General features: G+C 59.3%; 1 protein-coding gene and 2 long non-coding RNA genes across 3 annotated transcripts; 1 reads left to right on the forward strand and 2 right to left on the reverse strand.

The window, feature by feature from the left end:
• Window positions 1–14,661: 14,661 nt before the first annotated feature.
• LOC123480171 (uncharacterized) lies at window positions 14,662–22,741 on the reverse strand. The gene is made up of 2 exons (XR_006656073.3): window positions 22,536–22,741; window positions 14,662–15,704 (listed from the first exon to the last, which is right to left on the reverse strand). It is a non-coding gene; the product is annotated as an uncharacterized lncRNA (long non-coding RNA).
• Window positions 22,742–22,895: 154 nt separating this feature from the next.
• Window positions 22,896–58,891, forward strand: TWIST2 (twist family bHLH transcription factor 2). The gene is made up of 2 exons (XM_024563706.4): window positions 22,896–23,589; window positions 58,013–58,891. The coding sequence occupies exon 1, from the start codon at window positions 23,072–23,074 to the stop codon at window positions 23,552–23,554; it is 483 nt and encodes a 160-aa protein (XP_024419474.1). The 5' UTR covers window positions 22,896–23,071; the 3' UTR covers window positions 23,555–23,589; window positions 58,013–58,891.
• Window positions 34,964–36,848, reverse strand: LOC139440662 (uncharacterized). Its single transcript, XR_011650843.1, has 3 exons — window positions 36,563–36,848; window positions 35,926–36,037; window positions 34,964–35,780 (listed from the first exon to the last, which is right to left on the reverse strand). It is a non-coding gene; the product is annotated as an uncharacterized lncRNA (long non-coding RNA).
• Window positions 58,892–69,408: the final 10,517 nt, after the last annotated feature.

Consider the following 69,408-nt stretch of genomic DNA (forward strand, 5'->3'; position numbering starts at 1 on the left):
CAATAGCTGCTGCCTCTTCAAACCTGACATTAAAAGACCGGAGAGAAATAGATGACCCCACAGACTTTGAGATTTAAAGTTAACCTTGTTATTTTAAGAATTTAGAGTTTTTCCTGCTCCAACGACCATGTGTCAGCTTCCTGGAGACGTTTTGAAGTCCCCTCATACCAACGGCATCGCCTTCGCCAGTTAAAGCTTGTTTAGAGGAAATGGGACGATCGGTTAGTTCAGACGCACGAGTCATCAGCGCTGCGGCGAAGACGCTTCGAAGACGCTTCGTGTCGGTGGGGATGTGCCCCGTGGGACACACGGACTCTGCCGCTTCTCTCAGGGCGTGGGGGCAGGTCCAGTGACTGGAGAAAATAAATACGGCAATTCTCCTGCGAAACCTAGAAGCTGGTTCGTGTTAGCGCTCTCGCGTTAAAAAAATAAAATAAAAGGGACTTCAAACACATCGTGGCCTGGCTGTTTAACACAGGCCAGGCAAATCTACGGTCCGAAAGCACGGACACGGAGGGCAAGCCCATAAGCATTTAGTGTCGGCGTGCAGGCAGACCAGCCCACAGTTCCGGTGATCGGAGGGGAACCTGTTATTGCCTTGGGCGCTTCCGCGCACGGGGCCGAGGAAACGCCGTGTAGGAGACGACCTCTACTTTTCCCGTTGCCCAGCCTGCCTTCCAGAACGTGCGTGGATGGCCAGCCCCCTTTCTGTGTCTCTCAACAGTTGCTAACGATGTCTTGGTGATTATTGCTACAAGCAGAATCTTATCAAAAAATAATGAAGGAATTAGAAGAATCAGCTACTTGAAAATTTGCTGCGGATGTTTTTGTAAAGAGGAATCGTCTCTGCTGAAAGCATCTCCCTAGGTTCTCTGTCCGTCTAGGGGTGGAGGAGCCACCTTCCAGCTTCTACCTGATGGGGGAGGTGCGTGGGGGAGTGGCCTATGGAAGCCCCGCCCACCAAGCAGCCCAGTTTCTGCAGACCGGCAGAACCGGGGCTGGACGGGTCTTTCCTGGAGTGCCCTGGCAGGGTTGGTGGAGCAGCGTGGTGGCATCAGTGGCGTCTGACATGTAACCTGGGGCGGCGGCCATGCTGGGGCCCACAGCTCTCTCCTGAGCCCCGGACTGAAAGGCCCCCTGGGAGACGCCAACTCCAGCGGATTCATACAGGACCTTTGTCTGGAGTTAACATTTTGGTGGCATATAAGACACTTCCCTCCGGCTCCCACATTCCAGTAAAAGTTTTCCAAAATCTAAGCCTACCCCACGTACACCAACAAAAGAGCATTGCTCAGGGGCGACCGGGGCGCCACCGCCTCTGGGGTGGCCGTACCATGTCAGCCTCAGGGCCAAGGCACAGAGATAACCCCCAGTGGGAAGTGAGCTGTCGGGGCTGCAGCGAGCGGCCCTTGTTTTAGCTCCCCGACCCCCAACCAGGCTTAAGATTTAAATACACGCTTTGGAGTTCACTGACACCAGGAGGTTTTAGGGGTGCGGCCCAGCTGCCGCTAGAGATGCTGCTTGGGGGGCATGCCCTGGTTCCTCCCTCCCCCCATCTCCACACTCCAGCTGCTGGTGGGGGGAGCTGGTGGGGGAGGCCCTGCAGGGGGGCTGCTCCCCGTGATCCCCGGGGCAGGGCAGACACAGCACAGGGACAGGGCTTAGAGCACAGAAAAGGACTGGCACCCTGCCACCCCAGCTCCCCTCTACTTCTTCCCTGGAGTGACTCAGCCAGCTGCTTCTCCACAGTCCCCTCGCCACTGTGCCCTGGGCATCCTGCCTGGCACGAAAGGGCCAGCGCTGGGCACTCTGCTGAGCTGAAGGCGGCTGCCCTGCAGAGCTGGGAAACCCTGGTTTTGGAGGTGGAAGTGTGTTCTCAGTGGATTTATGTATTTATTTACTTTTTCTCACTGGGAGACTTTTTTTTTCCATTGCTTTGAGAGAGGGAGAGGAAGAGAGAAAGGAAGGGAGAGAGGGAATCATCAACAGGAGAGAGAAGCATCAGTTGGTTGGTTGCCTCCTGTACACGCCCAGACTGGGGCTCGGTGCCTGGGCCAGGGACTGAACCTGCAACCTATGTATGTGCCCCGGCTGGGAATTGAACTCGCAACCTTTCAGTTACAGGCCAACACTCTAACCAATGGAGCCGCCCCAGCCAGGGCTCCGTGCTGGTCTTAAATAGAGAGGATGGTTTATCCACCAGTCCCCACGCGCCCCTCCCCCTCCCCTCACAGAGCTCACCTCGGTCCAGGCTGCTAATGACGTAGGTGACTGCTGCTACAGCGTTGTTCTCGCCTTTATAGAAAAGAAACCACGCGGCACGTGAGCTGTGGGGCCCCGCTCCAGCGGGGTGGCATTCAGACTCCACACACACACACACACACACACACACAATAAAATATATGTGTTCGGACTATACATGTGTTATACAATATCTATACATTCTGATTCTCTGCGAAAGAACTCACACATAATATATTTACATTCTGACTCTCGGTGAAGGAGCTGATAAATGTTTCTGTGAAGTTACATCACCGAGGACGTTGGGATTTCTAAAGCTTTGCTGAGCAGGTAAGTCTGGGGTCCTTTCTGAGGGGACGAAGTGACAGACACTGGGGCCCCGTCTTTATCTTCAGTGGGCTGGGCGTGTGTGTGCGTGTGCGTGTGCGTGTTTAAAGCTCACTGCCCCAGCTCCTCCCAGGGACCTCTCTTCTCTGCCGCTCAGACTGGGTAGCGTCCGCGGCTCTGCCCGCGGCTGCCCGCCGGTTCTCCCCTCCGCCTCCTCCATCGTGCGCTCACTTCTTCCGCTGCGTCTTCTGTGAGCGTTTCAGGGGCTGTGTTCCTCAAGCATCCGTGGACTTGGACCCCGTGTTTATTTTAAGTAGATCTCACGGGATGTTGACCCCGACGTGTTTCTCTGTGTACCCTCCTGTCCCCCTGGAAACGCCGCACCTCAGGCCGAAACCCCCTGCAGGGACCGCCGTGTACTTCGACAGCCGCACAGACAGACCCCAGGCACGTCGTAACCTGGAACGGGTCGGTCCACCCGGTGGAGATGAGGCCCGCACTCTCGAATGTGGCTCCGCACAGTGGCCTTTGGGGCGTCTGCGAAGAGACCCGTGCCTTTCTGCTGCGGGGCTCGGGGGCTGCGTGGCAATCAGACCAGGCGTGCGGCCTCCCGCTCCTGCGGGGGGCAGTCCTGCTCTGAAGTTCCTGAGGGCACAGCCTGGGAGCCTGGGGGCCTCCCACAGACACGCAGCTCCGTGTTGTGGGACAGACTTCATTGGTGGCCAGGCCCCTGCTTCGGCCACAGCCTGTGGACGTTCACGGAGAAACGTCTGGGCAGCCTGACTGGAGGCAGGAGCTTGAATTCTCCCATGTTTGAAGTGCCGGAGTCCCGCTGACCTTTGGCTGTGTGTTTTTAAAGGGTCTGTAAGGCTATTTGTGCCTGGGAACCATCTAGAAGGCTCATCTGCTCTGGACAGGAATCCAGACCCAGCTTCTGGGGCCCTAACCCTGACAAGCCGCCGTATGCTCTCGGGTGGCTGAGACCCCGGGCCCACCTGCTCTGGGTGGGAATTCAGCCTCCGCTGAGCCCCCCTGGTGGACATGTGTGCTGGTCCTTCCCCCAGGGCCTGCAGAGCAGTGACCAGAGTGGTCCCCTGCCCCTCTCTGCTGTCACAGGGCACTGTGTGAGCTGGTTCTCACAAGGACGCGCCTCCCCAGAGTCAGGGCCCGTCTGGGGTGATCTCGCCTTGAGGCCCTTCACGCGACGGCATCTGCACAGCCCTCTTTTTCAAATAAGGCCACAGTGGCAGGTTGCAGGGGTTGGGATGTGGACATAACTTTCTGGGGTCTCCCTGCCCCTGCTACGAGGCCCAGTCATTGAGAGGGGCAGACCGTGTTCCATGTCCCCTCTGGAACCAGAGCACCAGTCTCCGTCAGCTCCTTCTTGGGGCTGGTCTGTCGTCTCGGGGACTTAGGTCCCGGTTTGGTTTGCTCCAGCCCGTCCCAGGGCGGTGCCCACACCACGCCACAGGCTGACAGGGTAGGATGACTCTGATGGGAAACGTGTTTTTTTTTGTTTTTTTTTTAAGTCCTCTGGAAATCAGAGCAAGAACGTTCCCCTGTCAACTTTGCCACATCTGGGCACGAACGACTCACGGAGACGCAGCGTGGTTCTGCTTGTCACCGCAGGTGATGTTTACACGGAGTGCCAGCGGCGGCCCCAGAGTCCTCTGGGCTACGTGGCCACTCGCTCCGCGCAGAGCCCGCATTCCCGTTCCCAAGCAGAGCAACTTTTTCCATGGCGGTGTCTTAGGGCGCGCTGGAGGGCCGGGCAAAACGCCTGCGTTCAAATCAGTTTCAGACCCACTGGTCTGTGAGAATAAGATGTGACTTTATTTGCTAATTAAAACCATTTCTCTAAAGGTTTGCTTTCCTCCCTAATTTGAATAACAAAGAGAAACAGAGATCGCACCACATCTGTTGGATCTTCTCAAATATTTCTGGACGCGGGCGAAGGGAAAACACGAGACACCAGGAGCGCCGTGCGCAGTCGCCGAGGAAACCAAGGAGGTGCCGACGGGCAGATGGCTGAGTCAGATTAACAAATGTGTTTCTATTTCTGCTCTAATGGTCTCAGCTCCACGGCAAGTGGCCTGTGTCCACTTCTCCTCCCCTCCCACGGGGCGGAATCGGTGCTGCCCTGGCCCACGCTCGTTTGTCACACGTGCCTCCCTTCTCCGCACCCTCCGCTTTCATTCTGAACTCCAAAAACGCTGACGTCACTAGGACGTCCGAGGGCCAAACAGAGAAGGAAACAGGTGGACACCCGGCAGATTCAGATGAAGTTAAAACGACCTGAATGCCGAACAGCAGGTTTCCCAGTTGCCCGGTGAGCCCGCGAGAGCCCGCTTCTTTGACGTTCCATTTCAGCCACGTGGCCTCTGGACACCAGCACCCTTTCTTCCAGCTCTTTTCTCGTGTCTGGGTCGTCACCCAGACTCGACAGGGACCGCGGCCCCTCTGTGCAAGGAACCACCTTCCCGGCGCCCAGCGACTCCGAGCAGCAGCCCTGGGCAGACGGCTCCTGCCTCTGACTTGTGGGTTTGTGTTGGAGAGCCCAAGGGAGGCACGGCCCAGAGGACACCGCTCTCCAGAGAGGCGGCTGTTGGCACTGGCTGGGGTAGACCATCCTCCCAGCACTCAGCTGGTGGAGGAGCTGGAGGAAATGGGGGCGCTAGGGACGGAGGTGGATGGGATGGGGCCTGCGGGCGCCGAGCCTCTTCCTCCCTCAGGGGGCAACAGCAAGGCTCAGGTCTCCTGTGCCCATGTGAGTGATGGGGGGCGATGGGCCCCGCCTTTGGGTGCCACCTTGGTTCCAGTAAACATGGCTCCTACCACGCATCCACCCTTGACTCGCTCAGCATCACAGCCAGTTGGGGACAGGTCCCACTGAGGCCTCCCGGACACTGAGGGCAGCAGCTCTCACGCCGTGTCATTTATTGTCAAGTGCCAGCGCCTGTGTCGGGCTCCTTACCTACAGCTTCTCACGAAGCCCTTGGAACCTTCTGCACGGTAGGATGACAGTGAGGAGGATGAAGATGAGGACGAGGGGGCTGAGAGCCCCCCCATCTTTAAGATTAGAAACCTGGGGCTCGTGAGAGCTGGGTGACTTGTGTTAGAAAGCAGGTAGGGCCCTAGCTGGCGTGGCTCAGTGGATTGAACGCCGGCCTATGAACCAAAGGGTTGCTGGTTCGATTCCCAGTCAGGGCACATGCCTGGGTTGCGGGCCAGGTCCCCAGTAGGGGGCACGCAAGAGACAACCACACATTGATGTTTCTCTCCCTCTCTTTCTCCCTCCCTTCCTGTCAGAATAATAAATAAATAAAATCTTTAAATTAAAAAAAAAAAAAAAGGGACCAGGGCTCAGACCAGGCCTTTGCACCCCTTTCCTCTTCAGCTCACCATCCTGCATCTTCCCTCTGCCTCCTGGTCTCCCGTCACTCCCCATCCTCCCCCCACTCCCCACCATCACCCTCCCTGCCTGGCCACTGCCTCTGTGCCCAGCTCTTCCCGTCCGAATCCTCCTTCTGTCGACACTAAAAGTAATCTGTGCTTGAAACTTTTAAACAATCAAGCTCAAAACCCTTGGCCCAGCACTCCCTCCCTCCCCCACGGCCCTTCCCACACCCTGGCCGCTCCCTTCAGCTCCCACCAACCCTCCTTCTCAGGGACAGTATTTGCTCATTACCCCAGGACAGCTCTGCCACCCCTTCGGTCACGTACATGGGCTCCTGGGAGAGACCCCGGCCTGCCCCTGGTTCTGGAGGACTTTCCCCTGTCCCCTCCTCGACTCACAGGCCGTCCATCCCTGGGGACCAGTGCATGCCCCCCCTCTGCAGAAAGAGGTCTTCCCGGGGCATCTTGGCAGTCACCCCACCTCCCCCGGGACACGTCACGGGTCCTTCTCTCCGTGTGGTCCACGCGCTTGCCGAGGTCAGGGAGCGCATCCTCCTTCTCTGTCTCTCCACGGAGACTCCCGTGGCCCTTTCTTTGACTAGTTAGCCCTTGTCCCCATTCTGCTACCAGGGTCCTCCGTGCACAGCCCAGTGTTGCACCCCCTCACAGGTGTAGCCGCTGGTGCAGAGGGCACGCTGGCTGGTTTCTAGGGCTCTTACCTCTCTTTCTACCTATCCTAGGGACTCTAGACTGTGCTTCCAGAACTTCTGCAATCTCTGGAGTCACCCCGAGCGGAGGAGATGCGGCCCATGCTGAGGGGGTCTGAGCTCCCTCCCTCCGCACCCTCCCTCCGCACCCTCCCTCCAACCAGAGCAGGTCTTGCCCACTCTGTTAACTTGTCCACTCTGAGCGCCTGCTGCCTCTCTGGTTCCAGTCCTGGCTCTGGCTCTGCCTCTCCGCGGGGCCCTTGGTGACACCCCAGCCATGTGGCTCCCTCAGTTTCCTCACCTGTACACCAGACAGGATCTCTCAGCCCTCCCTGGAAAGGTGCCAGAGAAGGAGGGGGGTCAGTGCACAGTGAACTGAAGCTTCCTGGGATGGACGGGCCCAGTGGATGGTGGCCCCGCTTCCTGCGTTGCTTTTCCTCTGGGAGCACACAGTCCCCAGGAGTTCTGAGCGAGTGTCGGGCCCAGTCAGCCTCTGGGACCTTCCTTCTCTCTGGGGCTCTGCGGTTGTACCCTCCCCTGGGGAAGGAGACTTGGCTCCTGCTGCCGGGGCACAGGCTGTGCTGACACCTCATGAAGTGGAGGGAGAGATGGCTGGGCACTGACTGGGTGCCCGGGCTGCATGACTCGGGGCCCAGGCAGCCCGAGACCACACCTCCGCCGGCCCCAACATGGCACAGGCGCCCCAGCACCTCACCCCTGGCCCATCTCTCAGCTCCATCTCAGCCACCATCTGGGCCATCATGGTCCCCAACTAGATGCAGGTTTCTCTTCCAAAGAGGAGAGCCCAAGAGGCCCCTCAGATCCTTGGTATGGGGTTAGCTGGACTCGGAGGACGGGAGGCTGAGGTGGCATTGGAGTAGGTGTGGGGCGGGGTGCTCAAGAACAGGCATCCAACGCGAGTCTTCCCTGGGGCTCCAGGAGCAAGACTCAGATGTCACACACAGCTCACCGGCAGAGCAAGCCAACCACCACCGCGGAGGGGGAGGATGGGACCGTGTTTGGGGCTCACCTGACCCCCTTTGGTGTTGAGTGGCTCCCCACCAGAGCTGGGGGAGGGGGAGGCCTGCCGCCCGGCCGCGGCTGGTGGCGGGGCTGAGCCAGGCCAACCCGGCAGGCCCCCCGGCTCTGGGGGCTCGTCGCTGTGCCAGTCCGCTCTGGTTTCTGCAGGACGCTCTGACTTTCATCTGCCAAACGGCCCGCTGACACGTCGATTTCAGGAACCCTGTGTTGTCACTGTTCTTTTTCTCTTATTTCACTTTTATTCTCTGCTCCTCGTTCAAATCATCTTGCTCTGGTTGGGAAGCCGAGGACATCTCACTTGGAAGACACACATTATTTGGGAGCATTTCCCCCAAATCGCTTCCATTTCTCCTGGCTGCTGTTCTCCTGGCGTTCACACCTGAGCTGGGGTTTTTACGCCGTTTCTCCGTGTCTGCCTCATGTCTCCACCTTCCACATAAAAAGCTTCTATCTGAAACCTGGGTCTGGCTTAGTTTTGTGATCCAGATGTAATGGCAGTTAGCAAAACCAATTTACTGGTCTGTACCACAATTGACTTATTTTACCCCAATATGTAGTTAATCTAGGCTGACACGGTCAGCTGAATTGGGTTACAACGACTGGGTATTAATATGACTAATTTGTGGTTAATTACATGGCATACAATTCGCGCTGTGATGTGGTTGTGTTCGTATTAAGTGGGGCTTCATGCAAGAGTCACCACCACCGTGGACCCGCGCCCCTGATTGGCAGCTCCGGCAGGGTCGGGCTGGGGGGAGGAGCGGGAAGGAGAAAGGACTCGCAGACACGGACGACGGTGCGGTGATTATAGGGGGTGGTGAAGAGGGTGACCAAAATAAGGGGGATAAATGGTAACCAAAAAAATAATAATAAAAAACCAAATTTAAACAAAACAGAAGCTGAGCCTACCAAACGTTGAGCGACTTGGCCCAGATGACCCCTGCATCGTCTGCCGCAGCGGCGGCCCGCGTGGGAACTGAGGCCGCGTGCCCACCTCCCTCTTTTATGGCAAGTTTACTATTTCCGATCCAAGAAGGCGGAGGCCTACCACGCGCAGTAGACAAGAAGGTGAAGTAAAAGGTCTCCACGCCTACCCTGGCAACCCGACCCAGCACACCGACTCCTTGGCGTCCGCCCAGGGGAGCTGAACGCCTAGGCCACACGAGCACCTGTGTCCCGGCGGCTGTTCACAGCAGCTTCCTTCATAGTGGCCCAGACCGGGAGCCACCGAGCCGTCCCTCGGTAGGTGACGGACCAATGCCCCGTGGTCCACCCAGCCAGTGGAACATTACTCAGCCTAAAAGGTATCAGCCCTCAAGCCACGAGAAGACCCCGAGGAACCTTAAACGCGCAGGGCTCAGTGGGAGAAGCCAACCTGAGAAGGCTGCACACCACGCGGTTCCCACACAGGATGCTCTGGGAAGAGGCACAGCTGTGGAGACGGGAGAAAACCAGTGGCCCCCGGGCTGTGGGGGGACGAGCAGGCAGCACATAGAACACTGGGGCAGCAGCACTGTCTGAGAGACACTGTAGTGATGGGCCCGTGTCCCCAGGCGTTTGTCCACACCCACGGAAGGCGCAGCACCAACAGCCAACCCTTGCGTGTGAGCTGCGGTCCCTGGGGGTGACGACGGGGCCACGCGGGTCCTGATCTGCATGTAATGCGTGCCAGTGGAGGACATGGATCCTGGGAGAGGCTTTGCGCTGGCACAGGCGGGGGAGGGGGTCAAGGGGGGTCCCGGGATCTCCCTCTCGATTTTGCTGCAGACCTAACCTGCTGTAAAAAATAGCACAGCCTTAAAAATCAAAGCACCGTGGAAACGCCCCTTCCCTGGAAAAGAGCGTTTCCGGGGCTGCAGGAAGGAGCCACGGGGCTAAGACCCTCTGACACCACAGAGGAGCCCGTGCTGGGACGCGGAGATCTCAGCCCCGATTCGCAGTGCCAACAATTTCCTGCTGGTTCCTCCGCGCCTAAATCAACTTGACAACGCGCATTCCCGGCTTCATGTGTTCCTCAGATCCCGTCTCTCCACACGGCCGCGCTTCATGATGTAAGCCCCAGACAATGCGAGTTTGTGAGTATGATTAATGCGCCATGTGGCGGCGGGAAGATCAAAGGTGGCGTGTGTGCGTGCGCGGCAGTCCCCCCAGCGTCCCGGCTCCCTGCCCCGCAGGGAACAGGAGGGGGGCACAGCTCCACTGGGTGCAAGGAGAAGAAGTCGAGGGAAAACACGCACGGAGAGAAATGTTTCCATGGCAAAGGTAAGACATGTAGGGACGTAGAGAAGGTGGAAGCCGAAGGGCCAGCGTGAGTGCCGGCCACTCCTCTCCCTCCAGCTGGGAAGAAGTGGCCACATCAGCGTCCCCTGGGTCTGTACAGAGGCCCGGCTCAGAGGTGCCCTTCAGCTTCTATGCACTTGACCCCAAGGATTACGGACTCAGGACAGATGCGCAGAGGTGTGGGCCAGCTGCACCCTCGGCACCAACTCTGGCTGGGAGCGTCCTGCCTTCTGGGCCCTGGTTCCTCTGTGGCTGCGGTGACCCACCCAAGCTGGGGTCCGGGGGGAGCCCTGGCATGAGCCGGTGCTGGGGAGGGCGAGGAGGCTGCCTTGGCCTGTGGGAAACTCCCCATGCGGCCTTCAGCAGCAGCCTGGGAACCTGAGCCCTCATTGCCCAGGGCAAGGTGGGGCCAAGCCAGAGGTCAGGGGTCAGGAAATGTGGGAGCCATTCAGGGCCGAGGTGCTCAGGGCGCCAAGAAGCTTGGCTGTGCTGGTCCCTAGGATGAGGGGCCTGTTTAACTCTGGTCCAAAAGTGACCCTTCTGAGAGTGAAGGGGTGCTGTCACCTTCACAAAGGGCTGTGTGAGTCCTTCTGCCGGCGGGGGGGACAGCCCGCGTGGACGCTGTGAGAAGGGGGGCGTCTCTGGGTGAGGCAGGGCACATGCGACTCTCCATACAGCCCTGAGGGGGGGAGGTGCTCCGATAGGACGCCCTTGACTGTGTCGGACTTCACTAGGAAACACCGGGTCACCCCACCTGTGCACAAATCAGTTCCCCTAAGACCGGAAAGACCAGCGAATGGTCTGACACACGGCTCCTCGGACGCCGGTCACTCTAAGCTTTGGTTGTGAGTAGTGACCGGAAGACCATGCAAATGCCCCTGCTGACCCCAGTCAGGGACCGGTGACGCAGCCACGCCGCGTGTCCTCACGTGCCTGCACCGTGAATGGCAGAGGGACGGCCACAGTGAGATGTCCGTGGGGACGGGCTTTCGAAATTCGGTCCGTGGAGTTTCGTTTCTGCTTAGGCCCTGAGCGAACATCGCTCCCACCCTAACCAGGAGAAGAAGCCGGAAGAGCTACAGATCCTAATTTTTCTAGAGTCCCTTCGGAGCTGAGGTCACAGCAACAGATGAACTGAACTCCACAGGGTGCAGAGGCCCCTGAGGAAAGGAGGGACACGCGGGCCATTTCCCACTTGGTGGCGCACGGGAAGAGGTAGTTACTGTAAAATCAGGCAAGAAAGAACCAGCTGAAATCTAAGGATTTCTCAGGTGCTGGATGTGGGTGCACTGGGGTGAATGGTGGCCCCCCCCCCCACGCTATGTCCACATCCCAGTCCCTGGACCTGCTGCCTCACTTGCATGAAGGGTCTTTGCAGGGGTGACTCAGTGAAGAATCTCACGGTGAGACCTGCCTGGATTATTCAAGTGAGACACACGGAGGAGCCCAGCACAGAGGCTGGGGCGAGGCAGCCACGAGCCAAGGACACCAGCAACCCAGTGAGGGACTGCCAGAGGCAGGAGCCAAGTCTCCCTGGGGCTCTGCGGGGGGCAGGGGGTGTGGCCCTGCTGACACCCTGACCCTCACCCTGTAGGTTTGATGCAATTTCATCAAAGTACCAGTAAGCATAGTTCTGTGGACATTCAGATTCTGAAGTTCACGCGGAAATGCAAAGGGCTTGGAACAGCTGGGACAAGCTTGAGAAGGAAGAGCGAAGTTGGGGACTCCCGCGGCCTTTTCCCAGACCTGCTATGAAAGTACAGAAATCAGGACAGCGTGTGATTGATGTAAAGTCACACAGATGTGTTAGCGGAATAGAATCAATGGTCCAGAAACAGTCTCGTGCCGTTTTGGTCAGTTGGCTTTTGACAAATCTGCCATGAAAACCCAATTGGGGAAAAACGTTCAGTCGGGGCTGAAGCGACTGGACACTGTGCAACAGAAGTGAACTTCAACTTCAACTGTGACGTCACGCTGTGTGCGAAAAGTAGCTGTAGATGAGCCACATGCCTAACCACGGGGGCTGCAGCCGCACCGATTCTTGAAGAGTGTGCAGGAGGAGGTGTTCCGACGCTGGGCCAGGCCCAGGTTTCTTAGGCAAGCTATGGAAGGTACAAGCCATAGAAAAAGTGACAAATGTGACTTTCTCAAAATCGAAAACTTTGGTGCTTTGAAAGACACTGTTCAGAAAAGGAGGCGACAGACTAAACACTGCAAACTACAGATGAAAGAAAGGGCTTGCATCCAGAATGTATAAAAAATTCTTTGATCACCAATAAGGACACAGATGGCCCAGGAAGGAGCCAGGCAAAATACCCGCACAGCCACCTCACCGAAGACCCTCGAGTGGCAAGCGAGCACACTGAACGGCGCCCGCCAGTCTGGACGTTCTGGCGACGCGGAGGAGAGAGGAAGTGCCCGAAAGATGGAGGGGCCTGTGCACCGCAGGAGAGCGGGGAGTGAGTCCTGCCCTTCGCGACCCACGGCCCTGGAGGGTATCGTTCTGCGTGATGTACGCCAGACAGAGAAAGACAAAGACCCTGTGATGTCACCTGTAGGTGGAAACTGAAACACACGATGAATAAGCGAAACGGAAGCCCGCTGACGGATACAGAGGGCAACCGATGGCCGTGAGAGGGGCGGGGTGGGGTGGGGACAGCGTGACACAGATTGCTGGATACAGGGACAGTCCCCGGGACAGAGAACAGTCGATGACGCTGTAGTAACCGTGTGGGGTGCCGGGGGGGGGCACTAACTTCTCCGGGGATCCCTTCCTGAGGCACAGCAATGTGTGATCACGGGGTTGTGCACCTGAACCTAATACAATGTTGTCTGTCACCTGAATTGAATTTTTAAGTTAAAAAGAAGAAAAACTGGGGGAGGGGCACATCCCCAGAATGCTGGCGGGAGCCCATGGACGGGCCCAGTGCCCCCCAGGGGGGCCCACTGGACAGAGGGCACGCGGGAGCCTGGAATGATTTCTGCAACTTTCGTGTGATGCCACAGATATTCAAAGTAAAGGGGACGCTTGGTGGGAGACAAGGCCAGCGTCGTCAGTCACTGTGAAAATACAAACGAAGACTGCCGCGAGCCGCCTCGAGCCACCGCGAGCCGCCCGGCGCAGCAGAAAGGGAGGGGCCCCGGCAAGCGCTGAGCAGGATTTTCTGTTTTTGCTGTTGCCGTGGCGGTAAAAGACAGTGTGACGATGAGCTTTATGTGCCAACCTGACCGTGTCGAGGTTCCCGGGCAAACATTGTTCTGGGTGTTCCCAGGTGAGCTCAGCATTTGACTTGGGGGGTCAGAAAAGTAGGCGCCCTCCCCGCGTGGGTGGGCTTCATCTACTCGGCCAAGAACGGAAAAGGCAGGGAAAGGAGGAGGTCACTCCGTTTGCTTCTTGTCTGCCTGCCGCACTGGGACATCGGTCACCTGCCTTTGGACTGAAATGACACCAGCAGCTTTCCTGGGTCTCCGGCTGGCAGAAGGCAGGCCGGGGTGTTTCTGAACCCCCATAATCATGGTAGCCATTCCTCATGGTAAATCTCTTCACACTCTATCCCCATACCCCCCATCAGCTCTCTCCCTCTCATCTCTCTCCCTCCCTCCCTCTCTCTCTCTCTATTTCATGTCTCTCTCCTATCAGTTCCGCTTCTCTGGAGACCTCTGACTCACACACACACACACAGTACAATTTACCACGGGGACAATGAGCTCGCTCACGGTGTTGGTGTTGCACAGCCACCACCGCTACCTAATTCCAAAACGTCTTTAACCCCTCAAATGCCAACCCCATACACAGTGAACAGGCCCTTCCTCTTCCCGCTGTTTGAAAATGTACCTGGGATTTGTCTTAACCAGCTGTGGTAAGGCACACAGGAACAGAAATGGCTGTCCTTTGAAGACGTTTTTATGCTCACGCACACACGAAGAAACAGGAGGCGGGGGACACAGGGAAACCCGGGCTGGGGCGGAGGCAGAAGAAGAGGGGATGTGTGGGCAACAGCTTTCTGTTGGTTTTCGCAGGAAAGGCAAGGCGGGCAGGGAAGCGAGCTGAGCAGACTCGGTGTGGGGTGGCTCCATGCTTCCAGCTGGCTCTGGGCTGGAAGGTGGCCCCTGGCTGTGGTGACTGGCCCTGGGGTGATTTGGGGTGGGAGACTGTGTCCCCGCCTGCGGGGCCTGAGGGTGTGAGCTGGGTGAGCTGTGTGGACCAGGGATTGGTTAGTTTGTCCACCAAAGGCGTGTTCTCGGGCACGCTGTTGGCCATCTCCAGGAGTTAGGTAACCCTGGGAGGGGTGACCCCTCTGTCGGTCTACAGGACCCCAAGATGTCACAGCATCGTAAAATTCAGAAAACGAAATGCGTGATTAACAGACCCCTTCTCTCAGCCCCCCGTGTCCCGTGTGCTTTTGGTTTCCGTGGATTTGCCCCGGGGTGAATATTTCATGTAAACGCAGCCAGACAACATGTCCCTGCTTCCCACCTCGTTTTATTTGGCGTGTTTTCCAGATGCGCCTGCGCCGTAGTACAAACCGGCACGCCGTCCTTTCACGGCTGAAGAACCTTCCATGGTGTGGCTACCCACTCATCCCCGACGGACATGGGGTCGGCCCCACAGTCTGGCGATTGTGAGAGCTGCCGCTGCGAACGTTTCTGATTGAACACCCGTTTTCGGTTCCTTTGGAAGTGGCGTGGAATGGCCGGGTCACGGGGTCATTCCGCATTTACCTTACTGAGGAATCGCCAAACTCACTCAGAGTAGCTGTGCGGTTTACCTTCCCTCCACCGCACGTGAGCGTTCCGATTTCTCCATGCGCTTGCCCACACTTGTTACTTTCTGTTTTCTTGTTTGTTTGTTTTCATAGCCATCTGCAGCTGAATTTTCACACACACTTGTTGGGGATGCAAAAGGGTCCAGCCGTTTTGGAAACTATCTGGCACTTTCTTCTGAAGTGAAGTGTGCGCTTACACAGGCCTCAGTGACTTCACCCCAGGTGTTTACCTGAGAGAGAGGAATCTCAGATCTGAGATTAGGCCGGTCTGAGCGATGGCCTGAACGCGGCTTCCTTCGTAATCGCCCCAAACTGGAAACGACCCGGTGCCACCACCAATGGACGGAGGAACGCACCGTGGTGTCTCCACACCGGGGAACACTCAGCCGCAAAGGGGAGCAAACTACCGACTCCTGCAGGCACGTGGGTGGAGCTTAAAATCATTACTGCTCAGGACAGACCGCAGTGTCCTGCACAACCTGGTGTGTGTGACTTTCGGGAAGAAGTAACTGCGGCACAGAAATGGCATCAGTGGCTGCGGGTGGCTGGGGGAGGGGGAGGTGACGGACTGCAGAGGGAACAGGCAGCGTTTTGGAGTGAAGGACACGTTCTTGATTGGGGAGGTGGTTCATTTGTCAAAAAGAATCAGATTTTAATCTTCAAATGGGAGTGTGTCATACCTTCAGAAAGTGGTTGATTAAAAGAAGTGAGGAGACCCCCCTTCCTGGTGGGGTGGGGTGTGCTCGCCTGCTGGGCCTGATGCCCGAGACAGACACCGAGGGCGACAGAGGAAGACACCAGCGAGCGAGCGAGCGTGTGGGGCACGGGGCCACTTCCCCGCTGACCTCAGCAACGCGGACTCAGGCTGTTTTTTGTTCCTGTGTTTTACGTGATGGTACAGCTCTTTCACCTCCGCCTCCTTCCTCTTCATCGACCGACCATTTTCCTTAAATTTGAGCAGAAAGATAATAGTTATTTGGAGATTCCCACTACTTGCATTGTTCCTGATTACATACCAAAGTATCATTCGTGGCATTTTCCTAAAAGAAAATACGATTTTCCAGATTTCTTACACAAAAAATTTTAAGAATTAAAAATGAGTGCAACCAATTTCTCCCTTTAAAATTGCAAACCTCAGTGCGGCCCAGACAGGGGTGACTGAGGTACAAGCCACTCAGGCACAGACCGGCTGCCGTGGGTTCCAATGTGGACAGAGGGCTGGGGCTCGGCCACCACTCGACCAGCCCCAAGGACCTGACCCAGCTCTCACGAAGTGCCCCTGTGGGGACCGGGGAACAGGGGACAGTTTCGCCCTCCAACACGGGTGTTCACTAACCTCTCCTGGGAAAAATAAACTAGCGCTGCTTTCTCTTTACTTCCGAGTTCGGTGAGCACCTCCCCGGAGGGTGAAGGGCAGGACAGAGAGCCACGGCGGGGGGGGGGGGGGGGGGCGCCGTAGAGGGTGGACGGACTCAGAGGATGGAGCCGCAGAACCGTGATCAGGGTGGGGGACCCCTGGCTGTTTTGTATTCACCTTCCCTGGTAGGAGCTAAAGAAGTAAAGTAGGAAAATGAAATCAAATGAAATAATTAAAAACCCTTTAAAACCCGTGCAGCCCAGAGCAGTACAGCACCCCCCCCCCCCCCCCCCCACGGAGACACGTGCAGGCCCTCAGAGCCCTCGGTCCTGGTCCTCAGGGAGAGCTCGGGGAGAGCAAGGCGGCCCGTGAGGCGGTATTGCCACACCCCCCAAGCGCCCCCAGAAGGCTGCTTTGCTGCGTATTCACACTGAAGATATCATCGGAATTTTAATACACAAGTTTAATTCCAGGTTTATTCCCTAAAACCATTGGGTTAAACCTGTACGTTTATTTAAATGAGCACTCAGGATTTTTTAAGACCAGTTTTCAACAGGTGAGTTTGGAGTTTTCCGAAGAACCTTTAAAAACACGTAGTGTAGAGTTTTAAATTAAGATCTGCTAAAAACTGAACAGTGGCCTGCGGCAGAGAGACCGTAATTTCTAATTCTAAGGACTGCGGACGATAAATTCACACGACCTTTTCAGGGACGTTTGTGAGCAGGCCGCAACCGGGCGGGGGCCTGATGAGGGGTCGGGGCATGTGTGGTAGCCAAAGGCTCCCCCGCACAGTCCCGACACAGATGTAACACACTCACACTCACGTCTCAGCAGGACATGCACCCCCTTTTCCCAAAGGTGCCCGAGTGTGACGGGACGCGTAAGCTCCCCAGCAGAGGCCTCAGTTCTGGAAACAGGACCCACGCCTCGTCGCGTCAAGGGCATCACTGGGATGGTTTGCCCCGACCTGCTCTTCCACAGAGGGGAACCGAGTCCCACGTCCGCATCGGGACCCAGAGCTCAGGCTCCTTGCCCCCCGGTTCTGTTTCTGAGCTGCCACGCAGCCAGCTGCCTTGCTTGGGTCCTGCTGAGTTTTCTTACATGATAAAGTGGCATGTAAATCACGTGTCTCCTGGATCCCAACTAGTGCACCTACCAGCGGAAACACAATGGGCAGAGATGGGCGGCTGTGACCCCCAGTGAACCCCAAGCCTAACTCCAGGTTCACGGTCGCACTAGGAGAAGTCAGGCCCCACAGCTTCTCTCCCTCAAAGGCCCTCCATTCTCTCCTCACCAGCCTGTGCCCCTGCCAGCACTGCCAGCCCCTGACCCCTGGTTTCCTGTTTCCCAGGTTCCCTAGCTCCTTGGTCCCCTGGCTTTGGGACTGCCTCCCATTTAGCTGTCATCCTCCAACTTCTCTCAACAGAAACGTCAGCTGGGCATCGTGTCCCCCGTTAGCGCCCCCTTCCCCCCCCCCCCCATTGCCTTTAGAAGAAAACTGAACTCGGTATCTGGTCCTAGGAGACCCTGGACAGCCAGGTGTCAACTGTACTCCATGGGCCTTGGCCTGCTACGGGGACACGCTTTGTTCAGCGGCCCGACATTTTCCAGCGGGAACCTCCCCACCCGCAGGGCCCCAACCTGCCCTGTGGTCCCACCCATCCCGGGGCAACCACATGGCACAGCTGGCTGCCCAGGGCCCCGGCCCCACGTTGCCGAAGTGCAGCCTGTCAGGGTCTGTGCCCAACTTCTCTGCCGATCCAGGGGGGTGGGGGGGCTCCTGCTGTGAGAGAGGGTGAGGCCTCCACACAGGGAGAAGCAGAGATGAAGGACGGGGTGGGAGGAGGAGGACACATATCCTCAAAACCCCTGAAGCCACCTGAGCCTGAGCCAGTGCGGTCCTGCTCTGCCTGGCGGGTTCCGGTTGCACTCACCTCACCAGCAACCCAGAGGGTCCTGGCCACTGAGCCCGAGCTCTTGGCCATGGGAGCGACCCACTGCCCTTTTCGCCCCTGTGGGACTCAGCACAGGCTCACGTGTTCATTGAATGCCCCCTGCCTCCTCTGCCCGAGGACGGGCGTGCCCTCCGCTGAAGCCTTTCCCAGTGCCCGGACGCCGCCCGGCCTGCCCCGCAGCCCAGCTTCCGAAGCCCTCCCCAGCCCCAGCCTGCTGCGTGGCTCCTGCTGCCCTTCTCAGCACATATGAGACGTGTCATCAGTGATGATGAATGAAAAAGGACAGTGTAAACTGTCCTCTCGCTTTCACTCGCTTCTCCCCACCACGTACAACGAAGTGTGTGTTCTTCTCAGGACAGAGCCGCAGCGTCCGGCAGGGAGCTGGGTCAGCACAGCACCTGCTGGGCTCCGGGTGAAGGGTGGGACGTGGGAGGGGAGAGAGGGCATGAAACAGGAACGGCCAGTTTGAAGGCTGAAGCAAACTGGGCGGGGCAGCGAGGACTACTCCGGAGCACGCAGGCTCCAATGAGACGCTACAGCAGGAATGAGGAGTCCACCTGGGTCGTCAGCACTCGGGTGTGCAGAGGGGTGGGGGTGGCGGGGGAGAAAATGGCCTTCCTGGTTCATGAATCACAGTGGAGCTAAACCGGATCCAGCCACTCCCAGAAGAGCGCTGGACGAGCTGTGGTGAGGCCTTCCCAGCAGACGGGGACACGGGCCCAGCGCCATGCCCAGGACCAGGAAAGGAGAGAAGGGAGCTAGCGCTCCACAGCCTGCTGGAGAAGCCACGTGGCGGAAACCCAAGCTGCCCAGCCGACAGCCTCTGACCATCAGGCCGATGGCGAGGCCACCTGAGGCTGGGCGACTCCGGCAGATGTCGGGAAATCCGCCTTGTTGAACGCCATGCAGCCTGCCGGCCCACACGGTGGCGGGCAGGGGAGACGGGCCGTTTGTGATGACAGCAGGATCCCAGGCAGCCTCAGGAGGTGAGGAGGTCGGCCGCAAGGCTTCCCTGTGCGGGGAGGGGCTGCGGGGCCCAGTGGGACTGGAGTGGGCTGGGACAGGAGGCCAGAGCAGGAGGGGACGGACCACCACGAGGCTGGCAGGCCTCGCAGACCCCGGCCACGGCAGGCTTTCACACAGAGAGAAACGAGCCCTTTCCGGTTCTGAGCAGAGGAGGGGCCAGGTATGGGTGTGTACCTGTGCCCCAGGGTTCCTGGAAATGTCCGCCAGCGCCGAGGGCGAGGTGACTGGGCCTGGCCCCCAGCTTTGTGATGTGAGGTGCCTGGATGAGGCTTTCGAACCGCTCGGTCGGGAGGCCCGGCTGGCCTTCGCACCCTCCGTCTCTTACCTGGGGTACACCCGTGGAGCCACTTCCTCAGCAAGTCTGATGGTGCTTTGGGGCACACCTGGGTGAGGAAGGCTGGTCACATGCTTGGGTCTTTCCCTTTCTTTACCAACATTTGGAATCCTATGTCAGCTTGCTGTTCCCAGCCAAAGGTGACCGGTGAGTGTTTTGTCTGATGGACGTTATGAACTGGTGGGCTTTGACCACAGCCGCCGGCTCCCCTCGCCGTTCATACACGCCCGTGCCCCTCGCACCATCTTCGGCCTGTGCAGGCATCTCTAGGTCCATTTCTGAGTCTTTCCAACTCGACACCAAGAGGCACCGATGGCTTCCTGGCTTTGCATAATGAGCTGCTCCGGGCTTGTCTTGTTTGTGTCTGGCCCAGACCGTGAGCCAGCATTTCTTCCACGAGGGGCCACGACCCACCTGGACGCTATCACCGGGTCGCTCAATGTTTCCGGTCTCTTCAGTGGTCAGGGACAGGAGGTACGGTGTTTAGGAGACAATGCATCGGGAGTTCACGCCGATCTTTGCCACGGAGTCAGCAACCGGGGGCTCGCCTGGCTTCCCTCACTTGGGGTGCGCACCTCTTTCCTCTCCGCTGGAGACCTTGCTGGTCAAAGGCGGAACATAACTACTTGTCTGCTCCGCTTACAGTTCCAGAGTGACAACAGCGATGCTGTCACTAAAATGCGAGCAGTTCATACCGTTCGAACCTTTTTTCCTTTTTCTTTTTTGCCTGTGGAGCGTGGCCCACTCAGGGCACGCAGACATGCTATGGTGTTTAAACCTCTCTGAACGTATTCCTGTCTGCAAGGTGAAGCCACCAGAACGATACACAATTAGGTGCTTTTGTTGGTCGGGGTGGGTGCCTGGCTGCAGTGAGCAGGACCCCCCCCCCCCCCAACGGCCTGTGCAAGTGGGAAACAACTCGCTCGAGGCCGTGCTGGGGTGGTGCGGCGCTGAGTAAACAGGCTCCTGGCACAGCTCTCGGGACTGACGGCCCAGTGGAGCCTCAGGAGAACAGTGACTCCAAAAAGCCCCTGACCAGGGAGCCGCTGCCACCTCCCCAGCTGGGCTCCACTCAGAAAACACACATTCCCACCTCCAGATCCTGGGGCCGATGCCGTGTTGCCATGGAAACCACACATCACATCACGCAATGGCCTCTGCGAGGACCTGGCCGTGCGCTGGGCCCTCCTTCCTCATACCCACGAGAGTGCACCTCGTGGGGCCAGGGCGGCCGGGGCTCCCGGGCCTAAGAAAGGCCATTTGGAGCCTCCTGTTCCCGGCAATTCGGGCAGGAATAGCAGGGGAAGGATGGAAAGGACAGTGGGTACCCGCCCACCAGACATGTTGGGGGGGAATGTCACGCTGCCATTGTCCTATGGGCAATGGCACCTGAAAGCTTGTCGTACGCCTCCCTGAGCCATTTTTAGGGGAAATCTTCAAAGGGGGTTTTAGCAGAGAACCTCGCCCACATGTGAGGCGTGCCTTGGCCGTCAGGGGTCAGCCCTTTCTAGGTGCCAGGGCTCGGCACTGGTGTTGCTGCTGCACTTGAGGCAGATGATGGGCCCCTAGACCCGGCTCCCAGGAGGCCCTCTGATGCCCGTGGCCAGCAGGAGAGGCAGACACGGGAGGGGAGTGGGCTGTCTGCGTCCTGGTTCGTGGGGGAGGGCTGTTGCTGCGCTCACTTAAGCCCGGCTGGCAAGGAGGGTCTGCGTCCTGGGTCTCCCCCACCCAGTGACCCACGGAGTCGGTAAAAGACCCGCGAGTGGCGGCTGTGAGCAGACTGTGAGAGGCTAGTAGGACACGTAGGCCCATCTGTGCCACCCGGGAAGGGCCGAGCCCCGGGGTGGGGGTGGGGGGCAGGACACAGGGGAGTGGGATCCTCCCACTTTCTTTTTGTTCTTAAAATTCTTACTTTAGAATGTTAAAGAAAGGGACCCACTGAAAGTGATTTGGCTGCCCTGGATACAGCGGGCCTTCCTAGAGTGTGTGTGTGTGGGGGGGGTCAGGCCAGCTGGGCCGCCCAGGGACTCCAGAGGACCCTTAGGTGATAGGGCCGCAAGACCGCGGGTCAGGAAGAACCTAGAAACAATTAGCTCCGTTAACTAGCCATGTCTGTGTGAGGGCCGGCTCTTCTCTCACCAGACTGTTGGGGAAACGTCCCCTTGAGCAGCCAGGGGCCCCGCGCAGGCCGCCCTGGAGTTTCCTAAGGCCCAGTCCCGCCCGCAGGCCAGATGAGCCGGCGAGGCCGCGCGTTCTGCCGGCCCGGAGTTCAACTTCAATAAAAAGGGCCCGGCCCGCCCTTGATCTCGTGGCTGGTCTGACAGCCCCGCTCAGGCCCGGGCCTAATTGCGCTAGGGCCACCTGGGAATAGGTTCAAAGGCATCGAGGCCGTAAACCACCTCCAGGCCCGGAGCCAGAGCGGCCCGGGGAACAAAGAGCCCCCCAACCACTTCAAACGGCCCGCGCTCTCGGAGTCCAGATGGCGCGGGCCGGGGTCCACGGTGTTGCCCGCCGAGGCCGGGCCCTGAGCTCCCGCCGCCCTGCGCCTTCCTGCTCCCGGCTATCCGTGGGCGCCCAGCGCGGGGGAGGCCGCGCAGCTGCCCAGCATGCCCTCGGTCCACTGCCGACTGACAAAGCGAAGGGGGAGCGCGGAGGGTGGGGCCCAGCGCCGCGGGCCTAGCGGGCGCCCTTGGTCCCCAACCTGCACCCGGGGCAGGACCATGCAGGTGGGCGAGGTGGGCACCGGCAATTCCCGCAGAGGCTTGCTGTGGCGCTGAGATTTTCAGGCACTGAGGAGGAGGGTCTGCGAAGGGGTTGGCGCCTCGGCTCCCCAACAAGTTGGAGTGAGAAACATTCCCCCCCACAGGGCCTGGGCGGAGCAGGCGGAGACTCCAGGGGTCCTCGCTGGACGTGCTTGGGGAGCGGCGTTTCCAAGGGCACCCGAGTGTCCCCACGCCCTCGGTGGGGGCTCAGGAATTCCTGCCCGCGCTGGTCCCCAACCCAGGCTGAGCGTTCGGCCACCGCGAATACTCGCTGCGCGCCCAGGGGCGGCCGAAGCGCACCCAGGCCCCGGGGTTCCCCGGAGGCTCCCCGCCGTGTCCTCACCTCCTGGGAGCGCATCGAGGGTACGACTCGCCACCGGCGCCCTGGGAGAGATCCCGCAGCCCGGTGGGGCCCGATCTCCACGTCAAGAAGCAGACAAAGCCGGGTCGGCTGAGCCCAGGGCGCGGAGCAGCCGGAGAGTGGCCAGAGCCCGGGGTGGAGGCGCGGGAAGCGCGCGAGGTCCAGGCCTCCGAGGTGCCCGCCGCGGTCAGGGCCGAAGGGGGAGGCAAAACTGAAAGTGCCGCGCCGGGGGGCGGGGGCGGCGGGCGAAGGCCCCAGAACTTGTCCGGCCCCCGGCCGCGGCGGCCAATCAGCGCTCCGCCCCCGCTCCTGACAACTATTTAGCAACCCAGCCCGGCTAGAGTTTCCAAAAAAGTTAGAATAACTTCCTCTCGCGGAGATCTCGGTTTTGCACGAGCCGGCCTTGAAGTCAGAGCCTCTCGAGCAACCCGGGAGCGTGTGCCGGGTGACCGCGGGCTCGGCCGGCGGCGCGCGCTCGGCGCCCGGCGCCCCAGCCCCACGCGCGCCGGGCGGGCGCCATGGAGGAGGGCTCCAGCTCGCCCGTGAGCCCCGTGGACAGCCTGGGCACCAGCGAGGAGGAGCTCGAGCGGCAGCCCAAGCGCTTCGGCCGGAAGCGGCGCTACAGCAAGAAGTCGAGCGAAGATGGCAGCCCGGCCCCGGGCAAGCGCGGCAAGAAGGGCAGCCCGAGCGCGCAGTCCTTCGAGGAGCTGCAGAGCCAGCGCATCCTGGCCAATGTGCGCGAGCGCCAGCGCACCCAGTCGCTCAACGAGGCCTTCGCCGCGCTGCGCAAGATCATCCCGACGCTGCCCTCGGACAAGCTCAGCAAGATCCAGACGCTGAAGCTGGCCGCCAGGTACATAGACTTCCTCTACCAGGTCCTGCAGAGCGACGAGATGGACAATAAGATGACCAGCTGCAGCTACGTGGCCCACGAGCGCCTCAGCTACGCCTTCTCCGTGTGGCGCATGGAGGGCGCGTGGTCCATGTCCGCCTCCCACTAGCGCCGCGCCACCCACGTCCGGACCGGCGCTCCAGGGTAGGTGCCGAGCGCGCGCGCGGAGGGCGCCTTGCGCCGCCGGGGGCGGGGGCCGGCCCGCGCATCCCTCCTTCGGAGGCTGAACTGGTCGGGGCGGCGTCGTGGGGTGCGCTTTCCCTCCGGCAACAGACGGGGATCGGTTAGGAAGGTCCCACGTCCCGGGCACCCCTGGGGCCTTTCACAGGCTCCCATGCGGGTGTCAGTCGGGTGAAGGCAGATCGGCGACTGTCGCGTTTTCCATTCTTGGTGTCATGTGGGGGCCCCTGTGGGTGACTTTTGGAGGAAAAAGCATCAGGAGAACCGACTGGGGCCGTCCAGGGGCAGAGAGATGGGGGAGCAGCTGCCCTTTGCGTCCCTCGTAGTGGTAGCCGGCCTGGAAGCTGCCGGCGCCGGGTCATGGTGGGTTGTGGCTCGAACTCTTCTCCGGGAACGAACACTCAGTTCTCCCCGGCAGCTCCTGCAGGGCGTCCTGGCCCGAGCGTCGGGCCCCGGAGTGCGCACCGGGAGCGCCCAGGTCTGCCTGGAGAGGGCAGAGGACACTGCCCAGTGCTGGCGGCTCCGGGGTCAGTGCAGCGGGGGAGCCGGGGACAGCCCCGCGGCGGAGCGCGGGGGAACTGCGGAGGCTGATGCGCGCGGATCGCAGCGCGGAGCCCGAGAACTGCGGCTGCCCGTGGGCAGGTGGAGCAGACCTCTGAGGAGCTGGGTGACTCTGGTCCCAGCCTTGAACCTGGACAGTCCGAGAAGGGGCTCCTCGCGCGCCGCGTCCCGGCCTCTAACACCGCGGGGGAAGTGCCCGGGGTCCAGGCTGGGAAACAGGTTTGGAGGGAGTGGGAGCCGGGGCTGGTCGGTCCGCGGGAGCCCGCAGGCAGGCGGGGCACGGCTGCCGAGAGCCCCGGGAGCTCGGTTCGCTCCGGAAGAACGTTCAGGGCTTCCCGCCGGGCGCCTGGTCCTCAGACACCTTGGAAATCCCTTCAGAAGGGCTCTAACCACCAAGGCGCCTTCCTTTCCAGAAGGCTCTGTGGGGTAGTGGCTTCCGCGGCACATGGAAGGGTGCAAGATTTATTGGGGGGGATGTTAAAAAATCCTTCCTACTCAGACTGTTTAGTTGCTTGCTCACCTGGCAGTGTTTTCCTGTAAAACCTCCACGTTGCACAGCAGGAATTTGGATCACTCAGGAGCCCGCGGCCGCTCGCTCTCCCAACAGGCTCGTGTCTTTTTCACCCGGTTCTAGATCTGAAAATGTTTTTGTTGTGCCCATGGAAGGCTGATCTAGCACCGGTGGGTTTTATTTTTGTATGTTTTTAATTTCCATGCCACCGAAAATTCTCCTGACGAAATCGCCCTGTGAATCAGGGATCGGTGCCCAGACCCTGAACAAAGACGGTTAGCGGAGAATAGCGCCTGGGAATCTTCTCCTATCTTTGTCAAAAGCAGATGGAAAGTGTCTCGACCACGTACTGCTCTAGGAAGGAGGGTTTGGACTGGCTGCGTACTGAAATGCTGCAGGAGGATGATATGGGAATTCTGGGGTTTGCTGCCTAAATTGTGAGCTTCCATTAGTCAGCCCCACTTACCCGCAGAGCAGCCATGGTTTACGGCACATCTGAAATACGAACAAGCGGAGGAGGAATGTCCTGTTTTAAAAATACACACATGCAGCTTTGCGTAAGGAAAATGCCAACAAAATTATCATTAAGATTTTCCTCGAGAAAATTACTGAGAACAAATACCAGGAGATAGGATTTAGTGCAAAGTCTAGGAAGGTCATTTAAAATTCATTACAAAATAATGGCATAGCCAAAACTGAGAGAATCAGACAGAGGTCACGACTAGGGATGATATAAAAATAAAAAGTCGTGCTTGTAATAAGTAAGTGAGGTGTTAAAGAGTTTGTTATGGACAAAACCCTTAAAACATAACAGGTAACAATTCAGCTGGAGAACACGTGGTCTCTAGGGGGTCCATTTCATTTTACTTTTGTAAAATTGAATCTAGGTGACTAGCTCCAATAAACAAGTCTCTCTAAGTAGATGGATGCCTGCTCTGCCCAGGAGGAGGCAACGCGGATGTTCCTGACGGAGGAGCAGCCGGGCGCAGCTCCTGTTTGCTCACCAGGCAGACACTTGGTGTTCTTTCTGCCTTTAACCCACTCGTCTCTATGAGTATCAGTGCGATCAGCATTGGTTGTATTTCCTGAAAATGTTGCTAAATGGCATTTCTTATGTATTTGTTGACAGGCTAACAAATTTGTAACATGTTAAAGAAACGTTAGTTACATGTTTCAGCAGAGAATTTCTAGACCTTTCAGGAAGGAGTGTGTGATTTTAATGTCTAACATGAGATGTGTATACCCCCCCCACACATACATGAACCTGTGATGTGTATGTACCCACACACACACATACGTGGACCTGTGTCTGGATGAACAGCAGCCACGATAAAAAAGTCTAACACTGCCTTTTGATATAAAGAGAAACAGGAAATCGTAGGGCTGGTGCTGATATTTATCCTGACTCTCCTCTCTGGCCTGGTATTTAAAAACACAGAGAGACAATAAATCAGGTGTCTTTGGGCCGTCAGCTGGGTTCATCCAGTGGAAAACTCTCTGAGGACTTTTCAGTATTTTCATTAAATGCCTGGGCTTCGGGAGCAGGATCGGAGGCACCTGGTGTGGAGAGGGGGGAGGGAGGCGACGATTACTTATTGGACCTTTCTTTCCTCTTTTCCCCTCTTTGTGGTTAAAAAAAAACCCTCTAACTTCTGCAAAGTCCACACAGATTTTCAGCGGGTCACCACGCTCAGCACACGGACCTAGTTTTTCTCTGAGGGCTGGAGTTACTTTCGAGAGCAGAGCATGGCCCTCTCAGTATCCAATATGCATAAGTTTTTCCTCCCTCCCGAAAATTCGCTTCTTGGAGGTGTTCGTTCACTGCTGTGAGCTGAATGCTAGCTGGTCTCAAAAGAAACTGAGTTGCCGTGGAGAGCGGACATGCGGAGTCTCAGTAGAGCGTTTGATTGGTCAGAAGCGGCAGAATGACCGGCTGAGCTACCTGCACGCTAAGCAGTGTTTGGGGATGAAGTGCCCGTCAGTGAGATCGGGCGTAGGGAGCTGACCTCGGCATGTGGATATTGTCCCTTCCATAGCGCTCCAAGGCCTGGCGATCCGTCAGGCCACGGCCAGGCTGGAGGGCTGGGCTTGGAGGGTGGCCGTTGGAGGTCGACTGAGCTAGAATGCTGTGCTGAGCTGTACTAAAAACGGCACTACTTTCACACAGGTCTTGAGCCTGGAAACCCCGAGTTTGCAGCATCCCTGCATCGCCGCATCGTCCTTGGCAGCGGCACAGATGCCAGGTTCCCGTTGCCTGGCACGGAGCTCGTAAAGTAAACTCTGTGAGCAGAGCACTATAACTCAGAGTTTTAGTTTAAGTCTGGGTTTAAAAAAAACAAATATTTTAATAAACCAATTTTAAAGGCTGAACTTTTATGACAGTTTTTAAACTTCGTATATATTTTAATCTATTCTCACTGGTGTCTTTAAAACCCCGTGAATGTGCGCTGGAATGTCTGTTTATATTTGTGCCTTTTCATGGGAAAGGATAAATGTGCTGCAAAAGGCAAAGCAAAGACAAAGCTCTCCACCAGCAGAGAGCTCACGGATGAGGCCATAAAACTACAAGACGAGACGAACACGTTACTGTAGCCAAGAAACAGAAAGCCATAAAGAAGAAGTAGATTCTAAGAGATACAGACATGGATACATTCAAAGGAAAGCCAAGATGAAACACTAAAAACAGAAACTGCTTAAAAAGATGTTCCCCGTGGCCACCTGAGTCCGTGCCCCCCACAGGGTGGTAGAGTATGGAGCGTGCGTGCACGCACAGGTGTGTAAAACTGGTGAACTCAGGGCGCGGGCTGCAGACGGTGTGGGGGCCAGCTTCCTGGCTGTGACGCTGTGTGGCAGCCGTGTGAGGTGCTGCCGCTGGGGAGCCCAGGCTTGAGGGCGACGGGTCTCTCGGTGTTATTTATCACAACTTCGTGTGAGTCCATAGGGGTCTCAGAATAAGTTTTAAAAAGTTACCCCACAAGAATTAAAATGTTTCTAATTCAAGTGAGTAAATTATACCAGGAATTATTATGCGTTATCTTACAGTGATAAACTAAAAATATAAAAATATGCATTTTTGAGCAAAAGTCCAGTTTTTCCTGATGTAGTTTGTATTACTGCACTTCTTTTCAGAATCTGAGAAATCTCAACATATTTCTTATATAGAATTAATTAGAGGTGGTTCTTTAAAATTCTTAAATAGTAGAATTCCAGAAATCTGAGAAAAATACCAATCCATACATTTATTCCTATACTAATGAAGAGCATGTTTTTTCAGAGACATTTTAGGCAACATTTACCTGAAACTGGCACATTTGCTTTTAGCTAAGTCTGTACTGACTTATGCACACAGGCAGACACACGCTCTTCTAAAGGCTGTGATTTATAAAAATTATTCACTAAGCAGCATAGACTCTAAAGGTTTAGTATTTAAAGTAATACCAAGTTGGGGGGGGAGACAGACAGGGATGAGGGTGGGGAGAGAGAGAGAGAGAGAGAGAGAGGGAGAGAGAGAAGCCTCCACTCAGCTGTGGTTATTTTAAATTAGTATTTGTTTGTTCTAGGAACATATTTTGTATTGGGTTCAATAGTAAACCTTTGAATGCAACTTAGTTTCGGGAAGTGTGCGTTAATTTCATGTTAGTTCTGGAATGAGATACCGTGACATGTGATTGGATCGCGGTGTGGCTTCCACGCCGATGTGAACCACGATGGGGTTTTTCTTCAGTGATTGCTGACGGCTGTCACGTTAGAAGGAGACTGGATTCAGAAATTGGAAAGGCCACCATGTAACTTCATCCTGACATGAGAGAAGCCTTTAGCGGTTAGTTGAAAATAGAGTCATTTGGAAGCAAAACAGTGTTTTACGTGCTTTGAATACCTACACCGTTGTTGTACCCAAGACCTGACTGTTTGGAACCCTGCAGTCCTGGGTGGTGAGTGAGAGGGCCTGTGACCGAGTGCTGCGTGCCTGCCCTCCAGGTTTCCTGCCACGATATCCTTTTCCTTCCTGTCATTCGACCAGGCAACCAGTCCGATGACCCAGTAGAATTGTAACCTCGCTTCTCAAATCCTGGGAGCAGTGCCTTTAACACCAGCACGTCCCTCCCTCCTTAAGGTCAGAATTTCTCCACCGATTAAAGGAAGGACAGAGTTGAACCTGAAGAACTTTCAGTTTTCAAGTTCAGTTATTCTGGAAAATATTCTTTCTTCTCAGCTCACATTCAGCCTTTAAAAAACAGCCACCGGCGTCTTTGGGGGGAAAATTATAAATTCAGTTATGTTGTCTGGCATTGCATTTGTATTTCTCAGAAGTTTGATGGCGAGTTCACATTTGTTTTTCTGGCTGTGCAGCTCTGGTGTGTGACTGATGGGAAAGATTTGGAGGAAAAAAAAAACCTCTTGATTTTTATTAACCCTTTGATGGCCACCGAGCATCAGGCCCCAACCAGGAGGCTGAGGTTCGTGCTGTGGTCACGGAGCGGCTCATGCGGGACACCGGCCGGCCGGCTGGTCTCAGCCTTTTGCTTGTAGGGGGGAGTTGAAGGGAGCCTTTATCTGACTCCCCCACGGGGAACAGATGCCCAAACTTGTGTTGTAAATGCTGTTTTTCTGTGCTGCACAAATAAAATGCCACACTAGCCTTTCTGTTGAATTCTCTGTGAGTATGTCCCTCTCCTGAAGAGATTCGAGAGATTTCCGCCTGCTTCAGAGGCGAGCAGAGGCTCCGGGAGAGAGAGCTTGTAAAAGAAATACACTCCCTAAAAGAAAACACGAGCTGTGGCTTCCAGTCCGCCTCGGCTGCTCAGCGGACGGCTGAGTCTTCTGCTTTGAACGTGCGGTCGGACCTACCGCAAGCAGGCAGCGTGGTCCTGAGGCCACGAGGTCCAGGCGTCAGTGCTGAGTGGCTCCTTCCTTCGTGAACCTTGGCGTGGTTGGTCGCTGTGCTCTGCAGAGGTGCAGAGGGCTTGGAAGGCAAACGCCAGGGCCTGCGTCACTTTCTGGCCCTGGGGTGCGAAGGGCCTGGTACCTAGTCCTGGGTCCCTTGCTTTAACTCGGAGGAGCGGCGATGCCTGGGCAAGCCGGCCCTGCACCTTAGCCAGATCTGTACACTCTTGCGGGGTCACTCCCAGAAAGCCCGTGTGAATTTAAAACCCCACCCTTAATGAGATGGCCTCAGTGATGCCCAGCCAAGCACTTACCGTGCCTTCGGGAAACGCCGGCACTGCTGGAAAGGGTGGAGGGAGGAAGACGTGTTCTTTTTTTTCTCCAACTGAGCATCGTGTCTCTGTTGGATTCGGCTGATGAACCACGTGTTCGTCGGAGTTCCGTGTTCCTGAATTCTCACCGCTCCACGTCGTGTGCCCCGTACACATTGGTCCCTAGCGATTCCCCTGAATTCGCCTGGCCACCTGACCTCCCCTCTCTCCGGACACCTGTGCGGAGGTGGGAACCTAAGAGAGAACGATGGGACCTGTGCACGCTTCTCCTGTCTGGTGAGTGTTTCTTCTCCGGCCACGCCCCCAGCACACCCTCTCGAGTGTCTTCTTTAGCTGAGACCTCATTTTTGGTGATGGCGGTGGTGGTGGCGGTCACTGAGGTCTGGCTAGGCTTTCGAGGCATAAGAAGTGATAAGGGACGAACCAAAAGCCCCGAGTCAGGTCCCAGGGGCAGCCCCGTCACACGGGGGAGTTGACATGCCGTCAGGACCCTTGAGCGGAGCGTTTCTGGAATTGGGGGGCTGCTCAGGGATAGACGTGCTGCCACCTGTGCGCTCAGTGACTCTCGCTCCTTAGTTGCCTCCATCCCTGTTTTCTAGGAAAATCGTTCCATTGTCACCAGAACAGAAGGGCCCCCAGGGGAAATCCGAGCCCTGGAAACGGGGTGTGCTTGTGTTGATTTCTCTTGTGCAGAACGACCTGCGTGGGTGACCCCCAAACCGCGCGTGGCTCGTGTGGGGACCCCAGGTATGTCTGGGGCGCCCACCTCGAGGGGCCTCTGGGGTAACTGTAGCAAAGGGCCACGCAGGGAGGTCCTTTCAGGACAAAATTAACGCAAGGCTGCTTTGCTGGATGTTCAGTTGTTGCCAATTCCAAAACTCAAGTGGAGTATTTTTTGAGGATAGAGATTTTCTTTTAGTTAAACAATAAGCAAAAGGCATGGACTGGGGTCTATTTATCTGCTCATTTCTACTATTACTGTTATGCTATATCTGCCTTTGTTTTCTTACATTTCGAAAATGAACCATCTTATAAAACTGTATTGTCGAGCAGTGTGAGGTCCTTGTGTGTCTCCTGTGTCGCGGAATACAGACCCGTCGCGTGCGGTCTGTGGCGTGAACAGGGTGCTGCTCTCAGCGGGGACGGAGTAAAGGGGAAAGTGAGGACTTGGCTAGGAAGGGCATCGTGGAGAATTCCATGAGCGACGGGACAGGGCAGGGACCCGGCCGCCTGTTCCCTCTACTGCCTGTTACAGGGACGGCCCCTCCCTCTCGGTCCCCTCCGACGTGAGAGGCTTAGCAGGACAGGGCCCTACCTGTCTTCCCAGAAAAGTGACCCTTTGTAAAAATTCCAACGGGGCCACCTCTGTGCTGCCCTGGGCCACAGCGACTGCACAAGGACCCACAGTGCCTTTGCCTCTCCTTTGCCCCCGGGTATCCAGGCCACCCTGAGAGGGGCAGCCAAGAAGCCCCATCGGTGGCTCCTGCCTGGGAGGAGCCGGCTGCAGGCACCAGGGGCTGCAGGGGCCAGAGCAGGTAGAGTTCCCCGGGAGCAGGGTGGTGGGGATGCAGCAGAAAGGCGCTCAGCTCGCCTGGGTGGTCTGGAGGGACCCCCGGTGGCAGGGAGGGGAGCCAGAGGGAAGAGCCTGCTGGCCCCACCGCCCTCATACTCCGGGGGCCCCCAGTGGACCGGTGGGATCAGCCCGCAGGCCCCACCTCGAAGGCCGGAGTGGTAGCGCTCGGCTTGGCCGAGGTTAATGAAGGGAAGTGGTAACTCTGCCTTTATTTCCTCCTCCTGGAGTTTGTGGCTGCAGACAGCACTCCGAAGTCACATTCCTCTCTGAGCGCTTTGGCTCGTCTGAGGACGGCCGGCTTCCAGGGGAGACCACGCCGCCCACCTCGAGGCCTGCGGGGAAACAGAGGCCCCGGCTCTGCGGCGGAGCCAGAGCCGCGTGGTCCGCCTTGCACAGCGACCCTCTGCGGGACTTCCGCAGGTGACAGGCTCTCGTCCCTCCCAGCTCGCTCCTGGGTCGCGTGTGCTCGGGGGAGCCTGGGTCCAGGCCTCGGCCTCCAGTGTGTGTCACGCGCCTGCTGAGACCCACAGCCACTGTCGTTTCATGCTAATTGCATAATTTCACTTTTTCTAACCCGGAGGAGGGATGCTGGTGCTGTGCGTGCTCCCGGCGTGCTCGGTGCCCGCGGCGCCGCCGTGCGCGGCCTGACGCTGCGGTTCGCGGGTGCTGAGAGCTGGTCCGTGTCGTGGCGACGAGTCGTCAGTGTCACTGTCCACAGTGGATTTTGCAACTTATTGAAGTCATTGTTTCCAGGAGAAACCACATGCCACCCTTTCCCTTAGTAATAAACGTCTCCAACTGGCATCTTTCTATTGCGGGAAACTTTAATTAGTCAGAAACCAAAAGCTGTGGCCTTGGTGGGTGCGGCCGGGTCCCCAGTTAATCTGTGGGGCAAAAGGCATCGCCTCCTGTCTAGGGCGTCCCTTCTCCGGAACGAGACTTCACGATGTGGCCACGGAGTGGGGCACACGGCTCAGTCCCGTCAGCCTGGGGCAAGTCTCAGCCTCCCTGGGCCTCGGTTTCTCCATCGAGCCGAAAAGGGCAAGTGAGTTTCTGATGGTGACCAGGGAGGACCAGTCGCAGAGCCCACAGGCCCCTCTGTCCCTCCCTTCGGTACCTGCCCCTCACGGTTGCAGACGGGCCCCCAGGGGCGCCCGGCGCTGCGGCAGTGCTGTTCACCGTGGCCAGACGGGAAGACAACACCAAGGTCGCCCACCCAGGAAGGGGACGGAAGGCGGGAGGGCGAGCTCTTTCCCCCTGCGACCGGAGGAGCCTGGGAACATCGTGCCGAGTTCGAGAAGCCAGACACAGAAGACCAAACAGCGTGTGATTCCATCTAAATGAAATATCCAGAGCAGGCAAAAGTGAATTCGTGGTTGCCAGGGACTGGGGCAGGGGGTGCGGGGCGGGATCGCTTCTCTGCTGTGGGATTTCTGTTTGGGGCCATGAGAAGGTTCTGGAACTAGATAGGGGTGATGTTTGCACAACAGTGCGACTTAATTCCACCGACTTGTGTACTTTAAAATGGATAAATGATAAATTTTATGTTACGAGTATTTTGCCACCAAAAAGAAAAAGAGCCCGTGACTCAGCCCCGTGGGCCTCTCCGCGGACTGCAGGCGGTGTTACAAGCCTCCAGCTGCTCCCCGGTTTCCAGAGATGCCGTCCAGCTTGTCCATGTGACTCAGTGCGCGTCAGCGACACACGCCTGTCTCGTCCAGTTGTGCTTCGGGGGGAGACTGTTCCTTGCGAAATCCTTTTCCTGTGTGTTCACTGAAAAAGTGCCCCAGGCAGCTGGGAAAGCGTGCTGCTGCTTTGCTGCCCCCTGATGCCAGGGGTTGGGTGGTGGTGCTCCTGGAAGTCGCCCCCCCCTCCCCGTGGGAGATGGCATTCTCACGCTTTGGGGGCTGGGGACAGGGGAGGGCCACGGTTCTGCAGGCTCTGCAGGCTCTGCATCCGCCCAGCAGTGGGCTCCCCAGAGCCAGACCGTTTCAGGCCGGTGCTCGGGCACAGAGATGCTCGAGGGGGTTGACCCTCCACCAGGGGTGACCCAGAAAAGTGGGGCTCAGGCCCTCGGCTGCTCTGGCTGTGAACACAGCAAAGTGGTGTGAGTGCGTGTGGGGCGCTCTTCTCTGAGATGGGGACGTGGGGCAGAAGGGGGCACAGAACCCTTCAGGGCCCATCGGTGGGGTTTGTCTCCTCCCGCCATGCTCCCCGAGCCCCTGGTGCCCTCGGGCCCACCAGTGAGGGGCAGGCAGGACGGTGTCCCGTTGCCCCCTGGTGCTGTGCAGTCTGCCCTGTGGGACCCTCACAGACAGGGACCCAGACTGTGGGTCCAGGAGGACTCTGAACAGCTCCACAGCAGCTGACCGGAGAGCCAGCTGCAGAGAGCCAAGGGAAACTGGGGGGCGGAGGTTGCTGCTGTCACCTGCTCCCGGTCCTCTGGTCCTGGCACAGACACCCCCAGGGAGGGAGGGACAGGCCCCCAGGAGCTGCTGAGAGGCCCTGACGGGGGCAGAGGACAGGACCCCGGCCTCTGCCGCTCCCCTCGTTAAGTTGTGCCGTTGGGCTGACCAGAGCCTGGGTCCCCGTCTGTCACGCTGCTGGTTCCCACAGCGGCAGAGCTGATGTACTGCCCAGCCCACGTGTGTTCCTGGGGGCGCTGTTCTCTCCCGCCACTCTGCTTCTTTGTAGCTGGGCAGGGCTCGTCCACGTCCACACCGCCACGGGCCTGGGGCCCTGCGGCCAGCTCGCCAATCATGGCGGGGTGCGTGGAAGAGTTGGTCTTCAGAGATGCCATTGAGGTGACATGAAGGTGGCTCCCTCCTGCCTACCCCTGTCCTTCTCTCGGTCCCTGAAGCTGGCTGGACATGGATGCCACCCTGGTCCCCCACCCAACTTCTCCCTTAAAACATCTGCACCAGAACCGGCCAGAAGCCAGGCTTCCTGGGGAATGCTGGTGGACGCCTTGGCGTTGCCCCAGCGAAGGCCCGTGGCCCTGTCCGGCAGGGGTCCACCCACGGTGTGCGGCCCCGCCAAGGATGGACCTCAGAGGGATGCCTGGGCGCTGCCCCCCAGAATCCGAGGGACATTCAGGACACTGATGTGACATTTACTGTGGTCACTTCCCAGCCTCTGGTTTCTAGAGCTGGTCCTTCAAAGTACAGCAAGCCCAAGTCAGAGAAAAAGAACTGTTCTGACTACATTACAATTTTAAACTTCTAAATACCAAAAGAAGTCTGATAATCAGAATTACACAGGAGCTGGGAAGGGAGTATTTACAATCTGTCTTACAGTGAATCAGTCTGCTGCCCAGACAGAGAGCCTTCAAAAATTCAGAAGAAAGCCAGACAACCCCACAGGAGAAAACAAGGGAAAACACGAACGCACAAGGGAAGACATTCAGCCAGCCAGTAACTGTATAGTTAGTGTTGAACTTCAACAACAGCCAAAACACTGAAGGTAAAATGGGAAGATGTTGCTCTTTATTCAACTGGAAAGAGTGTGACCACGGACCCCTGAGCTGGGGGAGCTGGGGGCCACCGGGTGGCCCGTGAGCAGGTGGATTGTGGCATCTTTCTCTACAGGTGCTGACGGGTAGGAAAAGACTTCAGGAGAGGAAACACCCTTGGCGCGGGCATCTCCACGTTTTAGGAACCGTCTTGATCGAATGATGCGGGCCTGCCTCGCGGTGACGAAATGCTGGCCATGGCTTTGCTGACGCCGCTGAAGTGTTCCAGACGGCCTGGGCAGCTCTGGAATAGAGGGGTTTATCCAGACCCCGGGACGGGACCCAGTCGGCAGATTTGTGTGTGACGCACAAGTATTTGATGTTGTGAAGGGAAAGGTTGTGTGTGGGGCAGACCCCACGGTTCCAGGTTGAAAATTCAGAGCGCGCCTGGGCGGGCTTGTCCCGGAGAGGTGGGCGGCGGGTCTACCTAAGCCGGCCGGTGCTCGCTCTTTTCGCCTCTCGGCACAGACTGACTACCAGAATCCGCGGCACACCAAAAATATGTTTTTGTCAACCTGACAAAAAGAAAACGATGTAATTGTGACTCGCTCACACTGGAGGCTCCTGCTGTGCCGGCCGTGGTCGTGATTTTACCCGACACTCGAGGGGAAGCAGGTCCTTGGTCGGGATGGGCGGGTCGGGTGGTGCCCCTCGTATCGACTCTTGGGGCGCACGGGTGAAAACCGCTGCTCTGGACCGAAGTGCCAGCGGGAGTTCTTTCCTCTCCTTCTTAGGAGTCCCGCCACTTGCTTTCTTTTCCGAGTTTTCTGCCAGATGTGACTTCTGCAATTTGGGAAAACAAAGCAGTGCTTTTTAAAGAGGGGGGGCCACATTGCAGCCGTCCCTCCCCCTGCTCCGGTGCCCTCCTACTTCCCCCCCAGCCCCCGGCCCCTGGCCCCTCCACAGTGAAGCAGTGAGTGCCCCTCACCCCCAAAATGCCTTCACAGGAAGTGTCCTCACTGCAGCGACCTTGGGTCCTGTGGTGTCAGACGGGGAAGCGGCCTTGCGGACGCAGCTTTATGTCTCCTGTGTGGGAGGCCCTGCGCGACGCGGGCACGCCGTGCCCTGGGGGTCAGGGTGGTTCGGCGCCCGCCTGGCCCCAGCGGACACACGGACTGACCTCTGCACACCGCAGTTGACCCCATGGGCTGGCCCCGCCCTCCGGTCCCAGCACCCCATTTGTCTTTGTTTCCTCCTCCTCCTCCTCGAGGTGCTGGGGGCTGCATGTTCTTCAGCATAAACCGTTTCCAACCGGAGGGAGCACAGTGAACTCACTCTCATCCACCAGCCCACCCAGGAAGGGCGGGGAGGACCCCTCCCAGCCTCCGGGGGCCTCTGTGCTCCCCAGTCCCTGGGAACACAATCCAGTCCCTCCTTCCTGGCTCCTGGCCTCCCAGACACCCCGTGAGGGTTCAGGACTGAAGGGAAAGGTGGAGCTGCCAGTGGAACCCACCCGGTCCCCACCGAGGCCAGGTTCCCTGGGCCCTGGGCCCTCCCATGACGTCCCAGGCACCCCTGCACCTCCTGGGGGCCCACCGACCATGTCCCCAGGCTCCCAGACTCACACTTCTTCTCAGATCCCAGGCACAATCTTTGTACTGGGCCTGCCTCCTTTCACACCCCGGGCTGCACTGGACGTGTTGTTCTGGCACATTCCGGGACCGCGCTAGCCGGATGACTGAATCCTCCTCCTCAGAAAGATGGCTGAGATATTTGTGCAGCTCCGTCACTGCCGGGCAGGGCCGGGGCTCCCAGGAGGGAACACGGGCCCACACCTTCCCCGGCCAGGCTCCTCTGCCCGCGGCTCTCAGTGCACTGAGCCGTGAGCTGTGCATGGTCCTCAGGCCAGACCACCGCCGCCGCTTGCTGCAGAGATGCAGAGAAACTGAGAGGTTAAGGCCGGGCAGGCCCCGCATGGGCCCCCTGCCTGGATCAGCCTGGGGGGTGCGGTGACTCAGAGCCTCGGCGTTTGGTCTTCTGGCTGCAAGTAAACAGAGCAAGGAGGCTTTCATGGGCCGCCAGGGCTCCTGGCCGGGGGCAGGTCCCCACTCCCGAGTGCTGGGCACAGGCGGTCGGGACCAAGACCACGTGGGACCCGGGCGGAGAGGCTGGTACCCTCCGGGCACAGCAGGCCCGAGAACGGGGGCAGGGGTGCAGGCCCTGGCTGCTGTGCAGAGATGCTGGGCCAGGTCCTCCTGCCCTGGGGCCGCCTGCCCGGGGTCCTCCTGCCTTGCCCTTCAGAGGCACACAAGGAACACGGTTCCCTGTCCTGCAGCTACCTGCTCCAGACGTACCTGTCAGGTGCATCGTCACAAGCCGTCGCTCTTCTCGGAGCTCCTGTGCTCTAAGGAAGGTGGTCCTTGGGGTCTTCTCTCCTCCAGACCCTCTCTGCGGTCCGGAGTGCGAGGTGCATGGCAGGGTGGGGCCTCGGGGTCTGTGGGAGCCCTGAGAGGCCCATGAGGAAAGCCGGGGTGAGCGCCCAGTGGGCTGCCCCCAGCGCCAGGCCTGGCTGCCAAGTGGTGTGCGGTCCCCCCTCCTTCCCCTGCAAACTGTAAAGGGCAGAGAGAGAGAGGCGCACCGCCTGCTGCCCGGGCACAGTGTGCGGCGAAGGTGAGCAAAGACCCTGTGTGCAGACAGCTGAGCTCCGACACTGGCCCTTCCCTGGTCCCGGCACTTGGCACAGAGTTACCTTAATCCTGAAAAGGGCTCCATGAGGTTGCTCTGACTCCCATTCCCCAGGTGGGAAGACTGAGGGCTGAGGATGCTCAGCTGGAGGCGACCAGCTGCAGTGGGCGGAGCCGGCAGCGGAGCCCAGGCGGCCTGTGCCTCGTGCACATTGTCTGAAACTAGGGCTGCCCTCTGAGTCAAACAGGGCCCAGTGGGCACTCCCTGCGCCCCTGCCCACTGCGTGCGGCGGCCTGGCCAGTTCTGCGCCCGGTGGCAGCCACCCCTGCCTCCCGCTCCACCCCACACACCTGTGTGGTTGGGTTTCAGCGAGTCAGGCCAGGCCCGTTCTCCCAGGACACGGGTGCCCTGGCATCTCCTGGCTCTGGTGGTCCAGACGCACCCACAGACCGAGCCTTCGAATTTGGAGGGCCCAGGGCCCAAGATGACCCTCGGCTTCTGTAGGATTTAGAGTCTGTGGGTTTGGAGTGCGTCTTCCTGCTGGGGCATCAGGAACACGTTCCTGCCCACTCAGGGACCCCCGCTGCCTCTCAGACGTGTGCGGAAGATCACAGGCAGACGTAATGCTCTCCGGCAGTGAGGACCCCCACCCCCGGCCCCGGCCGTCCGCCCAGCGCGGGTGAGCAGCGTGATTCCCAAGGATGCAGCACTGTTATTGCCACACAGTGCCCAGCGGGGAGGGGGCCCTTCCTCCCGGCCTGTCTCTCGGGACCTGCGACCCCTCTCTCCAGCTCATTCTTTTTTAAATCTTTGTTTATTTTTAAAGTTAAGACTTTACATTTTTTAGAGCAGTTTAAAGTTCACAGAAAAATTGAGGGTTAGGTACAGAAATCCCCCATGTGCCCCTGACCTCCCCACTGTCCGTGTGCCCCTCCGAGTGGAGCATCGTTGCCATCTGTGACTCCAGACGGACACCTCACCGCCACCCGGAGTCCCCAGTGGACGTTCGGTCCACTCTTGGTGTGGCGCGTTCTGTGGGTCTGGACGAATGCGTCACGCCACGTGTCCACCATCACAGGAACAAGCAGAACAGGTTCACTGCCCTAGAGCCCCTCTGTGCTCCGCCTGTCCCCCGCCCTGCCCTCCGAGCCCTGGCTGCCACGGAGCTCTCCACCGCCTCCACGGCGCCGCCTTTCCCAGCACGTCATGGAGTTGGATCCCCACAGAGCGCGGCCTTCCAGACCGGCTTCGTTCACTCAGCAACGTGCACTTAAGGTCCCTCCACGCCTTTTCGTGGTTTGAGAGCTCGTTGCTTTTTGGCACTGAATGATATCCCACCGTCTGGATGGACCACAGGGCATTTGTCCGTCACCCACTGAGGGACAGCCTGGTGGCTCCGAGTGCAGGCAACCACGAGGGAAGCTGCTGTGAGCATCCACTGCTTGGCCGCCTGGGGACCACGTCTCGGTCACACATGCATCGCCTGGGCGGCCCACAGCCAGGCACGTGGTCTGTGCACCACGTGTTTGCGTGATTCAGAAACAGGGATGGTGGGGGGACCCTGTCTTCCTAAACACACGAAGAACTCGTGCGGTGTCTGCGACACAGAGACGCCCTTTCTCTGTGACAGGGAGAAGCCCCTGTGGTGTGTGACTGCCTGGGGGACACTCCTGGCAACGTGGGGACCCTGGGTTTGCTGGGAACAGAGTCCACCTCATCGTACAGGGCCTCCTCCCGTCCAGAAGCCAGTGGCCGTTGACGGGAAGGGACACCGGACACCGGAGCGAACGCAACCTCCGAACTGCCCTCTGAGGGGGACAGAAAGGGGGAATGGCTACCTGTCGGGGGGAGGCCTGGGGGGGCAGAGGCACACACGGACCGCATTGGGGGCGCGAGTTTTGGGGGTGAAATCCTGTGCATTGTGTTAGCTCCTCTGCCCCCGACTCCTCCAACACCCATTTCCCACCAGGCTGAGTGCGGGGGCTTCGGGAGCGGGGGCAGCACTTGGGGGCGTGTCCAGCCCGACCCTAGCTGCCCCAGGAGGCAAAAGATGCCGCTGGCCGGGTGGCAGCAGAGCGGCCAGGTGGGACGGCGTCTGTGAGACCGCCGTGCTCCTAGCCTGTGACGCTGCAGGACCGCGGCCCCACGCTGGCCTTGGTTGGCCACGTAGCTACCTGGGCTCGGCAGGTGGAGGAATGGGCTGCGTGGCCATCACAGGACAGACAGGACACATTCTAATGGCTCAGGAGGAGCCTCTGCCGCCGGGCACAGGGCAGGGACTGCCGTCTATTCGGTGCCCCCAGACAGCGTGGCGGCTGGCGGGCAGCCATTCATGGAGTTGCTGGAGGCAGGCGTGGGCCGCAGAGGGCTTGCCGTGCTTCAGGTGCAGCAGGTGCGCGCTGGCCACTGGGCTGGGGCCCCCCTGTGCCCTCCGACCCTGAGGTGGTGCCCCCTCCCGGGGACCCGTGATCCTGAGGAGGGAACAGTGCCTGTCCCGGGCTCCCCGGGGAGCCTGCCCTGTGCAGGGTGCTGGTTGGTTTGAAGATGCAGGGGACACAGCAGGTCCAGAGTCAATGGCCTGGCCCGGTCACAGCTGCGTGCTCTGCCCCTCGGGCGCACCTGCCGGGACTGACCATGGATGGGGGCAGCGTGGTGTGGGGAGGCCGTGACGGACCGTGGTCCTGGCGGGGGCAGGTTGTGTAGAGCGGCGTGTGGGATGCTCAGCGGAGGCTGTTTCCACAGGATGAGGCCAGGGGGACTGCACAGCAAGATACAGGTGCGTGCAAAGCTCCCTCAGAAAGCGAGCGGTGTGGCCTGTTCACACAGGGCGGGCAGCGTTTTGGGGAGACTCCTGGAGCCTGCTTCGTGCACCGCCGCCATTTCCCGCGGAGACGGCTTCCTCCTGGGATGGAGCAGTCCCAGCTCTCTGCTAGGTGGCAAGAGCAAATGCACACAGTGGGGCCACAGCCGGCTGGGGAGCTCTGTGTGCCAGAGAACACAGGGAGCAGTGTGCAGCTCCGGCTTGCAGGATGGGAGGGAGGAGTCGCAAACCAGTGGCTGAGCTGCGGTCTCCACCTGGGATGCGGGGGGAATGTCAGCACTCAGCAAGCACCCAGGCCGATTCACAAGTGGGCCGCGGGCTCGAGCAGACACCCGTCCGGAGACGGCCTACAGGGGCCGGTGTGTGCCTGAAAAGATGCTCCACCTCACTGATCGGAAATGCACATCAGAGCCACAGGGAGATGGCCCCTCACACCCGCTAGGGTGGCTGCTGCCACCAAACAGCGAAGGGGAGTCAGGCGGACACTGAGAAGAGGGAGCCGCGGGCACTGCTAGTGGCTATGCGCACGCTCCGGCCGTGGGGGACACAGCACAGCGGTCCCTGAAAAACCTGCAGGTGGAACTGCCACGTGATCTGGCCATCGCACTTTCGGGGTAAACCCAAAGGAACTGCAAACGGTCTTTCAGCAGGTGCCCATGCCCGGCGTTCGGAGCAGTGTCACCACTGCAGCTGGAAGGCGGGCGCCGCCCAAGTGGTGGCGGGGGCTGGGTGGGCGGAGAACTGTGAGTGGGCCCTCCGCAGGAGGGAAGACGACTCGGCCTGGAAAAGGAAGGGCACTCTGACCCCGCTGTAAAGGAACCCGGAGGATGCGGGGCTGGGGGAGAAGGCCACAGAAGGACAGGGACCGGATGATTCCGCTCACACGCGGCGCCCAGTGAAGTCAGGCGCAGAGGCTGGGCTGGGCGAGGGCAAACGGGGAGCAGTTCCGTGGGTGCCAAGGTGAGGTTTTGCAGGATGGAAAGAGTTCTGGAGGCTGACACCACAGTGTGGACGTTAACTCGGCAGAGCTGCACTTGACAATGGGCGCGATGGTCCCCTCTGTGCTCTGTGTTTCCTACCGTTTAAACCACTCAGGGGTGCCTGGAGGCCTCCTGAGCGGGAGGTTTGTGTTAACTGGAAGGGAACCACTCTGGGCAGGCCCTCCTCTGCCGGCGGTACCTGTACCAAATCCCCCGGAGTGCCCCGGGGCAGTTCTGACAGCTCAGGGCCGAAGAGTGGGCCCTCGGACTCAGAGGCCGGCCCCAGCAAGGGCTGGTTCGGTGCTCATTGGACCCTTGCTCACCACAAGGGGGCAGCATTCTGGCCGCCGCGAGGGGACCCGCGCTGGACTGTGGTGTGGGCTGCAGGGCCTGGCCCGCCTGCGGGTCTGGAGGTTCAGAGGTGCGTCCGTCAGGGCTCCGAGCACCTGCTCCTTGGAAGCGATGCTCACACGTTTCGAGGAGGAGGCCGAGGCCGAGCCCTTGCGGAAACTGGAGCCCACAAGTGTCTTTTGTCTGTATTGAGATTTGGTAACTTTTCAGCCAGGTCTGTGGAGGAAGGAGTGATACTCTTTTCAAAGAACCGAGTTAAATGTCCGCTAATCTGATACAGACGTGTCTTCTAGGTCATTCAGACGAAGGGCTTCAGAACGGTGGGTTTTGTTTTCGGAGCTGAATTATGAAGTAGCGCGTGGCCTGGGAGGGGGGCGGGCCCAGCTGGCCCAGCACAGGTTCGGTTCCTTGGGGCACCCGGGCAGCTCGCTGGACAGGTGGCCGGTGGTTCCCGTTCTTCGGACGGACCCTGTGGCGTGCCAGGACCTCCGGCCCAAAGCCCACACTCCGGGGACTAGTGCAGAGTCGCTCGTTTTACGCACCTGCTGGCACCCTGGGCTTGTCCTCCTCGTCGGCTGCCCTGTCCCCAAACCCTTCCTGGGAAAGGGGGCTCCCTGTGCATCGGCTCAGCACTGCCGCACACGCATCCCTAGCTTGCCAGTCCGTATTCTCCCGGGAAATGTTAAGGGTTCACTCGTGTTCTGCAGCGAGCGGAGACGCACTCCACGTCTTGGAGAAGTTAGGGACTCCTGGGGAATGGTGACGGGTGGGGCCATCTTCCCGGATTAGGAGGTACCAAGGCCGGTGACCCAGGGGCTTAGCAGCTACCATTTTTCCCGGGGACACACAGCAATTTGGAGAACACAGCCGCCCAGTCTCTCTCATTAAAGGCGGTGTGTGACTAGGTCCAGAAAATGAGAACCTGATTTGCCGAAAATCTGGACGTCCGTGCTGCGGTCGCTTGTCTGGATTGTACACAGGGGCCGCTTTAGCCCGTGCCGAGTGGCTTGGAGTCCCGCTGAGTCACCTGACGTTCTTCTTTTGCAAAAGGCAGGTAAGGACGCAGGCCCAGGAGCTCCCCGCAAGCAGAGGCTGCGTCTGTGGTGGTGCCCCGGGCTCCCTCCCTGCCGGCGCCAGTCCTCCCCAGCCCATCCCCAACCACCGGCGGTCGCTTTCTAAGGACTAACCCTCGGTTCTGCCACCCTCTCCGGAAGAAGCTGCAGAGGCTCCCGTCCCCATGAGGGAGGTCGAGGCATCGTTCAAATGCCCCTGAGCATCCATTAAATGCCCTCGGGTGGGAGAGCGAGGCTGCCCGACTGGGAGTCGGGGGTCTCTCTCTGTCTCCCCCACACGCACTCGCACCCACTGTTCCCCCGGGGGAGCACGGCCGTCCTCTGTGGGCAGCTTTGTCCTGAGTGCACCAAAGCCCTGACAGGAAGGAAGGGCGGCAGAGTGCACGCAGCTGGGATGGGCTTGTTTCCTCTGACTACCAGAAGTTTCAGGACCCAAGGGACACAGCGTTGGCTCTCCCACCTCCTGAAAGCTCTGACACCCTGCTCAAACGCCGGCCGAGGGACGGGCCACCTGGAGGCCACCACGGTCTCGGGCTGCAGTCAACCGAGCTCTGTGCCTGCTCCGGGTGGGTGTGGTGGGCACTTGGCCCCTTGCAGAGCCATGAGGACAGATCGGGGGGGACCAGCTGCAGGCTTTAGCCAAGGATGGGGAGGCCACTTCTGAGACTCCCTGACAGCACTGCCCACTGCTGCAGACCCCGCCTGCCCCTCCCTTGGCCCCCATGAGGCGGGGGGGGGGGGGGGGGCGGAATAATTCACCCACAGGGCAAAGAAGAGAAAGTAAGATCTCCGATGCAGCCAAGCCAAGGGCGCGTCCCTGTCGCTGTGTCCCGCGTGGTGGGCGCACGTCGGTGAGGAAACCCTGGCAGGGACCGGTTCGAAGCGAGCTGGACATTCAGGAACCTGAGGGAGCCAAGAAAATGCCGTGAACTTCGGCTCCCTGACCGGGTCACGGGATGGCCATAAATCAGGCCAGACAGATTCCCCTGCTGTTAGTCACTCGGCCCCGTTCCTGGGGGTCACAGGTCTCTGCAGATTTCTCCCCTGCCCCCGCCAAGGACCAAGAATAAATAAATATCTGAGTCGATGGCCAGGTTAGCTTACAGAGCCTTGGCGGAGACGCCTGGAATCGCACTCGGCCGGAGGGAGAGTCTGCTTCACGAGATTCTGATGCAATAGAGAAAAGTGAACGAGAGACCAGGGACCCGTTTCTTGTGGGGCTTCCCCACCTGGCAGGGCTGGAGGCCCGCGGTGGAGCCCGAGGACCTCGGGCCGGCCAGGGTCCAGTCCTCCCCCACTTGCTGCCTGTGGCGCGGGGCCTGCAGCCTGCCCCCCGGGTGGGTGTGGGAGGGGGACCCTCGGCCAGTCGGGAGGCACAGCGGCAGCCGAGCCCTCACTGACAGAAACCGGGTCGGGGACCCAGGCTGCCCCTGCAGTGGGACCAGGGTGTTCTCGGCGGCTCGTCACTCTCCTCACTCGCAAGAATTTCAAAACGGGGACAAGCCAAGCCTCAGGAGACATGACTGTCTGGTGTCTCCCGAGCTGCCTCCCGAAGAGACGCCAGGCTCCCAGTGTGTGCTGTCTGCAGACTCCCTTCTCCTTTTGAGGACCATCCCGGCCATTGTGGGGCACCTCTGGGGTGTCGGCTCCCCTGGGGACTGAGAAAAAACCCCCTCCCTTTGGGGACAGTCCCCAACACAACGACACTCGTGCGGAACAAAGCAGACCTCTCAGACCACTTGCCATAATCACGATACCCAAACCGGTTGAAGTTAAAAATAACAAACAGACCCATTTCCTTAGAACTTAGATCGCATTCTGGGTGAGGTATAAGAAAAATAAATTCAGCGATGTTTCTGGAGCGAAGGACACATGCCAAGGAGGCCGTGTGCGTGGACCGCAGGAGCAATGGACGTCAGGCCCCTGGGCCAGGGCTCCGACGCGCCCCGGCACGGTGTCAGAGGCCTCACCATTGCTCGTAATTTCCCCCGGAATTACGCAGCCCACCACCAACATACACGAAAACAAAGCGTCTCGGTAGTCGCTGAAATACCTTTGGGAAAATTGAACCTATTTCTGGCATTAAAATTCCTTTCTGGTTTCTAAGTCTGCAAACATGTCAGTAAAGGCTCTCCGCCACCTTCCTAGGCAGCATCTCTTCCCCAGTCATTCGCTCGGAAGTCGCGAGCGTCACCAACAAACTCTGTCGTAACCGTGACCTGGCCTTTTTCAGTGATTCTGTAAAACAGGAACAAGCCGTCAAGGGAGGACTATACAAAGCAAAAAGGTAAAAACAGGATTATTCGGAGATGATGATACAATTGTTTCCAAAAACCTTGTCCCCACCTCATCACCAAAAACAAAAAAAATTCACTCAAAACCATTGAAACTAATGAAACCACTTAGAAAGGAGGCCAATCACCAAGTCAAGATAGTTTCTTAAAAGACCCTCATACATGCTGGAAGTGACAACTGGATCACATAATGACACGTAAAGATGACAGTCACAAAAACAGAAATATGTGAGCCCCACCCCGGCCACGTCCCTTTCTCGGAGCCCACCCGCGATGCCCGGGGACGGCCCCGTCTCCCTTGCAGAACTGCGGCGATGCTGAAATCCCCCCTGTCCTCACCCACAGTTAAAGAGCCACCAGACTCCCCCTCCAGAGCGTCATGGAGAAGCCGGCCTGGGACCCCTGATCCCTCTGTCCGGCTCCCTCCCAGGGACCCTGGCCATGGTCAGCGACCGGCCCAGGGGATGCGGGTGGTGCTGTCTCACACGCTGGTGCAGAGCAGGTTTCCCAGGGGACGCCTCAGTGCCCTGGGGTAAGGTGATGACACATATCTCCGGGACCACCGAGACTACACAGGTTCCCTGGTGCCCCCAGCCCGAGGCCGGGCCCATGGTGAGCGGGCCGCTGGGCCAGCTGAGCGCTGTCAGCCCATCAGCTGACGTGCCTGTGCAGTGTTCCATTTAAACGCTGCTGGTGGAAATGCTGCCCGCTGAACACGAGGGCACCTCCTGGCCCGTAGGGCGAGTCACCCAGTGACGGAAAGAACAGGGCACGACTCTCAGTATAATTATGAATCCAGTGAGCGGCGGGCACCGTGGTCAGGACGGTGGGCTCTGCGGTCCTCGCCTCTTTCCCGTGAGCCCCGGCTGAGTGTGGTCCTGTCAGCTCATGCGGGGCAGGGTGGAGAGCAGTTAGCGTCCCTCTGCCCATTCATTCCCTCCCTCACTCCCTCACGCCCGCAGCCGGCCAGGCCCAGGGACCAGCAGGAAAGTCCCTGGCGGCAGCCACCTGGCCGGGTCTCTGAGCTGGGCTGGGCTGGACTCCACCCCGGTGGCGGGCTCTCGCCTCTCAGCTCAGTGCCTCCAGCAACCAAGCATGGGGCATCGCCTGTGCCCACTGTCCTGTGCCTTCTCTACGGGTGCTCTGCGTCTGTCAAGGCTGAGGGCACTGTCTGGGGGCCTCTTAGCACCCGGGGGGAGCACTGGGCACTACTGGGGTGGAGTGGGGGTGGGGGGCGCCCCGCCCACTATCAGCCTGGACTTTCTGTGCATGGGAGCCACGGGCCTCACAGCAAGTCCGTGAGCAAGGGAGTGGCCCCGCCTCTCTCTCTCTCTCTCCCTCTGTCTGTCTGTCTCTGTCTGTCTGTCTGTCTGTCTCTCTCTCTCTCTCTCTCACACACACACACACACACACACACACAGAGTCTTGCTCAGCAGGCACACAACCAGTCAGGATTTAAGTCCAGGCCTGGCCCCGAGTCCCAGCTCACACACCAACCCTCAAGTCTTCCCTCCCCCCGACCCAGCTGCCCAGGTCCCCCAAGCCCATGGGCACCATCCAAGAGCAGGACCTGGGCCTCGCCCCAGCCCTGCCGGCCCCCTCCCGCCCGGGCAGTAACCAAGGTGGCAGCTGGAGACCCATCGGGCCGCCTCCACTCTGAGCAGCAATGCAGACGCTGAGTGTGTGTCCCTCCCTGGGCCAGGGTGCCGGCCTTGCCGGGTGTGTGCGGGTTCCGTCGGGCCACGCTGACTCACACTATTGTCCTCTTAGAGCCGCTCAGCCCAGGCGCCGAGACAGCCGCACCTCGGCCCGCTCTCCCTGCCCGGCCCCCGGCCCGGAGCCGAAGGTCTGTGGAAACACTTAGACTCATGAGGAAAACTCCTCGAAAGGAGCAAATTAGTTTGTAAGCCACACGTCCACTTCGTCCCACAGCGAGGGGGCCAACCGGGGGGGGGGGGTGCTTGGCGTCCTGTGAAGGGATAAGTCAATTTCAGGGGTTCCCTGCAGCCAAAGCCTCTTTCACAAAACAGATGGACCCTTTCTGAGGATCCCTTCAGGGACCTAGGGGGCCGTCCTGGCCGCTCAGAGTCAGGCAGCGGTGATGGCCGCCGAGGGACAGGTAGATTCAGTGCAGGTGTGCGCCCAGGATGGGCAGGACTCGGGTTGGAGCCAGGCGTCGGGGTGACACAGGTCTGAGTCCTGCTGGGCCTCACGGTCGCCAGCCCAGTGCCCCGGGGTGGCTCGGCCAGCGGGGCCCCGTGAGGCCCGTGCATTCTGCGCTCTCCCCCCGTGCTGCCGAGGGCCTCGGAGGCCAGCGCGGCGAGCAGGAGGGTCCTGCTCTGTCGTGAGGACCACAGGGCCGCAGACCATGTCCTCCAAGGTCACCCTGGGGAAGCCTGGCGCCTTCACCACGTTGCTCCTTCTGAAATTCTCTGCCGATCTAAGAGCCGCTGGTGCTCCGCTCCGCAGCTGCTGGTCTCCGGGGACAGGCCTGGTGTCCCGACATCACCTGGGAAAAGTAAGGACAGAGAAACAGCGAGGAGAGAAGGGGCAGAGGTGGCTGGCCCATCTTCACCCCTCATGGGCCTTTCATTCCAACAGAAGAAGGAGCGGGATTTTGAAGACAGATCGGGGGAAGCTTCCAGCATTCTCTGGAAGGCTGGCCAGGGAGGAAGCCTGTGCCCACTGAGGGCGTGGGAAGGAGATGCTGCCCAGCTCCTGGGCGTCCGAGAGGCCGGCGTGGATGTGGTGGCTCGACGTCTGTGGGGAAGGAGGCAGCTTTTGGAAATGAAAAGCCACAAGGGTTACTTTTGCTCATTTCCCAGCTGTGAGATGCCCGTGACCGTGACCTTTCTCTGCTTTTCAAGACTTCAGGAACCAATGGCCAGGGTCTGGTTTCAGTCCATCGTTTGGAGGCATTAAATGCAGGCGGCCCTCCCTGGGTTTGGCCTGACTCCCAGCCTCCTTGTTCCCCTCCGAGCCCTGCCACGACCCAGGTCCCTCCCCAAGGGTGCTGATCATCTTCAGGGGAAACACCAGCTCTTGGAAGAGACTTGCCAGACGCCGGCGGTGCCCCTGATGAAACGTGTGAGCGAGCGCTCCAATCTCGAGATTCTAAAAACTCACAAAGACCCTGAGCCAGGTCCCTGCTTCTGCTTGACAGGAACGAGATCCATTTTGAGGATGAGATGTGACCCGGATCACTTGGCCAGCTGGTGGCAAAGGAGACAGCGAGCTTAGCCTTGGCGAACAGCGTTATGCCCCCGGGCACGTCCTCAAAGAGGAGTCCTGAGACTCCTCCCAGTGTGGGGTGCCTCCCCTCCCCCCCCGGCCACGCTATCGGCATCTGCAGGAAACCCCGGGCAGTGGCGTGACGAGTGAACGCACATGCACACGCTACCAGGAGGGCTGGGCAGGGGGCGCAAGCAGCACCCTGGTCCCTGCATGGGTGCTGGGAGGAGACAGACTTCAGCAGACCCAGAGCCCGGCCTCTGTCACAGGCGAGGGCTGCGATGGAGGGCCTTAGGGTCAAGCAGCCTCCGCCCCCGTGCCAGCAGCGCTGGGCCCCCGAGGGCCCCACCGGGGTCTGTGTTACTGAGTTCAGGTGAGGGGGGAAGACGGAAAGCTGGCCCCTTTGGGTGTCTGGCATACATCTGTCTGAGGGAGGAACACCAGCTGAGCAGGGTCCTCTTCGACTCTGCCTCTGGGGCTGCTTGGTGTCCTTCACGCCTGCTGCGTCAGCCCACGGTCCAGCAGGAGACGTCGAGATCTGGGCGCTGTCCCTCCCCTGGGTCCTGTGGGCTGGTGCCAGCGGTGCCGGTGGGGCTCTGTGGGATGGCATTGAGGGTGAGAGTCACCACTGAGATCCCCGAGAGCCCTGCAAACCGAATCGTAAGTGCTCTGCCCAGCCCTGGGAGGTGACGGGCATGTGACCGGAACACTTCAGGGTCATTTCCAAAAGGCAGCCAGGGTGTTTCCACACTTAAGAGTATGCTTGTGATCTTGGCTTGCAATCACAGTGCTAATGACGTCCCCCCTAAGACATAAAAACGTGCAGTGAACTTGATTCTTAAGGCCAGCCAAGCGCTGCCCTGTTTACTGCCTGCCGGGACCCTGCTCGGGGTCTGCGTCCCCAGCTGCTGCCCCCCTGCAGATGGTCAAGGTCACAGCTTGACTTCGTGTTAATTGTGTCTTCAACTCAATGAAAACGCCTGGGACCCCAGCTCGACTGTGTCGGGAGAAGGTGGTCCCTCCACATAGCTGCCGCCCCGACACGCTGTCGTTCGTGGCTCTCCCGGCCCCCAGGGTCTGGGGCGGAAGTCAAATTCTGTCTCAGAAGAGGCCGTAGGGTCGCCAGCGCTGTAAAGATATGCCCAGTGTAGGTGGGTGTCCCCTGCCAGCCCTTGTAACTGGGAATGCGTGCTTCCGGAGGGTCTCGGAGCCTGGATGTGGGAGTGGGGGGCAGCCCAGGCCACCAGCTCAGTGTGCCCCACCTTCCGTCCACAGGTGACTCTGGGTGATGCAGGTTGGAGGGGAGGCAGGGGTGTGGCCTCGGAGGCGCTTGTTCCATCAGCGAGACACTTGTTCTGAGCCCAGATTCCCAGCAGCTAGAGAAGCTTCTTCGTGGGGAGCTTTCAGGTGGTCCTGCCACGGCTGTGTCCCCTAAACGGTGCTGCCAGCCTGAGTCCTCAGTGGCTGTGTGGGGCAGAGTCCCAGCTGACGTGAACCTGCCTCGTGCTGGCTGAGGCGTGGGTCAGGCCCCACGGCTCCCTCGCAGGTCCTGCCGGGGCCTCGGACAGGCGTGCCGTGCTCTGTTGAGGGGAACTGTCTACAGTGAGTCATTTCAGATCCATTTTTAAGGAGCTTGGCTTCGAAAGCCCTTCGCACTACAGTTCTTCATAAATCATGAAGCTTTTTCAGGGCGTGACCGTGGCTTCCTCGGCCCATCTGCCCAGTGAGTCACTGACCAGCAGGTTTCCTCAAGTGACTCAGGACATGGTGAGACACTGGTCCCTTCGCACTCCCCTCGAGCATCATTCTGGACTCTGAGCTCGGGCTCCGGGTGTGCTGGCTTATTTTCGGAGTCCCACCTCCGTGTCGGGGTTTGCTAAAGCTTTCTTCTCTCTGCTGAAGTTGCTCCTCTGTATTTGCTTACAAGGTGGTGTTTTATTTTAAAGTGCATTTCAAGCTGAATCCTTTAAGATGACACAGGACGTCTGTACGACATCTATGTATTGACGGAGCTTGATCAAAGGGAGCCGGGGAGGGAAGGCAGGTTACTGTGTGTTTCTAGGACTGAACGGCGATGCCGAGCCCCGTGGTACGGGCTCCACTCTCTGTATTCACAGGTCTGTCTTGGCCAAAGAAATTACTGTAGGAAGTTGAGCTGGAGCTCAGATGGTAATTAAATGCGTTAAAAATGGGCAGAAAAGGGAAGGAGGATTCCCATTTAAGGAGCAGTAGCCCTTGATTTATCGGAAAAACCACAGCAAATACTTGCAGACTTCACTCCTCAGCTTTGACGGTACGTCCAAGGTCGTGTTCCGAGTCTCCGGGTCTTCGCGCTGCAGTCCTTCCAGTGAGGCCGTAGTCTCTGGCTTCCAAGCTCCGGAATATTGCTGCAGTCCATTAAAAATGCCCGGAGCACTTGGGAAAATACGCGCGGAAGCATGCCGCGTGTGATCTGCGATTCCCACGAGAAGGGCCAGCTCCACGGAAACGGAGAAGCCAGAATATCCTCCGAGACGTGGGTTCTCCTAAGAAGAGGGATCCCGGCGCCCACCCTGTGCATGCCCACCCTGCACGCTCCTTCTCCATCTGCTTCCGGTCCTTGGCCGCCTGCAGCTCCTGGGGTCTCAGAGGGCTGTGGGGGGCAATGGAGAAGTCACGCCAGCAGGCGTTGCCGGTCTCGCCGAACTGTCCCTCAGTGCCCGGCGTCCACACTGGCCTCTGTGTGAGGGGCCAGGAGACGCCATGTGAGCATAAGCGCTGGACCCCAGACAGCGAGTTCAGTCCTGGCGCAAGCTCGGGACAAAGGTGACGCTTCTTAGGAAAGACTTGTGTGCGGGGCGTGGTTTGTGTGTGTAAGGTGTGTATGTATGTGCATCTACACGTGCACTCTTCACATGTAGTCTATGGCGTGTGATACACACACACTCACATACATGCACACCGTGTCTAGAATATCTGGAAATACTGAGGCACGGAAGCCACTGCCACCTGCCCTGCCGTGTCCGCCCGGCGTTCCCTGGGTCCAGAGCAGGGCTCCTCACCCGCTCTGGGCACGGCAGGCACTGAGGGTGCAACGGCTTCACTTCAGAGAAAGCTCCGTCTGTGTTTACGCCATGACGTCAGGCTACGCAAGTTACTTAACCTGCCACGTCGCGTCCCCCGGTTGCCCAGTCCCAGCGGAGCCGGCACGTGTGGCCCCGAGCAGGAGTGCGTCCTGGTCGCCCCAGGGGCCTCATTTCCAGTGGCTGCTGTGCACCCAAGAGTGTGCGCTGCAGACCACTTAGCGTGAAGTGAGCGTCTCCGGAGGGCAGGTCTTCTCTCCCCTGCCGGCCAGGTGGAACCAGCCCAGTTCATGGAAGAGTGTTGCCAAGGGAGACGGGCCCAGGCTGTGGGCTCAGGCAGTGACCACAGTCTCTGCAGGCATCACAGCGTCAGGCTGGGGTCTCCCTCGCCGTAAATGCCGGCACCTCCTGGCACGACGCCTGCCCAGCGTGGCATCCCGATTTGTCTTCAGAGGCTTCCCTCCCTCCGTCCCCCGCTGAGAGGGGTCAGGGCCAGCAAGTCCTGGCGCCGTGAGACAGACGGAGCCCCCGCTGGGACCCCAGCCCAGCAGGTGGTTCCCCACGCGGGTGTCCTTCAGAAACGTGGCCAGAGGTGTGCACCCACATGTAGCCACTTCTCAGCAGGTCACCTTCTGTAAAACCTCACAGATTTTTTTGAGGAAGCTATAATTTGTAAATGTGGGGTTTCAGTCCAGAAATAGTGAATTTTTAGAAGTCAAGCCAGAATGAACACAGTCTGCATCTCCAGTTCTGTCATGGGCAGGGCTAACGCCAGTCTCCTCCCTCACCTGTGTCTGAAGCCCCGCCCCTCATCTGGGGCCTCAGCTGTGCTTCCTGCTAAGTGAACTCAGGGGATGGGAAGCCGCCTACAGTGCACCCCCACCCCCAGCACGGGTCTCGTTCTTTCCCCCAAAGCGCCTCTTTTTAGTTCCTGGGGTCACAGCTCCTCCGTCCCCTGCCAAACCCTTCAGTGCCCTGGATGACTCTCTAGCACTGCCGTTGTCCGTCCTGCCTCCTAGGCCGAGGTAGGGGCTGCCCAGCCCGAGGGCCCGCTGGGCTCCTTCCCTTCCAGCCGCCCAGCTCCTACCCAGCTCCTCCTGCCCAGCTTTCTCTGAAAAGCAGATCGATCGGGCCAGAGCCCCTCACACTTTGCATGGCACCCACTTTCTTAGGGGGTCCCGCCCAGAAACACTGCTCCCCGTACCTCCAAACCCTCCCCTTCCTCCAACCCGCCTCTGCCCAGGGGCCCTTCACCCGGCACCCTGGGGACTAGACGTCCCTGAAGACCCAGCTCCCACCCTTGAAGCTGTGAAGAGTTTCCCCAAGCCCCTGGGACCGTAATTGTTGTCCCCTCTGTGCTTCCATTAAGTATTTTTATACCTTTGTGGTAGCACATTACATTTTGCTACAATCACTTATGCTGATGATATATAGTTATTCTTTACAGTGAAATACTTGTGGCTGTTGTGTACTTTTATTACACCGTCGTCGGAAGACATCCCATTTTTGTCATGAGAATTTGTTGTCTGCCCCCTACCCGCCGTGACTGTGACCCAGGTGAGGACGGGGACTGAGCCTGTTCCGTGTGACATGCCAGCATCCAGCACAGCCCCCGAATCGGCCACCCTTCGCTTCCTGCTCCCCTGAGCCGACGCTGCTGCCCCTGGACTGCTGTGTCTTCAGATTCCCACTGGTCAACGGTGTGAAGACATCAGGGCCGCCGGCCGTGGACACGGGGGACAGGTGTCGGGGGGAGGAGGCCTTTCTGGCCCAGGGCCAGCTGCCCTGTCTTCCGGGCTGACTGCACCGGTGACTTGGGGTAACTGGTGACTTGGGGTGAGTCACCACTGACCTCGTCCTTGACAGAATCTTGAAGGCACGTCCTGCCCCACCTGCTGAGGGGCCCTGCAGGGTGACTGCACTCCCCCGACCCACGAGGGAGCTGTATTTGGAAGCTGACGGGAGAGACATCTGGAGAAAGCATCACTCGCCGGCCGAAGTAGTTCTGGGTTTGGAGGCCCAAGCCCCAGGAGCAGGCTGCGCCCGTTAGCTGCTTACTCAGGGCCGCCAGCCTCGCTATCTCGCAACGCTTCGCCGTGCGCTGTGACTCATGGAGAAGAGATGGGAAGGCCTCCCCGGAGTGAGGCCACACAGGGTCAGCGCCGAGGCATGCCTGCGGGAACACGGGCTTCCTGCCGCAGCTCCCCCAGGACCAAGTGGCCAGCCTGGCCACCGCGGGCAGGGTCTGCAGGGTGGGTCTGCCCAGGGCAGGGATACTGGGAGGCACGAAGGAGAAGAGACCTACTGGCCACACGGAGGCCCGCCTGCCCTCTCCCCAGGCTGTTCTCAGGCTGACTTCCTCTTGGCAGACAGGCCAGTCCAGACCCAGTTCGGCTGAATCACCGAAGCCCAGCCCCTGAGTGGGGGAGATAGCAACGCCGCTTCCAAGAGGGCGTGAAGCTTGCCTCCCTGGCGGGTAGGCTCAGAGACTGTGCAAGCCAGTGGGTGTCCCAGGGGAGCAGCCCTGGCTTTGGCTTCTTAACACGGTCGTTCCAAACAGGATTCCTGTTTCTCACGCACGGCAGGAGCCGGGACCCCAGCCTGAGTCATGGAGCTCAGGGAGAGGGGCAGCCTGTCCTTGCCTGCTGTCACCCCGCCCCCCGACCCAGGCCTGCAGGCCCTGAGTGCAGGGGCCCCATGCAGGTGACATCTGCAAGCACGGGGCTGGTCGTGGAAGCAGAGAGGGTCCAGAAGGCAGGGGAGCGTCGGCAGCACCGGGCCCACAGGGGCATGGTCCCTCCGGGAGGCGCGGCCTGTGCAGGCGTGGGAGTGGCCTTCCTGAGAGCATGCCTCCGCTGGTCCTGGGAACCTGCAGGGTCCTCTCAGAGCTGGGTGGCGCCTGGGGCACTTCTCTGCAGGGTCAGAACCCGCTGGTGTACCGGGGGCTTTGTGGGCGCGACCAGGGAATCCCGCCCCCACCCCACCCCCGCCATTCCTGGGAAAGCTGGAGCCTCCTGGGGCAACGGGCCAGGCCCGCCCCACAGGGAAGCTCCTGGACCTTAACTCCGAGCCATTTTGCAGAGCGCCGTGGGCAGCACCATCTGTAGGCAGTGCCTCGGCCTCCGTGGTCCTCACTGGCCTGACACCCATGTGGCCGTGGCCTCTGTCTGACTCTCTGAAAAAGGGCGCAGGGGCCCCCAAAGAGAGACCAGAGCGTCCTGCCTCTAATTGCTACTGTTTGGTTCAGGGGCCCCCCACAGGAGAGGGACACCCCCAGGAGGGAAGGAAATAGGACAAAGTGACCAGGGCACAGCTGTGCAGGGGCCCCTGTGCGTGTGGAAGACTCACAAGTCCCGTTGCTCCTTGACCGGCGTTTCCCGGGGAGAGGGAAGCCTGCCTATTGTCCTTCCCTCCTCAACTGACCGTCAACCTGAAACTTTTCCTTTGAAAATCAAGTGATTCTTAACAGAATCTGGCCTGCGCAGGGACAGCCCCCGCCTTGCTGCTGAGCAGCTGTGCGCCCCTGTCGGGCCTTCGCCTCTGACTCAGCTCTGCCTCAGTTTCTCAGCAGGGAGGCAGTGACGCAGGCCAGGCCACTCACCCGGCTCTTTCTGCTCATCTTAGGAGAGCTGGGGGCTTTGCAGAAGGCGGGCCCTTCAGCCCAGGGCAGGGCCTGCCGTTTCTGGAGAGGCGACAGCCGAAGAGGGCGCCGCACGGTGACTGAGAGTCCAAGCCCGTGGGCGCACCGCCGGGTCCAGTTCTCTGCCACTGCGCGCTCATGGTGGCTTTGCACACAGGTGTCTCGGGGATCCCGCGGACCCTCATCTATGCCACCACTTTACCTTGAGCTGCAGGGCTCTTCCTTCAGTCCTCATTCCCCCTGGCACCCTGGGGGGCATGTTTGGCAGTGGGAAGGGTGTCTCTTGGTGGCCATCCTGGCTGAGTCAGAGCATAACTCCCATCCGGACGTGGCAGGTGAGAGGTGTGTTGTCTGATTCCGTGCACACCTACACGTGTTTCTTTTGCTCTCCCCACACACACAGTCCCTGATCTGCCCGGGTCTGATCATCAAGGGATGCTGCTCTTTTTCCACGGGGACCCTGGACATCCCAGACTGTCCATGAGCAGGTGGACAGACTGTCCATGACAGGATGAGTGGATGGGTGGATGGATGGATGGGTGGATGGATGGATATGGATGGGTGGATGGATGGGTGGATGGGTGGATATAGATGGATGGACGGATGGATGGATGGGTGGATGGGTGGATGGATGGATATGGATGGGTGGATGGGTGGATGGATGGGTGGATGGATGGGTGGATGGATGGATGGATGGGTGGATGGGTGGGTGGATGGGTGGATGGGTGGGTGGATGGATGGATGGATGGGTGGATGGGTGGGTGGATGGATGGATGGGTGGGTGGATGGGTGGGTGGATGGGTGGATGGGTGGGTGGATGGATGGATGGGTGGGTGGATGGGTGGATGGGTGGGTGGATGGGTGGGTGGATGGGTGGATGGGTGGGTGGATGGGTGGATGGGTGGGTGGATGGATGGATGGGTGGATGGATGGATGGATGGATGGATGGATGGATGGGTGGATGGGTGGGTGGGTGGATGGATGGGTGGATGGGTGGGTGGATGGGTGGATGGGTGGGTGGATGGATGGATGGATGGGTGGATGGATGGATGGATGGATGGATGGATGGGTGGATGGATGGATGGATGGGAGAGGGGAGAGAGGGAGGTTTGGGAGATGGATGGAAAGCTGGATGGCTGGTTGGTTGGGTAGATGAGCGCATGGGTGGATAGATAGAAAGAGTCATATTAAAGTTTTTCCTGTAAACACACCCCTGCCTCACTTCCTGGAGGCTTTTCAATGATGTTTCACTCCCTGTGTTAGGTCCTGGGGCTGTGGAGTCGAATAAGACCCAACAGTCTGGGGTGGGGGAGGGTAGAATAACGGCTCCAGCCCCGTCCAGCCGCCCCCACCTGGGCCTGCAGGCAGCTGCGGAGACGCACGCACACGGTCTCAGGTGGCTCTCATCTGTGGGAGGCAGCCCGGGCCCCAGATGGTTTACATCTGCGGCTGAGAACGCCGTCCATGTCGGCAGACCCCGCTGGGGTCAGGGTGACACCGAGGGGCGGGGCCCCGCAGCTCTCCGTCCAGAAGACTAATGGACCTGCCGTGGGTGTCGACCCAGCCCCAGGGAACGTGGAGCAAACCCTGGAACCCACCGCCACGGGGAGACGGCGGTCATCTCTGGCTTTTCTGGACTAGCCTGCTGTGCACTGGGAAGGGCGGGTGCAGCTCAAATATCGGAAACAGGGGTCATGCCCCTCCCACCGAGGAAGGGTTCCATTTAGCCTTCTCCAGCCCCCCATTAATTATCTAATTACAACCACACTCTCCCAGAGAGCAGCCTGACTCACTGTCCGGGGACACTTAACAAGGCTGCTCAGTCAGAACGCCCCGAACTGCAAAGACGACGGTGGGGGGGTGGTTTGCGTGCACGTGAGTTTTAGGGAACATGTGTCTGAGCCTCTTCAGATCTTTGTCTTAATTCAGCAAAGGTTCTAGAGTTCCCTGAGGAACGGGGTGTCAGTGTGGAGCTGGGGGTTCCGTGGGAGGACCTGCACCCTGCCTGCCGAGCAGCCTCGGGGCCACACGCTCACGCTGAGACAGACTCAGGCTGACACACGCACTGACGCAGACACGCACCCACACGCTCACACTGACACTTGCGCTGCTGAGGACGTCGCCCGCCACTGTTTCAAAAACCCTTCTGCGCCGTGTGCCTGCGCACATCTCGTCCCAGGACCTGGGGCGCCTCCCCGGCACCTCTCCCCCTCCCCCAGTCCCCGACTCCATCTCCCTGCCCAGGCCCCGCCCAGCTGAGGCCCCTCGGTCTAAGCACTGTGGTCCACAGCCCCCCCCCATGCACCCCTGGGGCGAGGGCATGTCCCCCTTGTATAGGGCCACCCCAGTGCCAGCGTGGCCTCCGTGCAGGGTCTCTGGGGGCCCCCATGAGTGGCCTGGCCTCCTTTGGGGTCTGACGGTGACGTGGTGACTTGTCTGTGTGTCCCCAGCTTTGGATGTGTGTACACTCACACCCCCAGGGCCACGGGAACAGGGGCTCACAGGCCAGGTTGGCAGGACCCTCGATGACCTCAGGTGTCCTGGGGACCAGGATGCCACCCTTTGGGGTTGGATGCTTGCTGGCTGGCCTGGGCCACAGCCTGTCTGGGTCCTTGCCTCCCGCCCCTCACCTGCTGGTTCACCACAGGGTCGCACAGCCGGCATCGGGGGCCCTGCAGAGCCTGCAGGCAGCACCTTTGGTGGGTGCAGGAGGCGAGCATGGAGGTGGGGGATGGTGCCCGGCCTGGGCCCCTGGTTGAGGGCAGCGTCTGGCAGCTGCCGGGGGGCCCTGACAAGAGGCCGCCTGTTCCATCTCTGCTGAGGCGGATGGGGAGGAGGCACCTGGCACGTCCAGACCGAGCCCCTCGATGAGAGGCCAGGAGGACCCAGGATGCCAAGGGGGACGGCAGAGTCTCATGTGCCCCTCCTTGTCTTCCAGACTCTGCCGTGGGGCTGAGGGGCATGAGGAACAGGGCACGTCCACGTCTGTGACTTCCGAAACCTGAACCACCTCACGGAGGCCCCTCGATCTTCTCTGCAGCCAGAGCCCTGGACGAGGGGACAGCAGCAACGATGGACAGAGACCCAGCCCGGCCGCCTCCTGCCCCAGAGACGGTCCCCACCGAGGAGGTGGCACTCGTGGTCCCTCTCACTGGTGACATGCTCATTGTCATCTTCGCCACTGTTTGGATTTTTCTTCTGGGTTTTGTTGGGGGGGAGGGGGCATTTCTTTCTGGAAAACCTCTAGGTTCAAGAACACATTTACGAGGGTTTGGATTTTGGATTTGTATTTCCCTCTAAATACCTTTTTTAATGTATATTTTTTTAATAAAACAGAGATGCTTTCCTGTACCTTCTGTTTAAACTGGACCAAGGCTCTCAGAAAAGGACCCCTCCCCTGCCCCCCCCCCCCCCCCGCATGCTTGTTCCCAGTAAGCCTGGGGTCCATTCTGCCCCTTCTGCTTCCTTCGCTTTCTCCACGATTCGCTCAGTTAACCATTTTTTATATTTTCTGTTTCAGTGTATATGTTGCTTATTTGTTTTATTTATTGAGATATTTTTAACAAGCTCAGTGACTGCAACCTGGCTGTGTATCCCGCCCCCCCCCCAACCCCCCGGGACCAATAAAGAGCAAGCAGCTCTGGGCTTCCGTCTGTTCTCTCCTCGATTCCGCAGCCCGGGAAGCGGCCTGAGAGGCGGAACAGGCACAGGAGTGACTGTTGCTTCGCTTTAAAAGGGACAAGAAAGGATGTGGGATTTTGTGCCACACATAATCCGAGAGCTTTCTAGAAACTTCCATCTCTGCTGTGTTGAGCTTGGGAAAGCGGGTGAGGTTGGCCTCAGCCCCTCCCACGCACCCACCTTCTCAGCTATTCCCCACCCCAGCTACTCCCCCACCCCAGCTACTCCCCCATCCCCGCAGCCTCACCTGCTCCTGGCCTCTTCCTGTTCCCTCAGATCAGACGAGCCCCTCCCGTGTCCCATCTCTGCCCTCCGGGGTCAGCGTTAGCTAACGCCAGGTCCACAAGAGTCCCCTACTGCCTCAGCCCGGGTGGGACTCCTGACTTCCCAGACGTGACATTTATGCCACCCTTGCCCCCTTCTCTGGATGGGTCACGGTCCAGCATGTGTCCCCACGAGGCTGTCCAGCCCCTGGCGCCTGTACACGGCTACGCAAGGCTATGGGGGGGTGCACCTGTGTGCACAGGTACGTCCGGGATGGAGCCTGGCCCGGAAACCCAGCAGGGCCACCGTCTTCCAGGGGCCAGAGGGAGCCTGTGGCTGGGGTCTGCTTCAGGTGGCAGGGGGGTGGCGCAGACATGTCTGCACAAGGGGTGGGAGTCCCACGCCCCCCTGCTGGCCTCCTGACTGTGCCTGCGGGCACCAGGGGGCTGTGGTGGCCCGAGACGAGGGCTTCACTAGGGAATGGCATGTCACCAGGTCACCGCCTGGGCCACCGGAAGCATGTGTCTTGGGGGATGCTTCATACCGGGGTCTGCTGGATGGAGCTACGCAAGGACCCAAGGCCACATCGACACTGCCCGCTCCCAGGCAGGACTCCGGGGAGGGGCATCCCTGGAAGGATTGTGGAGGCCTGGGACCCCCACCCCTGTCCCTACACTTCCTCCCTGGCCCACTGAAGGGCAGGAGCTCCGGAAAGGCCAGCTGACCGCAGTGCCCACGCCCTGCTGCCCCCAGGAGGGTTCTTGATGGAGCATGGCCTCCCCTGGGGCCTATACCACCTGAGGCCCCCTTCACCCATCTGGGGCCCAGTGCCTGCAGCACAGGCCCAGCCCCCGCTGCATACAACACGTGAATGAACACACGCACACATGCACACACGTGCACACACACCTAACCCTCTTGCAGCTACTTGGGAAGAGGGGGTGGGAGGTCCGGCCCTGCCCCACGCTGCCCTGCAGGGTCCCCAGAGGCGTGGGAGCTGACTCGGCCTTTGCCTGCGGTGATTCAAAGGAAAACAGCACTGAATCCTCTCACCGAAACTCACCGAAACTCACCGATGGGCGGCCGTAGCACTTCTTCCAGAGCCAGCCTGCCTGCGCAGTGGCCGCCCTGGGTCCTCGCGGCAGGGGACCAGGCCCAGTGAGCTGCCCGCATCCAAGCCCAAAGCAGACGCTTCGCCACGCACGGCCACAGTGGGGGACACCAGACGCACCCCATGGTAGGAACTGAGGTCCTGTCCTGGGACCCATGACACCCTTTGCCCCTGGACCCCGTTCCGCCCAAGCACATACACATCCCCGGGCAGCCTCGCTCCCCGCAGGGCCCAGCGCTCCCCGTGAAAATGGCCACGCTTAGCCACGTGATATCTGCTCTCTACGTGTTTCCTGGGAATCCTCCCCGCCACGGGCCTCCCTCCCTCCACCAAATCAGATGCTTTCTTATTAGACACCAAGACTGTGGCCCAGAAAGTGTGTTTTGGAAGTAGAAATACATAAGGCATGGGGATCATTTTCCAGAAGATGCAGCCATTTCCACTGGGTCTCCGAGAGCAACAAGGTCAAGGTTGTCGTTCCAGGAGGTCACTGAACACACGTCATAGAAAAGGCTCCCTGACCCATGGGGAGACGCAGGACAGAAGGACGAGCGGGGGGAGGCAGCGGGGGGATGCAGCTGTGGAGAAAAGGGGAGGATGGGGGCTTGAGGTTGAGAGTGGAGTAACAGAGATGGGGGGCAGCGGTCCACCATGGCTGGCGAGGGAGCGGCGCTAAGCTTCTCAGGGGCTCTCGCCCTGCGTGCGCCACCCACATCACATGCTGGAGGCAGAACGACGGGCTTCGGGTGGAAGCAGTCCAAACCCAGGCGCAAACCTCCACAGGCCGAGGGTCGCGAGACATCGGGCTGGTGGGGGCAGAATGCTCCGCCTCATCCCCCACCCAGTCTGAGTTGTAGGGTTTCCTGCTTCACGAGCCTTCTGGAAGGTTCACTCGGAGTGTGAGTTCCTCCCAGGCAGGCGAGCGGGGCGGCTCCAAGCCTCTCTGCTGCGTGTTCAGAGCCGCCAGGACAGTGGACCCTGGTGCCTTCAGGTCAAGGTCAGGGCTTCCCCCAAGGTTGGGCCCAAGGGGGAAAAAGCCTGATGACAGACCATAGACACTCAATGTCCCCAAAGTGCCACAACCCAAAGTGACTGGGCGCTTCGCCATCAGCCCCCAAACTCCAGTGGGCACACTGACCCTCGAAATGGCCCAGCTGGGACGCGGCAAGTTGGCTCCATCTCCTTGGGGGACAGCAACATCGAAGGGCACTGAGAGATTACTCTGCGGGACTCCCCAACCCCGCGTCAGAGGAGGAAGTAGGAGGTGGGGGTTTCCAGGGCTGTAATAGGCCGGCCCTCTCCTTGTCATCTTGCCCGTCCCCGTGCATGCACCACGCGTGGGGATGCGGTTTCCTCGGCAGCCGGGGCGGGACCATGCTGGCCCCGCCGAGGGTTTGCCGGCAGGAAAGTAGAGCTTTCTCTCCGGACTGCAGGCTGGGCGTAGCTTCTCGCCTTGGGGTCTGGTTCTCCTGATGGAACCTCCTAGGCTCAGAAGTCTCCAGACATGATTCCTGGACAAGAGGCAGAGTGGGGTCTCTAAGAGGGGCCTGGGCTGGGAAGCCCCTCTGAGGGTCTGGCTGCAGCACCTCAGTAGGAACGAGGAAAAAGCCATCGCCGGCCTTGCCCCCACAGGGTGCTCCAAACCCCGCCCCCCCCACCGCCCAGCCCCAGCAGCCTGGACAGGTTCCACCTGGCGAGGGCCTGCACCTGTAGGTGGATGGGGACCAGCTCAGTAGCTCCTCTCTGGGCTCTGAGTGCCTGGAGCTCTGTGGTCACTGGCAGGGCGCCGGCGCCCAGGTGCACCGGCGTTGGCAATCGCCCTCCTGCCTCGTCCAGGTGTTTGGGTCTTTGCCCGGCAGGGAGGGAAAGACGCAGGTGGGAGCAGGTGAAGGAGAGGCAGGTGCAGCCCTGAGCAGGGAACTCCACGGGGCCTGTGGCACGGGGCGCCCTGACTTCTGGACAGCGGACTCGAGGACCCCAAGACAGGGACCTCTCTGTGCTTCCACGAGGGCCCAGCGGCTAGGGCAGAGGGGGGCCATGCCTGCTCCCCAAGGCAGGCTCACCCAGGGCTGGTCTCAGAGGAGCGAGGGGGCAGGGGGATGGCCTCTGCAAAGGGTGCCGATGCCACCTACCGCTCTCTGGCCTTCCTTTGGGGGCTGCACGCCTAGCCGCGGGCAGCCGGGGCCGGAGAGAAAGCGGGTGGCTTTGGGCCTGGGTGTCCTGGTGTTTCCTTTCTTCTCTGTGGTGGTGTCATTTCCTGTGCCAGCTGTTCCTGGAGCACGCGGGGCAGAGTCTCTGCTGGAAACTCCAGTTGGGGCCTCAGGTTTCTCGGCTGGAAAGTGGGGACAAACCGTCTACCTTTCGGCAGGCTTCCTGACAAGGAACAGGACAATCGACGAAAAGCGTTCCGTTCGGGGTCCGCGGCCAGGCTGTGGGGAAACGGTGCACGCACAGCACGCAGCGTGAGCCGGGCCGCGACCCACCTTCACCCCCCAAGGGCAACGTCCAGCCTGTGGGTGACTCCGGGACGGACAGACACCTGACGTCCCTGCTCTGCTGCCCGGTGCCGAGGGCGTGGTGTGTTTGTTCGGCTGTTTGGTTGGCTGGTCTTCAGCCGTGTGACGGATTTAACAGCACAGAGACCAAGCAGGAGGGCCCTGTGCCTGACACTTCTCATGAGTTATTCCCACCCATTTGGTAAAGAAATCCACAGAAAATGCTTCTCACACACGCCCCAGCTCCCAAGGGCTCTTTAGTTTCTGTTTCACAACAGGGAGCTGCTGGGAGCAGAAGCTGGCTAAGCCAGCGTCCTAGGTCCCCAACCGGGTTACAGGTGGAGTGGCAGCTGGAGAGACACTGAGACACCCCTGCCCTACCTTCCCTGTGCGCCACTCCCCCACCTTCAGGAACAGCCCAGCAACCCCGCAGAACCCCGCCGCAATGGAAATTAGATTGCTAATAATTGCCACACTAGCAGAATTTTATGAGGGGGGTAAGAAACCTTCTTTGATATACTGGCATCATAATAACCCACGTCACAATAGGAACCGGAACACCCAGGAGCGTAGAAGCTGTGGCCAGGGGTCAGGTCCCAGGGACCTGGGTGGGCCTGAGGGTCTGCGCTGCCCCAGTGGGGGGGCCTGGGCCTTGCGCCCCCAATGTTGGCTCGGGAAGAACAAAGAGTCGGCGCTCTGGTCTGACAAAACACAGACACCTTCGTCTGCCTCACAGCCCTGTCTGCAGGGCAGCGCCCAGGGCGGGGCGGTGGGAGGGGGGGTGGCGTGAATGCGGTGGTTCCTGGGCAAGTCGCCACAGGAGCGGGGGGCGCTGCTCTGGGCACCCGGGGTTTGCTGCCGCCCGTGGGGGCTGGGCGGATGCCTTTGGCGGGCACCCACGGACTGGGAGAACCCTCAGATGCTGGTCGGGAGCTCAGCCTGCCTCCTGGGGCCTGAACTGGAATGTCCAGCTCCCCTCATGCAACTCAGGGCCGAGTGCGCACGGGTGAACTGGACATTCCGCCGGCGGAGGCCCCGAAACCTGTACTCGCGGCCTTCCTGACCTGTGGGTGACACCCCACTGTGACAGTCCTCTCTCTCTCAGTGGGGGGAGGGGACAGCAGGTCCCAGCTGAGTTGGGCACGGTGAGCCAAAACCCGATGGCGCGCCTATCACCGGAATTCGCAGGTTTGCGCTCGGGTGGGAAGGAGGCCCCCCAGCCTTCCGGCGGCGGGGGGGACAGGGGTCACACGCGTGCTCAGCACAGGGCCGAGGGTTTATTCCGTTGATGGTGCATTTGTCTTCTTAACAGACTTCCCACCAAACAGCTGATTACTTCTCCTCTAGTCTTACTTCTTTCACTGGTTACTTCTCTAGTTTCGTTCAGACTCTGAAAGCACATCATTTTGGTGCCAAGATCAACAAAACCTGGCTCTTTGTGATGCTGGGAATTGACTCAACAATTCACAGATTAAAAAAAAAGGCAAGGCAACCAAATTGGCAAAAGTTGCACATTCTGTTCGCTGATGGTCTTGCTGACCCTGCAGACCCGGTCCCTCCCACTGCCCAGTCAGAGAGTCGTAAGAATTAACAAAAACCAAAACGAGGCCTTCCCGCCTTCAGGTTTATGTCCTCCGCATGGACAGGGTCTTCCTGCCCACAGCCCTTCTGGGAAAACAGCCGCATCTCAGCAGCCACCCCGGCCCTCCCACCGGGCTGGGGCCGGGGCCGGGCGGGTGCTGGCCCAGCAGCGGCCAGCCGCCAAGCTGCCCAGGGCTGGGGCCTGGGTGGCCCGGATCGGAAAGCTGAGCTGGGCTGAGCGGAGGCCTCTCGGGAGTTGGGAAACACCGAGGCTGATCTCATTGGAGTGGGAGATGGTGCCGGAAGGATGCGTCTCTGAGAGGCAGCGGGGTGGGGGGGAGGTGTGGGCCCCGAGCGTGTGGACGGATACGGCACAGGATGTCCGGGAGGCAGTGGGGCAGGCTGGCTGAGAGGCCCTGCAGAGAAGCGGAGGGGACCACACGGAATCAACGGCCTTTACGTGTATGGTAACGAACATGCGAGCCCTGAGGTCAAAAGTGAAACGCCATCTATAATTACCCCCCAAAACACTCGACATTTCGGGTGTGAATGCACTGGACCGTGCACAGGACTCGGATGCTGAGAACGGCCTCACGCCGGGGAAGGAATCAGAATCCCAGACGCGGTCCTGCGCCGCCCCGGGGAGCGTGTCCTCAGGCTGGTCATCGTTGCGCGGATACCACAGAGACGCACACGCCAACCTCGAGGGTGCGACCACGCCACACGGGGCTGCGTGGCCCCCCCTCAGGCTCTGCAGGGGGACTGAGTAATTTTTCCTCCACCTCTCCGGCATTTTGGCTGAGACACCCCCATAATGAGAGAGAGACTGACGGAAGGAAGCAAGCACCAGGCTGACATGCCCACATCCCGAGTGCCTGGGAGAGACCCCGGAGAGCGGGGTCACTCACCAAAATGGTGGAAGCTCCCCCCTGAAATGCCGTCCATGGCTGATGACTGAGGAGATGCTGGGGTGGGAGTCAGTTATGGGAGGTGGGCAGGAGAAGCCCAGTTAACGGGGGCCTAGCTGCTGTGCAAATTGCAGTCCCGGTCTTCTGCACGGATAAGAGCTGTGGGGAGAAGGCCACAGCCTCACTCTGGCCCGGGGGAGGCACCCTTACAAGGGACCGCCACCGCACGTGTGTCTTTTCCGCAGGGTGGGTTCGGCTGGGTCCCGGAGCTCCCCCCATGTCTACACTTTCTTAAAAATACCTGGCCTAAAATAGCACTCATGGCAGACATAGAAGCTTTGGGGTGACGAGGTCTTGTTCCCCGCAGCTCCTAGGCGGCACACTGGAGCAGCCTGTCGCTACTCTGAAAGTGGCTGTGAATTTAAGCGCGACGGTCTCTGTGCAGTGTGCTTCCGCTACAGCAGTGTGAGGCCCGGGGGGGGGGGGGCCCAGGCGACAAGAATATTTCAGCTTTGTTACCACCCTCCGGGACTGCGGTTGGAGCTGCCCACCACCGACTGCAGCGTCGTTGGGCCGATGGAGAGGCACCCCTTGTTCATGGATTGGAGGACTCGGTAGAGCAGAGACGCCAGTTCCCCCCGGACTGATCTACAGGTCACACACAGCTGCTATCAGGACCCCACAGGGTTTTTTGTAGCTATAGACAAAGTTATTCCAAAATTTATAGGGAAAGGCAATGTAACCGGTAGCTCAAACAATGCATAGGGGGATAAAGTGGAATGAAGCTGTCCACCCGATTTCAGAACTTGTGCAGCTACGGCCACCGAGTGCGTGTGATTGGCGAGGGGTAGACACAGGTCAACGGAACAGGGATCGACGCTGCGCACAGAGGCCCGAGGAGTTGAAGGGAAAAGTGTAAAAGCGATCTAAGGGAGGAGAGACGGGCTTCCGGTCCAAATGTTGCCGGAGCAACTGAACATCAAAGGCACAACGTGAGCCTCAGCCCCTGCATCTCTGCTGATGACACAGGAACTCAGAAGGGACCCGGCTTCTGTGTAGAACCTCAACTGCATGCTTTTAGAGAAAGAGAGACATTTTCAGATCTAGGGCTGAGCCAAGATTGATACCCAAAAGGCAATCTATAAAAGGAAAATTCGACCTTCACCAGAAGTTAAAAACGTTTGCTATGAGTCAGAAAAACAAATTCTATCCTGGGAGAAAATATGTGCAAATCAGGGACGACGCAGGGCTAGTTCCCAGAACACACGGAGAACTCAGAACTCTACAGTTCCGTATCAGGCGATTCAGTTAGAAAATGGACAAAAGGTGCTGCCGTGCCATCCGAGGGGACGGACCGGCCCGGAGAGCATGGGAGCGCGGTCCCCGTCGTGGGCCGCCCGAGCAGCGACTTTCAACGCCTGTCATCGCACGGCACACATAAACGAACTACCGAGGTTCTGCGGCGCACCATAAAATATACACGTTTGCCAAACTGAAAAAAAAGTATGATTTCGGTTCATTCGCACTGGACGGCTGTTGTGGTGTTGGGGGCTGTCGTTTTTTTTACCTGACAGTCTGAGGGGAAAGGGGTCAGTGTCCCCGACTACACCGTTAGCTATGGCCCCTTTCGAAAATGCTCGTGGCCACTAGGTGAAAATGGTTGCTCTAGTGAAATGCAAATCACAGCCAAAGTGAGCTGTAACTGCACGCCTGCCAAACAGCTAAAACACGGGTTCTAGCGACACTAAGTGCTCTGAAGATGTGGAGAAACGGCCCGGTTTTACATTGCCGGTGGGATTCTGAACGTGCAGCCACTCTAGAAACCGGTTTGGAGGCTCCTTAACATGCTAAACATGCGCCCTAACCGGTGAGGCCCGGGGGCTCATGGGGGGGGGGGCATCCTCCCGCAGAGTAAAAGGTCACCGGTTTGATTCCCGGTCAGGGCAACACGCCTGGGGGGTGGGTTCTGTCCCTGGTCGGGGGCGTGTGAGAGGCGACCGATTGATGTTTCTCTCTCACATCGATGTTTCCTTTTCTTTCTCCCTCCCTTCTCTCTCTAAAAATAAATAAATAAAAAACTAACCCCGCAACTGTGGTGCTATATGGCCCAGTAAGCCACTCCCGGGCCTCTGTCCCGGAAAATGAACACGCCAACCAGGCACAAAGCCCCGCACACAGATGCGGCTCTAGCCCCAGCAGGAACAGCCCGGATCTCCTCCCAAGGGGGAGCAAACCGCTGTGGCCCGTCTGCGCGTGGGGCACGACTGGGCGGTGAAAAGGAATGAACCGTCGACACGCACGCGGCAGCCGGGTGGGCCCCAGCAGTTACGGTGAGTGCAGAGGCCAATCCCCCATGTTACTGACAGAACGTTCCGGAAGGGACAAGGTCCTAGAGATGGAGAAGAGGAGGAGCAGTCGTGAGGGATTAAGAAGAGGAGGCAGAGGGACCGCACGCGGCCCCTCGTGGGGACAGGGTGAGGGCGTGGGAGTTTCGACGGCATCCACGTGGTGTTCTTGGCGGAGAGACGGCACGACAGTGTGGCAGGAGGTTCTCTTTGGGGGAGACTGAGCAGAGGGTACACGGGGTCATTCTGTCACTGCATGTACGGATTTATTTCTTAAAGTTTAATCGGTGGCAGTGAAATGCACACGTGTTGCCTTTTATCGAGTTGGCGAGTTCTAGCGAGTGCCACACCGGGTACACGCACCCCACGGACGCGCACTGACAGTTCCTTTCAGCCCCTTCCTCGTGAGTGATGCCCCCTGCCCGGAAGAGGCAGGCGTGGCTGGGATGTCCCTGAGTCGGGGCCACTCTCCGGCTCTAGAACATCCCGGCAACGGGATCCCACACCCCCCAGCCTGGCGCCCCCCACACCCCCCAGCCCCTGTGCGCTTTCCAGACTCTTTCTGCGTCGTGCGTGTCTCTCTCTTGCAGGTGACCCAGTGATCATCTCAAAATGAAAAGTGTGATTAAAAATACGTGAGAATGGGCATAAGAATGAAAGTGTGTGGCGAGGACACACTGCAGTGGGAGGCAGGCACAGCGCTCGTGGGAAGGGCAGTGACCCACACAGACAAGCTGGAGTCCCCTGCGTGTGGCCGTAGCTGTGCCTTTAAGAGGCTGTGACCTTCGCTGGTCACTGACCTGCTCTGGATGTCCCCGCCCTAAGTGAGAGATGAAAAGCCTCAAAATGTTAAAACCTTCCAAACATTTTTCTTCTGTGGTGAAAGCGTGGTTTGGGAACCTGTGCCTATTGATGTCACAGGGGCGCCTGCGTCAGGACCGCGATCCTGACGTCACAGCAGCGTCTGCGTCGGGTCCGTGATGGCCACGTCGTAGCAATACCTCTTCATTGCGTTCCATTTCGTGGCACGAAAGGACCGGGGGTGGAGCCTGAAGTTGCTCTTCTGTCTTACTTGTTCCTCCACTGACTGCCGCCTAACCCCGCGGGTCTGGCCACGCCTGCCCTGGTCCCCGCTGGCTCGCCAGGCCTTAGCGTAGTGCTTACGGTGCGGGGGCTGCTCAGTGCCGTGGGGGATCGGCTGACCTGCACGGCAAGTCCTAGGTGGCTCGGTGTGCCAGCCAGTGCTGTGGAGCCATGCGGAAGGACTCCACCACGCAAGGGATCACGGCAGCCTCAGGGGCCTCCCCGTGGGTGTGCCCCGATTCCCACAGGAACACCGCCCGCCCATCTCCACATGAGCACGCCCCGATTTGAGGTGGAGATGGTGCGGGGGCCTCGCTGAGTCCCCTGGGCCCCCGTCTCACTTCTCCCCGCGTGCTAGTGTTTTGCACAGACCACAAGCAGAGTGCAGAGTGTACAGGCGCAGGTGAGACTGTGCGTCCCGGAGGGACACAGGAGTGTGGGTCGTGCCCTTTCACCCTGCAGGCCCCTCGCAGCTGAGTCCACAGGTGCTGCCTCCGAAGTGCTTCCTCTGTTTTCTCCATCTTGGTCCTCGTGCCCTGGTATCCGGTGGTATTGGCCCCTCGCACGCCCTTCCGTTGGGCTGCCTCGCCCTCTCTGAGGAAACGAGCTACGATCGCCCTAGTGTTTCTGTATCGTCCGGGCTCGGACAGAGCAGAACCACCAGGGTGCCCGTGGCTACACATGAAGACACCGACGTTAGAAATTGGCCCACATGCTGGCGGAGCCTAAGAAGTCCCACAGCCTGCCCGGGCAAGCTGCAGCCAGGGCAGGCAGGCTGGGGCGGCCTTCAGTCCCGGTCAAGGGCGTGAGGACGGGGAGGCGGGCAACCGAGATGGGGTGGAGTTGGTTGTCCCAGCTCAGACGGG

Source organism: Desmodus rotundus, chromosome 2 (assembly GCF_022682495.2).
Source record: "Desmodus rotundus isolate HL8 chromosome 2, HLdesRot8A.1, whole genome shotgun sequence".
NCBI classification, from domain to species: Eukaryota; Metazoa; Chordata; class Mammalia; order Chiroptera; family Phyllostomidae; genus Desmodus; species Desmodus rotundus.

What these genes read in the sequence shown, in the direction of transcription:
- TWIST2 (XM_024563706.4), top strand. Translation starts at nt 23,072, where the DNA reads ATGGAGGAGGGCTCCAGCTCGCCCGTGAGCCCCGTGGACAGCCTGGGC.